General features: G+C 40.3%; 4 protein-coding genes across 4 annotated transcripts; 3 read left to right on the forward strand and 1 right to left on the reverse strand.

Moving 5' to 3' along the window:
• The first annotated feature begins 1350 nt into the window (after positions 1-1350).
• acta1a (actin alpha 1, skeletal muscle a) lies at positions 1351-6870 on the forward strand. The gene is made up of 7 exons (XM_041784746.1): positions 1351-1504; positions 3994-4135; positions 4300-4624; positions 4719-4880; positions 5725-5916; positions 6016-6197; positions 6496-6870. Exons 2-7 carry the CDS (start codon positions 4007-4009, stop codon positions 6637-6639), a joined length of 1134 nt encoding a protein of 377 aa, XP_041640680.1. The 5' UTR covers positions 1351-1504; positions 3994-4006; the 3' UTR covers positions 6640-6870.
• Positions 6871-11237: 4367 nt separating this feature from the next.
• ccsapa (centriole, cilia and spindle-associated protein a) lies at positions 11238-18942 on the forward strand. The gene is made up of 4 exons (XM_041786159.1): positions 11238-11361; positions 13813-14194; positions 14965-15299; positions 18444-18942. The coding sequence occupies exons 2-4, from the start codon at positions 13849-13851 to the stop codon at positions 18621-18623; spliced, it is 861 nt and encodes a 286-aa protein (XP_041642093.1). The 5' UTR covers positions 11238-11361; positions 13813-13848; the 3' UTR covers positions 18624-18942.
• A 6114-nt stretch (positions 18943-25056) lies between these two features.
• On the reverse strand, positions 25057-33757 carry cdc6 (cell division cycle 6 homolog (S. cerevisiae)). The gene is made up of 12 exons (XM_041784445.1): positions 33641-33757; positions 30907-31220; positions 30486-30752; positions 29963-30162; positions 29378-29526; positions 28154-28260; positions 27842-27981; positions 27659-27759; positions 27505-27572; positions 27235-27410; positions 26919-27059; positions 25057-25415 (listed from the first exon to the last, which is right to left on the reverse strand). Exons 2-12 carry the CDS (start codon positions 31211-31213, stop codon positions 25323-25325), a joined length of 1749 nt encoding a protein of 582 aa, XP_041640379.1. The 5' UTR covers positions 31214-31220; positions 33641-33757; the 3' UTR covers positions 25057-25322.
• Positions 33758-52490: 18733 nt separating this feature from the next.
• LOC121509071 lies at positions 52491-59326 on the forward strand. Its single transcript, XM_041786291.1, has 4 exons — positions 52491-52586; positions 57667-58005; positions 58106-58297; positions 58650-59326. The coding sequence occupies exons 2-4, from the start codon at positions 57699-57701 to the stop codon at positions 58784-58786; spliced, it is 636 nt and encodes a 211-aa protein (XP_041642225.1). The 5' UTR covers positions 52491-52586; positions 57667-57698; the 3' UTR covers positions 58787-59326.
• Positions 59327-71380: the final 12054 nt, after the last annotated feature.

The raw sequence follows: 71380 nt of genomic DNA on the forward strand, positions 1-71380 counted from the left end.
TCTCCAAAACTTTGAATAGAAACACGCCCATAAATGCTGCTGGGATTGAAGTTACTCATGTCCGCCATCTCCTGGTGTAAAGTAGTAACAACATTAGGCACCATATTTGCAGTTAGAGCCTGTTTAATTCAGCAATGTTGCTTGTCGCAATCTTGCGACTTTGGCACTTAAAGGGTTAAATGTTGTTAAAAGGTGGTAAAAATGGGTTTGAAGTAATTTTAAAAATGGGCCAAATTAGGCAAAAAAGTGTCCAAACAAAGGCAAAGTGAGCTAAAGTTGGCAAAAAGGTGGCAAAATAAGTTACAAGTGGCAGAAAAGTGGCAAAAGGGGTTAAAGTTGCTAAAAGGTGGTAAAAGGGTTAAAAGTGATGTAAAAATTGGCAAAAAAAATGTCCAAATAATAGCAAAAGTAGCAAAAAAGGGTAAATATGGCAAAAAGATGCAAAAATGGGTCAAAAGTATTAAAAAAAAGTTGTAAAATTGAAAAAAAGGCATCAAAAATGGTTTAAGTCATCAAATTAAGTGGCAATATGGGTAGAAAAATGGGTTAACTAATAATCACAACACCAATTTTAACTCAATAATAGCTTGACAAATGAGGTAACTGTTAGCCAGGATGCTAGCACCAATGCTACTGATCCAACACACACACACTGATCATCAATCCATCACAGCTGGGGAGGGAACATACTCTGGGGGTTTTCAGGGGCCCAGCCAGGCCCCCAGGGCACACCTTGACTTGCTAGTGCCTTGCCACACCATTTGAGAACCACGGAGCTAGATAATTATACCTGTGTTATGGTCTTTTAATCACATAAATGTTCGGTCTTAGCTGGGGTTTCTTGTACTTTGTTTGCAGCTGCCCCACCACAGCAGGGGCCCTTTAATCATTTTTGCCCCTGCCCCCCAAACTCCTTGGGTCCGCCACTGTCATAAATATTTAACTTTGGATTATTCCCCTGGGAATGTAAGATAATTGTAGATTTTTGGAAGAGGAGGATCCCAGCTAGAGGTTAATGCCTCACAGGGGTCCTCCTTGTTGTAAAAGTTTCGCCCTCCCCTGGATATAAACTATTAAAATTTCAAAATAAACGTCGGTGTGCTGAATGGGCGTGTGTGCTTCCTGTCAGATGAGTTGATGTGTGATTATAGTAGTAGTAGTAGCTCGGTCGGTACGGTCGGTGCCTCGCTCTGGTCTCGCTCCATACACGGGCTCGCGGGGGCTTCCTCTCCATATATGGGCCGCCCGGCGCGCGAGCTTCTGTTCGGATTCTTAACGGCCGCCCTCCCGCGCGACCATGTATGGACGAACAGCCCGCCGAATTCCTCCCGAATACTCCGACATTCCTAGCGGCTGTCTGCGGAGGAGAAAAAAACACCTCCCCGGGTGGTATGGAGGGGATAGACGGGTATATAAGGGGCCCGGTGGTCGCTGCCTGTCACCTCCTATCAGCTGGAACCCACAGCGGTCAAAGTTCCTCACTGACGGCCGGAGACGAGCAGAGGTAAGCGGCTTTGACTGGGGAGGGATGGGCTGGGTGGATGTGGAGAGCGGAGCTAGCTTTTTAAATTAACGACGTTAGCTGAGTTAAATAGATTGAGATTAATCCGGATTGACAGAATTGATGGAAGATAGCGGTGAACCATAGCCGGTTTCATCGGCTTTTATTTTGATAGGGAGTGGGAAACTTCCTATGAGGCAGATAGTGCTGCTGCATTCAGGCGCTGTGGAAAATTTTGGCTTTTTAGTAGAACGACAACAAAACCTGGACGAAATTCTGAAATACTGGAATGGAATGTTGCGATAATTCTTCATTACTCTACAGTTAATTATATTTCACCTACTTTTAAACATTATATCCCCTCTACAGCCTAGCTTGCTCCTTAACTTGCCTTTCACAACATTTTAAACACAGAGCGACACAATTCTGAATACAGGACCTGTCCTTTTATCAGTTTGTGCGTTTTTTCTTCCTCCACTTGTTATCAAAATGTTAAACAGTCAAATAATAGGGGAAAGAAAAAGAACAGTAAATGTAAAATACAAACAGAGGCTTTAAAGTTTAGATATAGGATTCTATGAGGAGATTGTGAAGGCATCATCATTGTGAATGGAGGTAAATGGGAATTCTGTTATATTTAACTGGTTAAACTTATTTAGTTGGTTTTATACATCATCCAAACATAGTTGTGGTCAGTGGGTAATTCATAAAGTTTAAATAATAAATGTAGGTGTAGATAAACCTTTGAATAACTACAGAATTAGAATAATACCATTATAGATACAACAGTAAATACTGTGGCTTTGACTGGGGCGATACATTACTATTATTTTTATGTTTAAACATCACATATCCATGAACTTTGCCTTGTTCATGGATCATTTGTGTGTAATTATGTTGTAATTTGAGGGTTTATGTGAGCATCTAACAAACCTAAGATGCAGTATTATTTATAGCTGTTTTATCATTAGGCAAGGGTGGGCATTTTCCAAGAGCCTCGAGCTCCAAGGGGCCCAAAGATACAGCCATTATAGGTGTTAATCAATACTAGGGCTATGTCTAAAATTATTTTAAATAATTAAGATGGTCATTTTAAATGTAGATAAGGCAAAGACATACTGAAACAGTGAATCAGTGGATTACTGTGCGGTAAAACTATATAAATAAATCAGAATCAATCATAATGAGTAGGTTTATAAACAACCCTATGTCACTGATCATCAACTGGCGGCCCGAGGGCCATATCAGGCCCCCCAAAGCTTCCAGTCCGGCCCCCAGAAGATCATTAAAGGAGGAAAAGAAGATGTTCTGGTCTTAAGGGTAATTTGTCTTTAAATGTCTGCAGCTGTTAAACCCACCACAAGATTAATATAATAACATTTAATATTGAAAATGTTTTAGAATGACTGAGCATTTGATCTGGTTTTACAGAAATTCACTTGTCAGCCATTATTAGTAATTCTTTCAAAAATATATTTCATGAAATAGGTTACGACTGGTGGAAATGCTGCAAAACTGGCCAGAAAAAGGGTTAGACAGCAGCAAAATGGGTTACAGGTGGCACAAAGGGACAAAACTTGGCTGGAAAAGTGGTGAAAAGAGGTTAAATGTGGCATAAATTGGTAAAGAGGAAAAAAGGGGCAAAAAGTATTTTAAAATAGGGTAAAATTGGCAAAAATAGTGCAAACACAATAATGAAAAGGGGTTAAAAATGTGGCAAATAGTTAAAAGTGGCACAAAGGGGATAAAAAATGAAGGAAAAGTAATACAAAGGGGTTTAATAATTGCAAAAATTGTGTCAGAGAGGCCTAAAGGGCCAACGAGTATCAAAAGTTAACTAAAATATAGCTAAAATAGCCTGGAAAAGTAGTAAAAAGGGGTTTAAAAGCAGCACACAGGGGCAATAATTGGCAGGCTAGTGACTGCAAGGGGCTAAAGAGAGGTAAAATGGGCAAAAAGTGGTAAAACTTGGTTTAAAAGTGGCAAAAAATGTTTCAGAAATGGTAGAATGATGTATTGAAAAGGGATTCAAAGGTGTCAAAATGGGTAAATATTGGTGCTAAATCACATTTGGGGAGGGCCCATTCCCTAGGATTTGAAAGAAAAAAACAATAATATGTTTATTAGCACAATATATTTATTTAGTTTTAGTTTGTTTGAAAGTCCGGCCCTGAGAGTCCTCGTCAAAACTAAATCTGGCCCTTGTGCACATTTGCTTGATGACCCCTGCCCTATGTGAGGCCAGTTGATTGCTAAGGCTATCATTCTGAACATCCATGTAGATGGTGAAGTCTCCTACAATAATGATAGAAAGGAATTCAGATAGAAACTCAGTGTAAGGGCCAGGAGGGTCAAAAAAGCTGACTTTGTGGGTTTTGAAACTGAATGAGAGCCTCTAAATTTCTCAGACCAGCCCTGTTTATGTTCTCTGTTGAAATGAATGAGCCACCAGTGACCCTCAGTAAACATTTCCCGCCTCTCTCCTCTTTCAGATAACCCGCAGACATGTGTGACGACGACGAGACCACCGCCCTTGTGTGCGACAATGGCTCCGGCCTGGTGAAGGCTGGCTTCGCTGGAGACGACGCTCCCAGGGCCGTGTTCCCCTCCATCGTCGGCCGTCCCCGTCACCAGGTACACCCGGGGATCTTGTACCCCTTTACTGATGTCTCTTTGGGAACAAACATTATATATGTCTTACTTAATGAGTTTAAAGCCACTCCTCTGTATTTTTTATTGTGGCTGAAGCTTACGAGAACTGCTCAAGAAATGTGTTTATTATTCTCCTCTCCCCTCAGGGTGTGATGGTCGGTATGGGTCAGAAGGACTCCTACGTGGGCGACGAGGCTCAGAGCAAGAGGGGCATCCTGACCCTGAAGTACCCCATCGAGCACGGCATCATCACCAACTGGGACGACATGGAGAAGATCTGGCACCACACCTTCTACAATGAGCTGCGTGTGGCCCCTGAGGAGCACCCCACCCTGCTGACAGAAGCCCCCCTCAACCCCAAAGCCAACAGAGAGAAGATGACTCAGATCATGTTTGAGACCTTCAACGTCCCCGCCATGTACGTGGCCATCCAGGCCGTGCTGTCCCTTTACGCCTCCGGACGTACCACCGGTGAGTCTGCTGTAAAGAACGGTCCAGGATCTGGATTTTAACTTCTCTGCTATGTAATCTGCATCATGAGCTGACCCTGCTGTGTCCGTCTCAGGTATCGTTCTGGACTCTGGCGATGGTGTGACCCACAACGTGCCCATCTATGAAGGCTATGCTCTGCCTCACGCCATCATGCGTCTGGACCTGGCTGGTCGTGATCTGACCGACTACCTCATGAAGATCCTGACTGAGCGCGGCTACTCCTTCGTCACAACAGGTAAAAAGAAAAACAGCCTTCTTTTGATGTGGCACCTGATTTGACGTTTCTTTCCCTCTCTTAAATCTGAGAAAAATATGAAGATGGGACGTCCCAGCTAAGGATTTACAGAGTCAAATCTGATTGGGCTGGTTTAGTCTGAAAGCGTACCTAAACCCTCAGAGACCTGTTACAGCAGGAAATATTTAAATTCTACATTTTGTGTTGAAAATATGCATAGTGACTGCCCTCTACAGGTTGAAACCATCTACTACAACAGAATTATTTACATACATTTCTATTGGCTGATTCGGTTCTCTGTGATGTTTTTGACGCAATAGAGCTCAGAAGTTACCACCCACTTTTTCACAACCACCAGTTTCACTAGTAGCAGCCCACGGCTGAAATTCACACTCCACCAATCAGAGACATTGCTGTGGAACACTAGAGGATTGTGGGTAATGTAGTGTAGTTTTCTGCAATTGTGAATAAACCATGTTTTTCTATGATTACCCAAGTTAAACCGTCTTATTTTAAAAAACAACAATTAGATTCACTTTGAGTGGCAGTGATTGTAGAAGTTTTACGTGTAAAGGTAGATTCAGCCAGTCAGAAGTGTTGCTGTGACATTATAAGGTTGTGGGTAATGTAGAACTGTTGACTGAGACAATGAATCAACCATGTTTTTCTTAAATGAGGTCAACTACATGAGAAATAGTGTCTCCTACATGCCCAATTATCATGGTTTCTAGTGGAAGGACAACCCTGAACGGTTCTGAGGCTCACAGTGTCTACGTAGACTTCAGTATCCCAGTGTTTCCTTCCCTCCTTTTTTAACGGTCTGATGTGTCCTCTCTGTTTCCAGCTGAGCGTGAGATCGTTCGTGACATCAAGGAGAAGCTCTGCTACGTGGCTCTGGACTTTGAGAACGAGATGGCCACCGCCGCCTCCTCCTCCTCTCTGGAGAAGAGCTATGAGCTGCCCGACGGTCAGGTCATCACCATCGGTAACGAGCGTTTCCGCTGCCCAGAGACCCTGTTCCAGCCCTCATTCATCGGTAGGTGTTACGAACAGATTTGTGTTCAGTTCAAGGTGGAATAACTAAAGGTTAAATCTCACTTTATACTCTAAATCTCTCTGCTGTGCATCTAATCAGGTATGGAGTCCGCTGGCATCCATGAAACCGCCTACAACAGCATCATGAAGTGCGACATTGACATCCGTAAGGACCTGTATGCCAACAATGTGCTCTCCGGCGGCACCACCATGTACCCGGGTATCGCTGACCGCATGCAGAAGGAGATCACCGCTCTGGCTCCCAGCACAATGAAGATCAAGGTCAGACTGGTTTCACATTAGGGACCTGGTCCAAGTACACTTGACCCCAGAGTCTGGTTTCTATCGTCAGCTTTCCCTGAGCTTTGAGCTTAACTGTGACTGTTTTATTAAGTATAAACATCCACATTAACTATATTGATTTAAAGGACATGTCTTACCCTAATATGCATCAATAAATCCATCTAAAAAAACTTGATAATTTGCCCAGCCCTAGGCAGCTGAATGGTCCTGATTTCTCCTACAGCAATATTACTCTGTGTGCTTTTAAATTTTAATCAGATTTCTTTCTCTTGTGCAGATCATCGCCCCTCCTGAGCGTAAATACTCGGTGTGGATCGGCGGCTCCATCCTGGCCTCCCTCTCCACCTTCCAGCAGATGTGGATCAGCAAACAGGAGTACGACGAGGCCGGCCCCAGCATCGTCCACCGCAAGTGCTTCTAAACACGCCGCCGCCGCCACACAGCCGTCCTACGACCACGACCACGACCACGGCCTGACCTGTACATATGTTATTTATTCCTCCTGTTTTTATTTTTGTGCTTGAATGTGAGTGATGCTGAGAGTGTGTGAGAGTGATACGCTTCAACTCAGACCAACTGTGACAGAGAATTTTAGAAGAAACTCAGAAAAGACCAAAAAGATTTAAGGAATAAAAGAATCCTGTCATTTTCACTGAAGACGTCTGTTTTTATTTCTAAATCTCCACACAGATTAACCCATTACAGCCTGAAAACACAAATTATAGCCAGAAAATTCTAATCTTTTTGAACTGAAATGTTTATTTCACTTTCTACTGAAATCCAAAAATATACAATACACATATACAATTTTTTTTATATCTTATTTGATACATTAGGTTTTTTGGTAACTGATAATCCACTTAAGGCATTTTTATCATTTATTAGATTGTATTCAGAATTGTTTTAGTAATTTATTGATCATATTGATTAGATAAAGGTATCTTTAAAGTATGTATCAAATATGATACAACAGGCTTTAAGGGGTTAAAATATATCATGTTACAGGTTTATTTACTGATTTAATGACTGTCAAGATAATAATAATTATCCAGATTCATTAAGATCCAAATTTTACCCCTTTTCATTACATTATTTCAACAATTTTTGCAACTTTAAAACCAATTTTTCCCACTTCAAACTCATTGTTAATACTTTTAGCCTCTTTAACCCAATTTTTTGAAAGATTTTAACCAATTTAAACCACTTTCTCTGCAGTTTTATACCCTGTGTGACACTCTTTAATCAGTTTCTGCCTTGTTACCAATTTTTGATACCTTCTGTGCCTTTTTTCCTCTTTTACCATATTTTTTTGCCACATTTTAACCTCTTTTCACCACTTTATCTGGTCATATTTGCAGCACTTCTGCCAACCTTTTTTTAAAGATCAACTAATTATGGCACTAAATCTCTGTAAAAACAGATCAAATGTTAAGTCATTCTAAAACTATTTCAATGTTAATTTTTTGTAGGATGGATTTAACAGTTGCAGACATTTAAAGCCAATAGAAACTCTTAAAAAATCTTCTTTTCCTCCTTTTCTGAATGTAATGATCCTTCAAAGGTCGGACAGAAGCTTTGGGGGGCCTGATGTGGCCCCCTGGCCACCAGTTGATGATCAGTGCCCAACATGGACAGATGAATAAACCAAACAAAGAAATATTCATAATAATGTAATTAATATTAATAGTAACAATGTGTTGTGTAATGTTTATGTAAGTGTGTACATGTGCATGTAAGTGTATGTGAAAGTGCCTTTTATTTTACAAATCAATCACGGTCAATATTATTTGGCTTTTTCAGACAAAAAATGAAATACAAAAAAACTCTTCAATGTCAAAATGAAAAATAAATATGCATAAATATTCACCCCCTTTAAAGTGACTGAGCTAATTCAACAGATTTCCAGACAGTTGGTGCTAGCAGTCTCACAGTGATTGTAGTATAAAGACATCTGAGTCTGGAAGGTCCAGTCACTGGTTCATCAGTATTCCTGGCTACCATTACACCATGAAGACAAAAGAACACTCAGAGAAAAGGTTATTAAAAAGTCTAAGTCAGGGGTCATCTCTCTGAACATCCCCCAGAGTTCAGTTAAATCCATCATGAAGACATGAAGGAATATGTCACACGTGTAAATCTGCCTAGATCAGACCGTCCTCACTAACTGAGTGGGCGTGCAAGAAGGAGACTAGTGAGAGAGGACACCAAGACACCTATGACTACTCTGAAGGAGCTCCAAGCTTCAGCAGCTGAGATGGAGAGACTCTGCAGACAACAACTGTTGGCCGGGTTCTTCACCAGTCAGAGCTTTATGGGAGAGTGGCAAAGAGAAAGACACTGTTGAAGAAAACTCAGATTCAATCTGGACTAGAGTTCACCAGAAGGACTGTGGGAGACTCCATCAGTTCTTAGACATGTTTAAATGTTTGGGTCCCCTCTCAGAGCTGATGGACTGTTTGGAGGTTTAGATTTAGGGTCTGTCCTGAAGGTCTTGGGCTTTGGTAACTGTGAAAAAATGCTCCTAAATCCTTTATTCACTATGATTGCTTTTAGCAAGCCACTCCTGGGTTTGAGAATAGTCATGAACTTTGTTTCCGACAGAGTTAAAAGTAAAAAATCATCCCACATGAGCTTTTCCAGACCATTAATAAAGAAACTCAGGACATTTATAAGCTGCTAAAAAGATCAAGATAATAAACAGCAACTCCAAACATCCTTTTAAAACGATCTGTAAGCTCTCACCCATTAAAACCCCACTTCACTGCTCCTAATCCAAACAGATGAGAGAAAGCAGATCCTTCATAACGTTTATAAAGCTCTTAAGCTCCAAAACAAACACATAGATCAGGTTTTAAGAGCTGAATTAAACCCAGCAGCGTGTGTGAGCCAAACTAAACAGTATCAGGGTTTAACCAGACATCTATCATCCTCTACCTGCCTCTCTTCAGCCAATCAGAAAGAGGAAATAACTTCTTACCACTCTGATCCTCCTGTTCTTCACCTGTTGTCATCACAGCACAGATGGAGGCAGAGCACGCATGCGCAGTTCATTCGCTGCATCTTCAAGGAAAAATCATATTTCTTTTTTTTATTACATTTTCTCTTTCGATCCGTCGAGTTAAACAAAGTTAACCAAGAGCTGACCGGAAGTGGGTAATGTTTTCTCTTTCAAAATAAAAGCGTGGGTGGAAAAGGCTTGTCAAAGGTGCCACCATAACAATCTCAGTTTCAGGGTTGCAAAGGCACATTTAAAGGATTATTTTCTCATTCGCTAAGCTTCCTAGTGTGGACACTGTCTTATTTTAACTGTATTATAATGGGACTTTTTACAAATGTGTTCATGATAAATTATAGAATTAGAGAAAATTGTACTTGGTTTTGCTTGTAAAGCAAAAACGTACACAAGTAAAATAGAAATGACTGATTTTAAAACCAATTTAAGAAGTGGGCACAAGTAAATTTTCCACCAAACCCTCAGTGATTTACATTTTGATCTCCATACTTTGTTCTACCCAGTGGTATAAATGGCTCTGGTCCTACCAGACCTTCTTACAGAATAGGCTGGGCCCCTGATAAACCCAGAAAATGGACCCTGATAAACCCAGAGAATGGACCCTGATAAACCCAGAGAATGGACCCTGATAAACCAGAGAATGGACCCTGATAAACCCAGAGAATGGACCCTGATAAACCCAGAAAATGGACCCTGATAAACCCAGAGAATGGACCCTGATAAACCCAGAGAATGGACCCTGATAAACCAGAGAATGGACCCTGATAAACCCAGAGAATGGACCCTGATAAACCCAGAGAATGGACCCTGATAAACCCAGAGAATGGACCCTGATAAACCCAGAGAATGGACCCTGATAAACCCAGAGAATGGACCCTGATAAACCCAGAATGGACCCTGATAAACCAGAGAATGGACCCTGATAAACCCAGAGAATGGCCCCTGATAAACCCAGAATGGCCCCTGATAAACCCAGAAAATGGACCCTGATAAACCCAGAGAATGGCCCCTGATAAACCCAGAAAATGGACCCTGATAAACCCAGAGAATGGCCCCTGATAAACCCAGAATGGCCCCTGATAAACCCAGAGAATGGCCCCTGATAAACCCAGAGAATGGCCCCTGATAAACCCAGAGAATGGACCCTGATAAACCCAGAATGGCCCCTGATAAACCCAGAGAATGGCCCCTGATAAACCCAGAGAATGGACCCTGATAAACCCAGAGAATGGACCCTGATAAACCCAGAATGGACCCTGATAAACCCAGAGAATGGCCCCTGATAAACCCAGAATGGACCCTGATAAACCCAGAATGGCCCCTGATAAACCCAGAGAATGGCCCCTGATAAACCCAGAATGGACCCTGATAAACCCAGAATGGACCCTCCCCAGGTCTGAAGTATGTTTATTGAATCAGTAGCATTGGTGCTAGCATCCTGGCTATCAGTTACTACATTTTGGAGCTATAAAGAGTCTAAAGCTATTATTAGGCTCTGATGTTGGAATCATTTATTTGTACTACTTTTGTAACTGTTTCACAACTTTTTCCATGCCCTTTTAAGCTGTTTGTGCCATTTTTTCCCCCACATTTTGTCCTTTTTGCCACAGCTTTTTTTCAACTAGCTAGCTAGCTATAAATTCTGACATTACTTTTCTTATCATGTAGTTGAATCTGTCCATCCACATTGTTAACATCACTTATAAAAAGAGTATTTCTTTTTTTTTTTTAATGAAAAGAGGTTTACTTTTTGAAAACGGCTATTTTTACTACAGCATAAATATATGAAATTAATTTTTGTTGCTTTAATAATAGTGGTTTTTATTCAGGTTAAAAGTTAAATGTAGTTATCACAGCTTAACTAGCTATCATGATTCTGCCGACCTAGAAAGATCTCCCGTTTATCCCACTTATGGTCCTGGCATGAAAAGTGTATTTCTCGACTCGCGATTTTATTTTGACGGTCTACGCCGGAAGTTGTTGCCGTACGTCAGTTAGCTTAGCTTGTGGCTCTCGGTGTTTGTTAGCTGTCAGTTAGAGGAGCGGAGCGATGCCTGCCGTCTGACCGCGGGGCTGAAACGACGGACTGGGATTTAAAATTTTCACCTTCTCGTGTGGAATGAAGTCTTCGTGAGTAAAACTAAAATTTTAATTTTAAAAATTAAACGTTCTGCTCCGTTTGAGTCGTTAGCATCAGGACTGAGGGCTCACCGTGTTTACAAACGGGGCTGAAGAAGCAGGTGAGGGGAACGGCTGTGGCTGTTTTCGTCGATAACCGTTATTGTAAAACTCAGAATAAACATTTGAATGGCGTTTTAAAACATTTCTGACATGCTAAAACGGATGGTCATTTGTCCATGGGGTATAAACGTAGGTTCAGATTATGAGAATATCATATCATGGGGTGTGACTGCTGAATTTAGAGCCATAAAATAGCACATTCACTTCCATTGTACAATACAGCAAGAATAATTAGCTGTTTGTCTGCAGACAAAGATAAATTCCGACCCATTTCCCTCTGGGATCAGATGTAGGTCAGCTCAGCCAGATAAATATTTAATTTGGTTTGTTTCCACTGGAGATAATAGGTTAAAAATATAAAGAATAAAGGGAAAAACAGCATGTGTAGGCGGGAAGACTCCGTGCAGAAATAGATGGATTGATATGCTGGTGTAGTATGAGGAATAGCAGCAGGTGTATGGCAGTCAGGAGTAAGTCTATAATAACCCCAATCCTCCTCTGCTCAGCCTGTAATCGGCTGTGGCGGGAGGTGGGCGGGGTTAACAGGTAAACCACACCTGGGAGAGTCACGTCACTACGCCCTGCAGGTAGAAAACGCTGTACTGTTTTGTGCAGGTGCATCTCTGTGGAAAAGGATTGAGGTCATTGAAACACATTTGAGATCCATTTTATTTATTAATTAACAAGATTAAAGTCAAAATTCTGGCTTTAGTCTTTTGATTTTCAAATCTGTATCTGATCCTTAAATTGTGACATAATCCCAGGATTCTGAGATCAAAGGGGAAATTCTGAGATTATAGTCCTAAATTAGAGATTAAAGTCGAAATGCTGAGATTAAATCAGAGATCTGAGATTAAAATCAGAATTCTGAGATCAAAGTCAAAATGCTGAGATTAAATCAGATATCTGAGATTAAAATCAGAGATCTGAGATTAAAGTCAGAATTCTTAGATTAAAGTCAGAGATATGAGATTAAAGTCAGAATTCTGAGATTAAAGTCAGAGATATGAGATTAAAGTCAGAATTCAGAGATTAAAATCAGAATTCTGAGATCAAAGTCAAAATGCTGAGATTAAATCAGATATCTGAGATTAAAATCAGAGATCTGAGATTAAAGTCAGAATTCTGAGATTAAAATCAGAGATCTGAGATTAAAGTCAGAATTCTGAGATTAAAGTCAGAGATATGAGATTAAAGTCAGAATTCTGAGATTAAAATCAGAGATCTGAGATTAAAGTCAGATATCTGAGATTAAAATCAGAATTCTGAGATTAAAGTCAGAGATATGAGATTAAAGTCAGAATTCTGAGATTAAAATCAGAGATCTGAGATTAAAGTCAGATATCTGAGATAAAAGTCAGAATTCTGAGATTAAAGTCAGAGATCTGAGATTAAAGTCAGATATCTGAGATTAAAATCAGAATTCTGAGATTAAAGTCAGAGATCTGAGATTAAAGTCAGAGATCTGAGATTAAAGTCAGAATTCAAGACCACAGTCAGAGATCTGAGATTAAAGTGAGAGTTATAAGATCAAAGGTAAAATTAAGAGATTAAGGTTGAGTGAGAGTTATAAGGTTAAAGTCGGAATTCTGAGATCAAAGTTAGAATTCTGAAATCAAAGTCAAAATTCTGAAATCAAAGTCAGAATTCTGAAATCAAAGTCAGAATTCTGAAATCAAAGTCAGAATTCTGAAATCAAAGTCTAAACTCTGAAATCAAAGTCAGAATTCTAAAATCAAAGTCAGAATTCTGAGATTAAAGTCTCATTTAGAGATTACAGTAAAAAATCAGATGTTTTTTTCTTAAAATTTCAATTAACTTTTGGATCTCTAAATTCTGTCAGAAATTTCAAGTTCTGAGATTAAAGTCAGATTCGGAGAATGAAGTCTGAATTCTAATATTTTATTTTAGAATCCAATTCAAGTTATGAATTTCTAATAATTCCAGAATTCTGAAATTAAAGTTGTTTTTCTTTTTTTCTCAGCTGTGTTTTTAAAAAATGACCCTTCCCCTGTTTTTCACGTCTGGAATTGAAAATGAAAATATTCCCAATAATGTTATTCTTAAAATAAAACTTATAAATATTCAAAAATCCAGTATCTGAAAGTATTAGAATATAATTAGTATAATCAGAAAAGGATACAAATTCTAATTTTGATCTGTAATAATCCTTTTTATTGATGACCACCTCTGTTTAGAGAGATTTGTATGAATATATTAGCTGATAGTACAGATCATTTATCCCTCTCTCATTAAACAAAATTAACCCATCATGTCTTAATGTGGCATCCTGAGTTTTTCACAGCTCTATTGTCTTTTTCTGGTTCTGCTCATCATCAGTGTTCACAGATCCAAACCCAAGCAATAACAGGAACAATGGTGACCAAAAAGATCCGGACAGAATATATGAAAAAGTTCAGAGATCCTCGATGGGAGACGTTCTCTAAATGCTATGAGGACTCTGTGAAGTACCGCCTGACCCGGCGGGTGATGGAGCACTCCCACAAGCCCTGGTTCTGGGAGGGCTGGGACAGCGGCTCCGACTCCAGTGGCTGGTCCACTCCCAGGCTGACCAGGAACAAAGTGGCCCCCCTGTCCCTGCCACCGCCAACATCTATGGAGGGGAGGCAAACCAGCCCCGCGCCAAAGCCGCCCTCTGAGAATGGAAAGGCTGAGGAGGGAGCTGCAGAAGAGGCTGTGGTAGACGCTGCGCCGCCTGCAGGTGAGGAAACTTTTAATCAGATTCCAGCAAATCTACTGTTGGATATGAGTCCGGTCTTTATTCCAGGAATATTTAATCTATCAGAGTGGAGTTTGTTTATGCTCCTGTGAGAACGTCTGTCCAACAGTGAGGCTGCTGTCTGCAGCTAAAAATATTTGTGGACTGGAGGTGAACAGACAGATCTGTTTCCTCCTGTTCAGAGCTCTGATAGAAAAATACTCTCTTTAATGTCATTTCCAGGGATTCATTTCACACAGGAGGGACTCAGAGGACCTTTTATCTCAGTTTTACATAACTAACCATATGGTGAGACACAATTTAGTTCTGAAAATGATCCTTTGATGATTTTATCTTTAGAAATTAATCCTTAAACCAATATATGCTTATTTTCCTTTTCAGACCCAGTGGTTTTTAAACTGTAGAGCATTCTAATTCAAATATTATGTTTTGTTTCTTTTTTTCACCAACAGGAAGTTCATTTTTTAAATTTTGTCTCATCTCTTATGAAAGTTTAAAATCCAGAATGGTGACAGCCCTAGTTGGAGTTCTGATAGAAACTTGAGTTATAATTCCATGTGGTTTCATTAGTGTTAAAAACCCTCACAGTAGTTTGAACCAATCAGAAGAAGGGTCAGATATGACACATCAGATAATTTCATGGCCGGTTAAAATCAAACCAACATCGATAGGAAGGTCTGAAAGACAGGAAATCATGGAGAAAATGCCTCTTTGATGAAATCTTCCTAACCTGCAGCGTGTTTTTGTCCCAGTGGTAGAAAACGGCGTGAACGAGGCCAGCGGGGATTCAGTGGAGGCGGCCCCTCCTACCAGCGGACCCTCAGACGACACCGATAACGGTCCTGCCGACACGCAGTCCTCTGACGGGGAGCCGGTAAACCCACCGCCGAGGAGGCGTCACCGGCGCCGCACACCTCGGTCTGAGCCCGAACACCGAGACGGTTCCCTGGATGACAAGCCAGCCGTCATCCGCAAACCGCCGAGAGCCAAGAGCCAACCAGCAATCAGCACCAAGGAGAACCAGAGGTCATCGAGCCGGATGGACTGGACCGAGAGGCAGACGGAGGTCAGGAGGACGCCGAACGATGTGAGTGAAAAATAAATACTATTATGACTATTATCTTAATTTAAAAAATTGCCTTTATTTCACTCGCTCGGTCACTGATACCTGATAGGAGTTTTGATATTTTTAAAATCTAAATAAATAATCTTATTGTTTTTGGTGGTGTTAAGTTGTAAGGAAACTTAAAACAGCATTTCATATCAATGACAAAAATATACCTTAAAATGCTTAAATCTTAATATTATTCCCTGTGAATTTATCTGAACTTTTTGCTGACTTCCCGTAGAAACAGGGAGCAACAACTGAAGACAACCAACACTTAAAAAAATAAAGCATTGGTTGAACTTAAAAGAAGTAATCAATCACGCGAAACATTTTGAATTGAATCAATAAAATCAATAAAAAAATTTAAATTAGGTAAATGTAATTTTTTAAGTTCATAGAAACTATGTTTAAACATTTAGCAAACCTACTTATTTTAGATTGTCCTAAACTAAAAATAAAAATTTCCCTTAATCAACCGATATAAATATTCCACTCATTTGAAGTTAAAATGTTTAAGTTCATACAACCATTTTATAAAGGTTGGAGCAATGATTTTTTTTTTAGGTTTTTCCAATTATAATAGTTGTTTTTATTTTTGGGGGTTGGAGCCTATCCCAGCCAATTTAGAGTCACCATTTAACCTAATGAGCATTTTTTTGGGGGTCGGGGGAGGCCGGGGTGCCCGGAGGGGGTGCGCACGTGCACGGTGGGGGGGCATGCAAGCTCTGCACAGAGAGGCCCTGACCGGGAAGCGAACCAGCAGCCTTCTTGCTGTGAAGCAACAGCGCTGACCTCTGCGCCACCATGCCCCCCACAAGTCTAGAAAGTCAACCCAACACAGTTTTTCTGAAACTCCTGCTACTTTGACCCGATGGGAGAGCAGAAATGTATTAAAGGGGACATATTTTGCCCTTTAAGACAAGTTTTTATTGGTCTCAGAGGTCCCAAAAACATGCCTGTGAAGTTTATTGTGGAAAGAACAGTAGTATAGGATTCTTGCAGGAAATGGATGTCGCTGTCCTGATGTTTCAGTTTATGTTTCTGCTATAAAATGAAAAATTACATCAATCCAACAACAGCATTGTTGTCCTTTTTTCAGTGAACATTAGCACAGGGCTACCGCAGCAAAGGGAGTATTTCAAATAACAATGAAACAATGAATAAAAAATAAATACATGGAAATAAACATCTGCAAAAGTAAAGAAAAAGCCCTTTTTAAATAAGTATAACAAAGATTGAACTAAACCGGATATATGTCTGGACTACTGCAGCATGAAGCACAAGTGTGAAGTTTTCATATTTAAAATGTAAGCTGCTTCTGAAAGCACTAGATTTCCTGACATGGATGTTCACAATAAAAGCTGCAGTAAGGCATAGATGTGGCAAGTAAGCCCATCTCAGGTCACCCTGGGGTGGGAAGGAGGATTGACACAACCCCGGTACTACTCTGGATGTCCTTGTATATTACCAGGGATATGGGAAAATAATATTTTGAAAAAAATTAAGTCTACACCTTAAGGGCAGAGTAAGGGATGGATGTGGCGAGTAAGCATGGCCTCGTATACCACCTGGGCAGGTAGCGGGGTCACAAGCCCCTGGTTGTGCTGTGGATGTCCCAAAAGCCCAAAAACTGCCAGCAGTCTCAGGGAGTATCAGCAGGGGTGAAAAGGCTGGGACATAAGAGATTCTCTTGAGATGGACGTATGACATTCCCTTCTCTGCCTTTGATTGGCTCACCCTTGTATCCGTCCCCAACAAAACAATGAATAACAAAGAGGAAAGCAGGCCAGACCTTTGCCATTTTTTTCGTTCTGGTGATATAATGAACGTCTCAGGGGACTGAAAAGTATGTATACCCTAGAGCAGTGGTTCTCAACCTTGGGGTTGGGATCGCTTTGGGGTCGTGAGACAATAAGAGGGGGTCCCCAGATTCCCTAAAAAACTACGAATATTTTTAGAATTCCCCTGTTGCCACTTTACACCAATTTTGCCGAATTTTAACCAGTTTTCACTTAGTTTTCCCACAAATTTTAGCACATTTTTATCATTTAACACCTATTTTTGTCAGTTTTAAACTTTTCCCACCATTTTTTTCTGCCTTTTTTGGCACTTCTAAACCAAATTATGCCACATAAACCAAATGTTGCCTCTGCTGACCCATTATTGCCACTATTAACCCCATTTTACTACTTTTTATGCCCAATTTTTTCCATTTTAACCACATTTCACTATCTGAAATGCCCATTTTTGCCAGTTTGATCAATTTCTGCCAATATCAGCCTATTTTTCTTTCTCAGTTAGCACTGTTTTGCCAGTTTATATGGATTTTTCTTTCCGTTTTAACCAGATGTCCACCCATTTTTGCCAATTTAAAGCCTTTTCAACCCCTTTTTATCTAAATCTTGCCTCTTCTAACCCATTTCTGCTACTTTTAAGATCCAACTTCACCACCTTTTCCACCATTTTTTTTGCTATTATTAACCCATTTTTCAATTTTTAACCCATTTTAATTTTTTTTTTTTTTTTAACAAAATAGACTTACATTTTTAAGAAGGCTATATACTACACAAATGATTTTAAAAAGATATTTGTTTCTTTGATAAGAGTGGTTATTTTTTCAGGCTGAATATAAAATATGGATATCACAGCTTAACTTTACAATAGACCATGATTTTGTTGACCTCCATGGGCCCTCAGTTTGGCTGGGCCCCAGAAAGCTCTCCCCTAATGGACAGCCTTGTCTCCACATGACTTTTCTTGAATGTTCATGGCTGTGTTAAAACACCTTCAGGTCCAGTGGGGGTCTCCGGTCTCTGGCACCTTTATTTTGGGGATCGCGGGCTGAAAAGGTTGAGAACCCCTGTCCTAGAGAGACTAAATACTAAGTGGCTATACTCCGTATACCTGCACTACACCACTGAAAGGGCACTCTTTACAAAGAAACAGAGATTGCAACGTAGAATATAGAATAATGAGAACATGTTCAGCGTCAGAGCCGCTCGTCCTGATCCCGGGACACTGGAGAAGTGAAGCCGTGTCACTGAACCCTCTGCACACATTAATAATACATCCCTGGTGTTGTTTTCGGAAATGAGCCCTCTCCTCTCTGGTTTCTCCTCTCAGAGCAACACGTCTGATGCCTGCGTCCAGACCCGCAGACAGTCCGAGAAACGCAGCTCAAACCTGGACCGTCGGCGGGCTCGCTCGGCCGACCTGGAGAAGTCGAGGCGGTCGCAGCTGACGGTGGTGGACGACCGCTGGATGACGGAGTACATGCGCTGCTTCTCGGCCCGGCTGAGGTAGAGACGGGACCTTCCACCCCAGAGCAACCTTTTTAAACATGTCTCCTTATCACAGCAGAAATACCAGACGGTGGGACACGGGTTTATTAGGATGTCAGGCTGAAACAACAAGAAAATCAAACCTCTTTACAAGTCTAGTTTTATTATGTGACGACAAAAGTGAGAGGGGGAACGGGGGAAAAATGACCCTAGTTTTACAACAGAAAATAAACCATGAAGGTCATCAAACATGTAAATAATTTCAGGACTGGCCTGGCCCACGGGCAGGAGGGTATTTGAAAAAATGTAAAGAGCACGACATGTCAACAGTAATCTGTGACTGCGCTCTGCTCACCCACAGACACCAACGATGTCCTATAAGAACGTTTTTCTCTGTTCCTCTGCACGACCACGTCAGTCTTAAACAGGCCCAAAAACCTGAACCAGGTCTGGCCCCTAACTGTCCACACTTGGGGTGGGTTTTATGTCTTAGGAGGGATGTATGGAACAGCAGAGACCTTAGACAGCATCTTTAAAGTCAAGGATGGAATGTTTTCTAAACTTTAGAGGATAACAGCTTCTTAAAAGGCAAGGATGGAATGTTTTATAAGCTTTACAGGATGACATCATCATTAAATGGAAAGGATGGAATGTTTTATAAGATCTAAAGGATGACATCATCTGTAAAGGCAAGGTGGAATGTTTTTTTAAGCTTCAAAGTATAACATCTCTCAATGGAAAGGTTGGAATGTTTTATAACCTGTTAATGATGGTGTCATCTTCAAAGGCAAGAATGGAATGTTTTATTACCTTTTAAGAATGATGTTATCTTTAAAGGCAAGTATGGAACGTTATGTAAACTTTAAAGGATGACGTAATCTTAAAAGGTAAGGATGGAATGTTATGTAAACTTTTAAGGATGACGTCATCTTTATAGGCAAGGATGGAATGATTCATTAGCATAAAAGGATGACTTCTTTAAAGGCAAGGGTGGAATGTTTTATACATTTAAAGGATGGTGTCATCTTAAAAGGCAAGGATGGAATGTTATATCACTTTTAAAGGATTGCATTGTCTTTCAATGAAAAGGTTGGAATTTTTTATTAACTTAAAAGGATGATGTCATCTTTAAAGGCAAGGATGGAATGTTTCATTAGCATTAAAGATGATGTCATCTTTCAGTGGAAAGGTTGGGATGTTTTATAATCTTTAAAGGAACAAATTATTTTTAAAGGCCAAGATAGCATGTTTTTTAAGCTTATAAGCATTAAAGGATGACATTATCTTTAAAGACAGAGGACAGATAGTTGGTGAAGCTGGGGATGTTGGGGCCCTTTTCACTCTATTTATGCCAGATTTAGGCCATAGAAGGAAAACCCTCACTGTAACCAGTTCCCCAAACTTTTCCAAAAGTTACCAAGAAAGGACAGTCAACAGAAGGATATGACTGTTGGTATATCTGTCTTCTAATACTGGAGATGGATTTTTTGTAGATTGAAATGAACATCGAACAAGAGAAACTGTCTCACAGTGCGAGGCAACAAGTCCAAAACACAACTTCCTCTCTGCCTCTGTGCTGTAAACAGAGTTTCTAAAAAACTGGAATGATGTTTCAGTGAGCTAAAATGCTGTTAGGTGTGTATGAAAGGTCAAATGCACCGAAAAACCTCAGTTTTCAAAAATACCCTCCTACCTGTTACCCAGGCTGCTGTTTTAGTAACCGGGTAGAAAATGTCTTGGATTTTTTCTCCATGAAGCTCTTCAGTGAGAGAACATTTAAATAAACCTGACTGTAAGGCACATCAACGTTAATTTCCTTCACCAAAGAGGGCGACTTTCTTATTGATTCAGCTTTTTGAGAACATCACTGCTGTCAGAAGAAAGGAACCACAATTTATCTGTGTTTATTTCTATACTGTGGTGCAGTTTTATGCCCTTCTTTAAATAATTTATGACAAATATCTTCCAAACGGCTGCAGCTGATTGGTTTAAACCACTGACTGTTGATTTCATGTGAGTCTGTCACCTTTAAAAGTGAGTACTCTCGTGCTGGACACTGGTGACGTACATCTCCATGTCATGGGATTTATTTCACATCCATCTGAGCAACACCCCATACATGGTGTTTGGGAGATGCAGAACCTTTCAAAATAAAACTCAAAGGGTGATTGGACAGATGCTCGGTCCATCACATTTGTTACAGACCAATCAGCTGATCCACATTAAATTCAGTTGTTAAATAAAAAACATCTAAATAAGAGCAACACACGGACATTAATCAGAGTAATACTGGCTTCACGTGATTCTGGGTTTGAGAACACTGATCTCTATTTAAATGTCATTTATTTAAAATATATTTAACCAGGAAAAACCACATTGAGATGAAGAATCTCATGTACAAGAGTGTCCTGGCCATAATGTTGCTCACGTCCCATCTGTTTACATGGAGGTCTTGCTCTGTGGCCAGCCAGCAGGGGGAGTATTTTGGCTTCCCTCCTGGACAGCTGATACTCCATCCATCTTAATATGCAGTCCTTGGGTGGCACGTTTACACCTGCTGAAAACGATAGAACTGAAAGCCTCCTTAAACACTCATTAGGGTTAAAATAGCACCATGTCTAATGTGCTGTACAGAATTATTTATATTTAATTTATTCTGTCTGGTGAAATCCTGAATCCCAGTAAGACTGTTACTGTAAACCTATGATTTATATTTCTAATTTGAAGGGATTTCCTCCATGTTTAATGTTTATTTTAATCTCTGACAGCAGTGATTTGCTCCATAAAAGATGAGACGAGCTAAAATGTCAGCGTGATAAAGACCAAACATCAGAGATTTATCTCTTTTTTAGCTTTTATAAAGAAGAACAACAACATCCATCTGAATATTTGAATGTATTTAGTGAGTGAGCATGAATCGTCTCCTGCTGGGCTTCATTTTTCTCTTCATTCTCTAAAAACATGACTTTATTTTCAAATAGGCAGCTGTGTGTTCCTGATTCTAAGGCAGCAGATCGGACCAAACCAGACTATTTTTGATATTTGTCTATTTTGGATGCAAAGATTTGATTCTAGATTAGAGAGATGACAAATATATCAGAGTTAAAGAGCTAGTGAGAGTATTTTCTGAGTAAAATGGTATTTTGATCCGTGTTTTATTGATAATAAGGACAGGATTTATGTTGTTTTTGCAGCTTTAAGATGCAGCTCCTTCAATAAGACGTCTTTAAATGCCAACGCGGTGCTTTTCCTTTAAAATGCTGTGCTAATGTATAAATGTTTAACCAGCGATGATCAGACCTGCTGAATGCTGCCTTCATACAGGACCCGTGAAGGAAAGGCTTCTTTATAACCTGGTTTTTGTTGCTAAAGGCAGCTGAAGAGGATTTTACTGTTAGAAATTCTGTTTAAATAATAAATCAGGAGAAAAACGCCTCCAGTTAAAAACAGAGAAAACTAAAAACACTCAGGAGATTAGAGCAGATAGATGTGTTTCATTTAGGAAGAATAAAACTGAGATGTATTTTTAATTTTGAGTTTCTATCCTGTGATTGGAGGAAAAAGAATCAGACTTTTTATGTTTCTAACATATTTTAGCGCCTTTTCTTGAATAAACGGCGGGGCTGTGGTGGAGTTTGGTGGATTTTCTGACTGTTTGCTGTTACTAGAGACTGTAAATACGTGTTGATGTCATTGTGGTGACACAGAGGGCTAATCTTTAGAATAATGTCGGTATAATGTACATTTGTGATTATATTTAAACTGTAAATTCACTGAGAATGTTCATGGATGTTCACACACCGGCTCAACCTCATCACTGAGAATGTTAAAACCTTTTATTTTTCACTCTTTTGTTCATCATTGAGCTTATTTTGAATGTTGGTAATGTTGGGACAATCAGAGGAGAAATATTAGAAGTCTCTTATTTAAGCTAAACCAGAACAGAAGCTATGGATGGACGTTTGGAGTTTCTTTCTGTTTTTGTGGTTTTACAGAAGAATGTGAAATAAAAAATGAATCACGTTTTAAATATTTCATCTGATTTGATATTTTAAACACTTGTTTACATTTTTCCAACCTGCACAGCAGCGTCTTTATTTCTTCCTCTTTGCTGTGAATCAACCATACTTGAATAAAAATGTGTTTCACCAGTTTACATTTGTCTCTTTTTGGCTGCTCTGACCAATAAAATGGGGGAAAAAAAACTGCCTATTGTCACTGTTTTACAATTCAAGAGCACGTTACCGGTAGCAAAAGCACTGCGGCCCTGAAATTTTACGTGCACTCGTTACGGTAAAGTGACAGAAACGACTCAGAGGGAGAAACGACAGTTTATCAGTTTCCATCTTTCAAAATAAAAGCTTCAACATTCAAATTCAATGGAAAGAGAAGGATCAGTATGATCCAGTCATGGTTTTGAGTCATCAGGTCACATGACCTAGGATACACTGAGTTAAATTGAGGTACAACTGTTAAAAATGGTCAAAAAGTGGCAAAAAACATGGCAAAAATAAGTGAAAAGTGTTTAAAATGGGCAAAAAGCAGCAAGTATAAGTAAAAAGTGACTAAAATGGACAGAAAATTGGCATAAATTAGTGATAAGTGACTAAAATGGGTGAAAAGCAAAAAAACATGGCAAAAACTATTTAAAAAGTGACTAAAATGGGCAAAAACAGGAAAAGGTTGCATTTAATGGCTAAACGCAGCTTAATTTGGGAAGAAACTGTAAAAAATGGGAAAAAGGAGGACAAACCTGGCACCTTTGCTGTGAATCAACCATACTTGAATAAAAATATGTTTCACCAATCTACATTTGTCTCTTTTTGGGCTCTGACTAATAAAATGGGGAAAATTACTATTTTACAAAGCTAGAGCACGTAACCAGTAGCCATAAACAGTGACAAAAACACAGAGGCCTTCTGGGTAAAAAATAAAAATGCTTTTTAGTAGTGCAGAGGTTTGAGCCAACATTTTTCTGTGGTACATATTTTTATTTAAAACTCACTAAATTCATCTTCCACATCTGTTCTGCTGTATAGCCTAGATCCTAGCCGGTAAAACAGAGTCCTTCTTAAAGGAGCAGTGCGTCCTCTTTTTGTCATTTTGTTTAAAACTGTAGAGCAGGGGTCATCAACTACATCTGCGCAAGGGCCAGATTTATTCTTCTGAGTTTTTGGGGGGCCAGACTTCCAAATAAAGAAAAATTAAATCTATAGTTTGTTCTGATTAACAAATTATTTTATTAGTATTTGTATTTTCTTTCAAAACGCAGGACATTTTTAGGCATTACCAATCAGGTCTATCCCAATATGTAATGCCACAAGGAGAAAGGCCTGCCCTCAGAATTGTCTGGGCTCCTGAAAATCCCAGAGAACTGGCCCTCAACAATTATGAATTAGCACCAATATGAACTCATGTTTAACACGTTTCACTACTTCACTGCTTCATTCTGCCATTTCTGCAACATTTTGTGCCATTTTTAACACATTTTTGCTATTTTCTCACTCTTTAACCAACTTTCCCGTGGTTTCATTACTTTGCCATTGGCTATTTTTGTACCATTTTGCCACTTTTAACCCATGTCTGATAATTTTTGACCATTTTTGACTCTTTAACCCAACTTTTTGCCATTCTTTAACTCCTTTAAACCACATTTCTTGCCCGTCTCATCCCTCCTTTTTCCACTTTTACCCCTTTTGGTCTATTTTTGCCACTTTTCATTACTTTTGTCACAATTTTTGCCACTTTTCACTCATTTTACTTACTTTTAGCCCCTTTTTCCTTTAATACTAATGGTTTGCCACATTTTAACCTCTTTTCACCTTTTTTCCTGCAAGTTTTTGTCCCTTTGTGCCACTCCACAACCCCTTTGGATCTTAGTGCCCATTTTTGCCACTCTCTTTTTCACCACTTTATCTGGCCATTTTTGCCAGTTTTAACACTTTTTTTTAAACATTTACTAAAAATAGCTGACAAGTGAATTTCTGCAACAACAGATCAAATGTGAAGTCATTTTAAAACTATTTGAATATCAATTCTTTTGGGGTGGATTTCACAGCTGCAGACATTTGAAGCCAAAGGATACTCTTAAAACCACAACATTTTCTTTTCCCGCTTTTCTGAATTTTATAATCTTCTGGGGGCCAGACAAGAGGCTTTGGGGGGCCTGATTTGGCCCCCGGACCACCAGTTGATGATCAATGCTGTAGAGTATTTATAACAGATCAGCAGAAACCTTTAAAAACTGATTATAAACGAGCAGCTAAACATCCCTGCTAGCCCAACAGTGTTTTAAATGAGTGTGTTCATGAGCAGCTGTGGAGGTTTCATACTCCAGGATAGAGAACATTATTATTGAGATGATAAAACAGAGGGAAAGGAGAGCAGGTGTGAGGATCAAAGCTGGAACTCTGAGCTGGTATTAGTTCCATTTTGGCTGAAATAAAACCAATAAATCCATTAAAAACCCATCCGTTTGTTTATTTACAGCATAAAACATTATAAAGGTTTCAAATGTGAACTGAAACATGCTGTAATCCATCAACGATGATTTAAACACTTCAGAAACGCAGCGTTAACATCATAGAGAGGAAAAAACTCATCTTAAAAATTCTGTACAGACTCTCAGCAAAAATGAGAAGAAAAAATAAAAACCATAACAAGCTTGGTTTCATGTTTTTAACTTAAAATTTGATTAAAAAAGAAAACAGGATCAGGAGGATCAGGAGGGGAGTCCTGCAGCCAGGATGCTGCCCAGCAGAGTCCGGTCCTTCAGAGCGTTCTCCACATCTTTCTCCTCGATCTTCAGAAACACCTGAAGAAGAAACCAGCGGTCATCAGTAATGCCGTTACAGCGGCAAACGCTTAGAACTCACAATGACCAAGACTGTAGGTTTAAACATCAGCTCTACTGACTAAACTAAAGATTTAGACTGGAATAACTGACAGAAACAGAACAGACAGAACTCACAATGACTGACACTGAGGGTTTAAACATCGGCTCTACTGACTAAAGCAGGGGTGTCAAACTCAATCACAGCAGGAGCCGGACTCTGAACTTGGGTCTAACCTGAGAGCCTACCAGGCTCCATATTTAACTATAAAATGTCAACCTTACTTTCACCAGAAATGAACTATGGGGGTAAAAACCTTGGCACTGATGATAAAGGATTATGTGTTTAAAAAGGTGAACATGATAAATTAAAAACTTAAAATCTGAGGTAAGTCTTATAAGTTTAAAGGGTAAAAACATGACATTTAAAGTCAAAATTGTGTTTTTAAAAGGCAAAATATGAGATAGAATATTGAAACCATGAATTTTAAGAGTCAAAAACTGAGATAAAATTCAGAATCATAATTTTTAACAGTCAAAATATGAGGTAAACATCCAACTCATGAGTTTCAAATGTCAAAATATGAAATAAAATTGTAAATCATGCATTTTTAAAGTAAAAAAAAAGAGAAAATTTGAAGTTACGAGTGGACAGAAGGTCAAAACGTGATATAAAAGTCAAAATCAATATTTCAAAAGGTCTAAATAGGATTTAAAATGTAAATTTATGAATCTCAAAGGTAAAAATATGAGATAAAAAGTCAAAGTTATGAGATGTAAAGGTTAAAATATGAAAAGAAGTCAAAACCATAACTTTCAGTCATAAATGTGAGATGCAAAAAATTTCTACGACTCAACAAGGATTTTATAAATCATCACAGTTATGTTTACATTTTTATACTGAAGGAAATCTGCAGACCTCAAACTGGTGGGCCAGTTAGAATAAAAACCTCATGATCTGGTGGGCCGGGTTTAACTGCACCACAGGCCGGATTGGGCCCCCAGGCCATGAGTTTGACACCTGTGGACTACACTGAAGATCTACACTGAGATAACTGACAAGAACAGGACTTCAATCATCTCAGACTGTGTGGATAAATAAAGACGTTCAGAATCCAGATGAACCTCCTCAGACCTTCAACAGTCAGTTTCTGCTCTCACAACTTCAGAGGGAATCTTCCAGAACGTCTGCAGAAGTTTACTTAACTTAACTTATCTTTAACTTAGCGGTTAAGTTTTCTGGAATCTTCATAGACATTTTAGGAAATTTGTTTGGATATTTAGTGGGAATTCTCTTTAATGTTTTGAGGAAATATACATTTTTAAAGAATTTCTTTGAAAGTCTTTGGGAAAATTTGCTTTCAGGAATCTTCATGGGAATTTGTAATTTTTTATGTTTGCTTTGTAATTTTCAAGAAACTAAAAATGTGTTCAGACTACAGCTGTTCTCTCAGGAGGTCAGTAATCATCCTCGTATCGGCGTACCTTGGTGAGTCGAGCCTCTTTGGCCTTCTTCAGGGCGAAGATCCCTCGACTCTCCAGCAGACTGCACAGAGACAGACACTCGCCCTGACCTGCCGCTGACACCTGCCGCTGAGCGCACAGACGGCTGTACACCTCATGGAGCTGAAACAGAGAAACATCGCTGTAAGAGCACGGTTTAAGACATGAGTGGTGCAGCACCGCCCCCTGCTGGACACTGAAAACAGCTGCAGAGCTGCAGCCTTTCCTGACATGATCAATGAAAACATCTGAGGTATTGATTCACAACGGTGAAACCTCGCCGTGGTCGCTCTCTCACCTTCCCGAGGACGACCTCTTTGCTCTTCCCGTTCTTTATGAGCAGCAGCAAACAGCACACCAGGAGCTTCTGCTGCAGGGGGAAACTCTCCTCTGACCCGCCGCTCTGAGACGCCATCCGGTCTCCATAGACCTCTGACAGAACCCGCGCCACCTGGGGGAGGCTGACACGAGACGCTGCATGCACAGGCAGAGAAAGGGGCGGAGTTAGACGTGTCTGTCAGAGAAACAAATCAGTCATGGTTAATTTGGAGCAGGTTTAAAGACTCACCTTTATTCTCAGAGTCCGGGTTTGATGCTTTCTTCCTCTCGTCTGACTCCACCACCTCCACGGCTCTCCTGAAACAGAAAACCCGTTTAATGATCCACAAGTTTACTGGCATTTTATTTAGTAAACATAGCAGATAACAGCCTCCATCTCTTACCTGCAGATGTCCAGAGCTTTCCTGGCGTCTCCGGACACCGCCGACACTTTCCGGGCACAGAACTGAACGGCAGAGGTGTCGAGGAGTCCTTCAGCCGACGCCTGAGAGACGAGATGAAGAATTTAAGAGAACGACCTCCAGACAGAGATCAGAGGTGAGAACAGTGAGGACTTCTGTGTTCACCTGAGAGAGGCGGTCCTGGACGATGGCTGCGAGCTCCTCCCGACTGTAGGGAGGGAAGTGTAACAGCAGGGGGCGACAGTGAGGGCGAGCCTGCAGCCTGGGCAGGATGCGGTCGGTCAGATCCAGGGCGTTGGCGATGCCTGCAGAAACCAACAGAAATATTAAAGATTTCTCTGCCGCCAAGACTGGATTAAAAAAAAAACATCTGACAGGAATAAAACTGTTTTTGGAAATAAAGAAAAACAGCACAGAGGCGCTCAGACGCTCAGGTTAAGTTCCCCACAGAGTCAAAGAGATGGAAGGATATCTCACCGATGAGGCAGAGGCGGGACTTGGGCAGGTACGGCCACTCAAAGATGGTGTAGAGGACGTCCTGAGCTTTACTGTCCAGCTGATCCATCTCATCCAGAACCAGCAGCCTGAGGACGGGGCAGAGAGAGAGTCGGTCTCTGGAGCAGATTCTCAACAGGGGGGCTCTTTAAGTCTGAATCTGAAATATTATTCCACCAGAAAGCCTGAAAAATTCAACTTTGACCTCAGAAATTATCCACTGCAAGTCACATTAATCAGGTTGTTTCCCACACTGATACAGTCGCTTTAACTGTCAAACTTTCGTCTGCATATTTCCATCGCTCTTATTTGGATTTTTTTGCCCCTTTTAATCAATTTTTGCCCCTTTTATCCAATTTTTGCCAGGTTGGTCCTACTTTTTCTCAGTTTTTTTTTACAGTTTCTCACCTAATTTCAGCTGCCTTCAGCCATTAAATGCAACTTTTTCCTGTTTTTGCACAAAATGTGCTTTTTGACTCATTTTTGCCATGCTTATACCGCTGCCCATTTTAGTCACTTTTTCAAACTAACTTCTGCCATTTTTTTGCCGCTTTTTGTCCGTTTCAGTCACTCATCACTTATTTTTGCCCTTTTTACCACTTTTTTATGCCAATATTTTACCATTTTAGACACTTTTACAAATTTTGACACTTTTTGTCCATTTTAATCACTTTTTACCAATTTTGTCCATTTTTTAAATCACTTTTTACTTATTTTTGCCATGTTTTTGTTTTTGCCATGAAACATGCTGACGACTGGACTCTGACTATTTGTGATCACTCACTCTGCAGTCCCAGCGATACCAGCAGTTTTACCTCCAACATACATGTATTCATATCAGCGATGGCGGTGTTCAATAATGTATTCTATACTGACTTGAGTTTTTAACAAAACCTATGATTAAGAGGTAAATTTAGGAGATTTCCTTCTTTATCAGACGCAAGAAAAGAAGAATCTGATTGGAGTCGACTGCAGAAATTATTCAGGGCAGACGGCGTCATCTGGTGGGATTTTCTTCCATGCAAACAGCCGTTTCTCTACCTCATATCAAAAATTCTGTTTTGTAAAGATGATACTTTAGAGGTCCTGTGTCATACACACAGTAATGTACAGGTATACTAAGATTAGAGTCCATCAATACCCACTAAAAGAGCCGACAATTTCCCCATCCAGCCCTCATGGTTCAGACTGATGTCAGTCACTTACACAGCGGGCCCCGGCGCCGTCAGGAACCTCTGCAGACCGTTCTGACCTCCTGGTGCTTTCAGTTTGTCGGCCAGCAGGGGGAAGATGGCGTGGGAGCTCCTCAGAGTCATACAGTTCACCACCACAGTCTGAATGGACGACAGCTCCGCCTGAGGGGTCAGAAACGCTCACGTTAACAGGAGAACATCGAGCACAGATAGCCGTTTACTCCCCTTTAACCTTGCTGCTTCCCTTACTTTAAGTTTGACCTTTTTTCCCTTACTTTTTTGTTAATTTTGGAGGTTTTTATACCAGATTTTCCTCCAACATTAGGATGCTTTAGAAGTAAGAAGCTTGTTCATTTTCAGTCCATATAAAAACTACAAAATCATCCTAATCTTTATTGAAGTCCTTCTAAAGCAAAGCCTACACGCTGATTTAACTGATATAAAACCTGGATCTTTGACATAAATGTAGAGGAGATAAATCCTAAACTATCATTGACCTGAAATGTAGATCATCTCCTGTAGTGACAGACAGAAACCACTAGCTAGCAGTAAAGCTCCTTCCATCTCTCTCTAAAGTCCTCTGTAGCTCTTTAAATACCTTCATCTCCTGCAGGACGCAGTTCAAGCACGCCGTCTTTCCCGTGCCTGGCGCTCCAGAGATGTAGATGCTGCCGGGGACACGCTGCAGGACTTTCTCTTCCAGGAAGGATTTAATGGACGCTCGCTCCGCCTCCCTGGACAGGAGGCGCTCTGGGACGGCGGTGTGGAGCGCCTGCTTCACGCTCAGAAACCTCGACTCTGAAAAAGATACAAAAGGGTCGTACTCAGCCTGGAATAACAGCATTTATTACTTTATTTTCACTCAATTTTAGCTCATTTTGGATGCTCAGAAAAAGTTTCTGCAGATCCTAGAAAAAGTCCCAAATAGTCTTACATGCACACTTGAATTTTAAGGCCCCAGAAGGTCAGAATAGAAGCATTATTCTGCTTTTAAATAGTTATTATTCTGATAGTTTAATAGGTAGTAGCAGATCAAATCCTACTGTCTGCAGAGTTTTGGACTCCTAAAGCTTCTTTAGAAACACTAAAGGAGGTCTTGGCTGACAGATTCAAACACTCACTTTCTGCAAACAGCCGAGCGACTGGCGGCCTCTTCTCAGAGCCGTGGCGTGCCGGGCTTCCAACCGGCGTTTCCTGTCGCCTCGGTGACGCCCTGGCGGCGGGTGAGAGCGGCTGCCTCGGCGAGGAGGGGACCAGCTGTCGGCGAGCGGAGACCGGAGAGTTCTCGTCGAGTCCCAGCTTCCTTCTGGGAGACGGCAGAGACGGTTTGCTCTGCTTCGGGGGAGAACCGAGCAGAGCGGGGCCGAGGTTACAGCTGTTATCGTCACCTGGAGACAGGAAGTACAGGATTTAGAAGCCCTCAGGTTTAATTTAGACTGATTTAGATTGTGAAATGAAGTGTTGTTGCCATGAAAAACACAAATCAACTGCAGTCTCACTGTCAGCAGTAAGACGGTGAGTAGAGCCACCGTGGCGTCTCACCTGTGCGTTTCCTCGGGCTGAGAGGAAGTCGTGTCTGGAGGCTGGGAGACGAGGGGGGTCCTGATGGCGGCTGCGCTGACACACGTCTAGGTGACAGCAGCGTGGGTAGGTCAGCGGGTTTCCTCGGGGAGAGCGGTCCGATCCGGGTCAGGGTCGGAGAGAGGACTTGGGGTTTGGGCTTAGACGGCGATGGGGTGGGAGATTTGTCCAGCTGTTGCGTTTTGGAGCGGGAGGAGGCTCTGCAGGACTTACGGCGGGGGAAGGAGAGCTGGGGCTGAGACCGGCCCTGAGAGCGAGTGCTCGGCATCTTTGATCTGAAAGGAGCGAGACGAAGTTAAAACGAGCTGAGAGATTTGGAAACAAGATGTAACTGTGATCAAACTAAAGCTTAACGCAACAGAGACGCAATCTATAACTGGTACCATCAGTCTATGATCGGTTATCAGGATAAATACAGAGAATAATGATGTCTTTAAAGTTTTAAGTGTTTAGCTTTATGATAAGAAAATGTAACTTCTAAAAATGTCATCAGTGGCGCTCTGTAATAGAAAGGCCTTTCTGAGGGTATTTTTGTAAACTTTAACACTGAATACTAAAATAACTGCAGCCTTGAATGGGATTATGAAATTGCACAGCCTGACACTCGAAATGCAACTGATCTCAATAGCAGACCCTTCAAATTAATGTCTGCTGATAAAGGTACCAGGGGGATTTAGCATGCTTAACCCTTTAATAGTTAACACCACATATCTGCTAGGAACACAGCTGTCATCCACAGAATAGAGGAACTGGCAGATATGATCATTATAGTTTATATTTACAGCTGATGGATCAGTCATGTGTACTGGCAGCAAAAACCATACAGCTAATGGTCCAAATATTACCAGACTAACAGCTGAGTTCAGAAACAATGGCACAACATCAGGAAAGGCTGGTTTAATTTTAAATTACAACCATAACATTTACTGATTGGCTTTTAAAGCAATTTGTCTGGTTTAGAAATTATGCACATTTGTTATGTTTTCTTGATTTATACGGGTACGCTAAACCAACAAATCCAAAAATCTTACTAAACAGATCCCAAACAAAGCAGTGGTAAAGAACAAGATATTTTCATATTACTTTAATAAAATCAGCATTAAATGAATTAATGGTCTAATGTTGGTACATATTTAAGAGCACGCTACTACACAGTAGACTAAATTTTATTATAGCAGGCCAATATACTTTATCACCAAAAAAACAACTTATAAATAGGGATGCATGACATTATTGGCCAGATATCGGTATCGGCAGATATTAGCAGAGAAAAGCCAAGTATCGCAACGGCAGATTGTAGATTTTGGCCTTATATACTAATAAATCAGTGGAGTTGTAGGCTGAACCAACAGACCTATGTAAGCTGAGTTCTTTCTCTGTATTCATTCTCTTTCTTTAAACTTTAAAGTGTGTTTTAAGAAAAAAAAGCTTGTCTCTTTGTTCATCCTCGAATCTAAAATCGTGTGTAAAACATATTTAAATATCTTATCAGCTAAAATAGGTTAAATCTGTAAATATCAGCATATTGGATATCTGCATCCCTGCTTACAAAAGGTCAGTATCAATATATCAATAGAGATCAATACTGAGGATAGATGTCGCTGAATAAAACCAGCTCCATGAAAGCAGAATAAAATAGAGATAAGTGTTTTTATAGTGACAATATGGGGAGCGCGTATGAGCAGGAGTATTTGTCACTGCATAAAAAATAATAATACATGGAAATAAATGCTGCTGCTAATCATTGACATATCCCAGGCTGTAATAATCCAAAACAAAAAAATCTACCTTGCATTAGGTATATTGAAAATACTTCCTGTTTCCCCTTTTTACATGTGAAAACTTGGTGCCATCATGACAAATGTCTGGCATTTAAAGGGTCAAATCTTTTAAAGATAAAGAATATTTTATATCAATATTGATGTAGCTGAATGAACTGAGCTTTATGAAAGCTGAATAAAATATGAATGAATGTTTTTAACAGCGACTATATGAGGAGCGCATTTAATGTGCTACAAATGTGTGTTACAAATATTTGAACGGCCCCAGAGAATAAATGATTATTTCTTTGAATCTTTTCAGCTATATTAGAGGAAATGCCACAGCAGTAAAGAGAAATACATCACTTTTAGTGCAACTTCACTCTTCTTTTGTTCTTATTGTTTACATGGTGAAAAGAAGAAAAGGCTGCTGTAGACAGTAGGGCTGTCTTTGTATAAAATGTCTACTTTAGAGGGAAACTGTCTTTTACTGAACTGACGATCACGTTTAAAGCTTTAGTGTCAGGAATTTAAAACTCAATGTTAAATCAGATTAGTAGAACTGAAACTAGTAAACTTCGTAAATAAATGTAAATGAAACTTTGAATGAGCAGAAACCTTCAGATATCTCAGAGCAGACAATACCGCGGTTATCTAATGGCGCCAAGACAGCAGAGCTGAACATGGAGGCCAATAAAGTACAAAATACTCTGATTTTAACTTCACTGTGGATTTATTTAAACCTGGAAAGAACAGATAAACACGACTAAAGCAAAGATTTAAAAAACTTAGAGGAAAAATGGCGGTAATCTTCGTGTACATGAAGACAAACTAGTGAAACAAACACCGCTTCTTTTATGAAGTGTGAATAAAATCACTTCCTCGCGTTTGTATCATCGATTATTTAACTTTCCTGCGACTTTCGGAGGATTTACCTTCTTAAAAGGATGAAAAACGTCTTCTAGTTTGTCGTGGAGTGTTTCCTCTTCTCTTGCAGCCCTCTGCTCGTCCTCTTCTTCCTCTTTCTGCCGCAGACTGAGCTCAGACTTGCGCCAAATGTTCCTGAACCTCCTCCTCGGTCAGCTGTGTTTCCCGCCGCTGCTCGCTGATTGGTCCGTTAGGGATTCTAGCAACAGTTTCCTAAAAGCTCATTGGCTCGCGTTCTTAGCGGATGTTGCGTCACTGTTTAAGATGCCGGCAGCAGGCTGGTGGCGGGAGTTTGAATACATTACTGTTTGGCGGAATTTTTTTTCCCGGGAAACTCTTTGTTTACGCAGCACAGTATTTACGAAATAAGTTATTATTTTATAACATGGAAGAAAAACGAAGAATAGAAGCAGAACAGGTTAGTTTACACGTTTTTTTGAGTAGAATTAAAACCAGACAACGTTTAATAAAGGCCTAAAATAATAAAGATGAATAAAACAAAGAGAAAGCAAGATAAAAAATTAACAAGAGCTACACGGCACAAAAGCAGACGTGTAATTTAAAGCAATACATTTAGACACAAGGGTAAAAAGACATATAAATAAAAACACTAATAAAAATACAGTCATTAAAAAAGTGTTTACTTTGAGTCTTCAGAAAATAATGGTTGAAAATATAGGAATTTGGATCAAAATCCATCGCATATTTGTACTGGATTCAAAGATAGTAAGTAGTACAAAATAAAAAGTAAAATAAAAAGTTTGGCAAGAGTATGTAATAATGCAAACATCTGAACAACCAAATATATAATAATAAGAGAATAAAAACTCCAAACCCACACTAAAAACAAACACATGTCTAACAGACCTTCATCAGAGGGTGATGATGGGGGGTTAGACCGACACGTTGTGTATTTTACTTAATATAAGCCAGTGTGCCTAAACTTTCTGTAAATTTTGTTGATTTACCTAAAACTATAGATTGTTATGGGACAGCTGTTCCTGGAACACTGCAAAAAAATAAAAATAAAATACTAAAAAGCAGCCCAACTTAGAGCCCCGGTCCCAGTCCCACTCTGTGGTGAAAACTCACAGCTGGACCAGCAGAATTTTCTAGTAGGTTTGAACCTTCAGTCTGAGCAGGGCCCTCGCTCTGAGGTCAGTGCAGGGCCCTAAAAATGAAAATGAATGATCTGAAGGAGGATGAGGAGATGAACTTCAACACTACACTGATATTATTTACTACAGACCAAGACAAGAGCAGAAAATCATCCTTTTATTTCATTGATTATTGATCAGAATAACAAAGACTTCTCAAACTACACAGACACTTTCATACAGGAGCTTTCAGGATGAAGATGTAAAAATAGAAACATAGAAATAGAAACACACAAGATTCCCTGGAATAAAACAGAAAAATGGATTAATGAAACCGAGGGAAGTTTCTGTGCATTCTGACAAGAAAGAAGGAAGACAGGATATCAATATTGATCACTTAATGATCAATTCTTGAATGTGTTTAATTCATGAAAACTGGGTCACACCCAGAGAATGGACCCTGGTAAACCCAGAGATAATGGACCCTGATAAACCCAGAGAATGGACCCTGATAAACCCAGAGATAATGGACCCTGATAAACCCAGAGAATGGACCCTGGTAAACCCAGAGATAATGGACCCTGATAAACCCAGAGAATGGACCCTGATAAACCCAGAGAATGGACCCTGATAAACCCAGAAAATGGACCCTGATAAACCCAGAGAATGGACCCTGATAAACCCAGAGAATGGACCCTGATAAACCCAGAGAATGGACCCTGATAAACCCAGAGAATGGACCCTGATAAACCTAGAGAATGGACCCTGATAAACCCAGAGATAATGGACCCTGATAAACCCAGAGAATGGACCCTGATAAACCTAGAGAATGGACCCTGATAAACCCAGAGATAATGGACCCTGATAAACCTAGAGAATGGACCCTGATAAACCCAGAGATAATGGACCCTGATAAACCCAGAGATAATGGACCCTGATAAACCCAGATAATGGACCCTGGTAAACCCAGAGATAATGGACCCTGATAAACCCAGAGAATGGACCTGGATAAACCCAGATAATGGACCCTGATAAACCCAGAGATAATGGACCCTGATAAACCCAGATAATGGACCCTGATAAACCCAGAGATAATGGACCCTGAAAAACCCAGAGAATGGACCTGGATAAACCCAGAGATAATGGACCCTGATAAACCCAGAAAATGGACCCTGATAAACCCAGAGAATGGACCCTGATAAACCCAGAGAATGGACCTGGATAAACCCAGATAATGGACCCTGATAAACCCAGAGAATGGACCTGGATAAACCCAGATAATGGACCCTGGTAAACCCAGAGATAATGGACCCTGATAAACCCAGAGAATGGACCTGGATAAACCCAGATAATGGACCCTGATAAACCCAGAGAATGGACCTGGATAAACCCAGATAATGGACCCTGGTAAACCCAGAGATAATGGACCCTGATAAACCCAGAGAATGGACCTGGATAAACCCAGATAATGGACCCTGATAAACCCAGAGAATGGACCCTGATAAACCCAGAAAATGGACCCTGATAAACCCAGAGATAATGGACCCTGATAAACCCAGAGATAATGGACCCTGATAAACCCAGAGAATGGACCTGGATAAACCCAGATAATGGACCCTGATAAACCCAGAAAATGGACCCTGATAAACCCAGAGAATGGACCCTGATAAACCCAGAGATAATGGACCCTGATAAACCCAGAGAATGGACCTGGATAAACCCAGATAATGGACCCTGATAAACCCAGAAAATGGACCCTGATAAACCCAGAGAATGGACCCTGATAAACCCAGAGATAATGGACCCTGATAAACCCAGAGAATGGACCTGGATAAACCCAGATAATGGACCCTGATAAACCCAGAAAATGGACCCTGATAAACCCAGATAATGGACCCTGATAAACCCAGAGATAATGGACCCTGATAAACCCAGAGAATGGACCTGGATAAACCCAGATAATGGACCCTGATAAACCCAGAAAATGGACCCTGATAAACCCAGAGAATGGACCCTGATAAACCCAGAGATAATGGACCCTGATAAACCCAGAGAATGGACCTGGATAAACCCAGATAATGGACCCTGATAAACCCAGAAAATGGACCCTGATAAACCCAGAGACTGGACCCTGATAAACCCAGATAATGGACCTGGATAAACCCAGATAATGGACCTGGATAAACCCAGATAATGGACCCGGATAAACCCAGAGACTGGACCCTGATAAACCCAGAGACTGGACCCTGATAAACCCAGATAATGGACCTGGATAAACCCAGATAATGGCCCCTGATAAACCCAGAGAATGGACCTGGATAAACCCAGATAATGGACCCTGATAACCCAGAGAATGGACTCTGATAAACCCAGATAATGGACCCGGATAAACCCAGATAATGGACCCTGATAAACCCAGAGACTGGACCCTGATAAACCCAGAGAATGGACCTGGATAAACCCAGAGAATGGACCCTGATAAACCCAGAAAATGGACCCTGATAAAACCAGTCCTGTTGTTGATGGCTCATAGTCTAGGTTCAATCAGGTCAAAGTGGTTTTGATGATCGTGGAGATGCTGGAAATGTTGGACTGTCCCACTGCCCCCCAGCTCTGAATCTGCTTTAGTTTTTAAAATCAGCAGAAAACAGCTGCTGATGGACACAGACCTCATGAACCCTCCTCCATCTATGTAGAATCATTTCTATTTTAATGTTAGATTTAATCCAAGGGTTTGGGACTCACTGATCTGTCCTGACTTCCACAGGTAAATCACAGCACTGATGAGAACCAGGACAAAGACAGCAACAGAGCCAGGGCAGCACCTGAAAGAGAAATCAGAGCATTGTGGACACAGGACCTGAACCTGGTCTAGACCCCACTCACAACTAGAGGAGTCTTCACCTGAGGATTTACAGACTTCAATCTGATTGGTCCATACCACAACCATGGACAGCATTAAAGTAGAATGTTCCACCCTGATGATGGCCGTTATTTATTCTGATCACAACCAACAATAAAGGAAGAGGAAGTCAACCAAATCAGTGGTTACCGTGGTGATTTGTCCCAGCTGAGCTGGTCTCTGGAGGCTCAGTGGTTCTGGAATCATTGACTGTTTCAAATGAGAAATGAAGTGTTCAGATATTCTTCAAATGATGAAAACAGACAGAGACAATCAAATAATCTGCAGTATGAACATTAACCATGCTTACCCACGCTGACTCTGACGGTACAGACCCCTAGTGGTGGGACCACAAATCTGTACAGTCCACTATCAGCCCAGGTTACATTAGAGATCATCAGAACCATGGCTCCTTTGTCCAGGTGTTCATCATTGAAGGTGGTCCTGCCTCTATACTGAGGACTCTGAGCTGGGAGATAGCTCCGCCTGTTACGGTATTCATGGACGCACGCGCGCTTGAGGTCAGGTCTCGTCACCTCCACTGAATTCTCGGTCAAGTCCCTCTGAGGATCCATGTGGACTGGGATTGTGATGTTCCCTCCTTCTGGTGCAGACATGGTCTCATTGGGACAGACCAGCAGAGATGCTCCTAAACAGAAAAGCAAACACAGAAGTTGTCAGACATCATGAAAGCTGGATCTGAACTCCTGGTGTGTTTCCTCCTAGATCACTGACAAGTGCAGAACGCACCCATGCACAGATCAACCCAGAGTGAGTATCAGGGAGTTTCATCTCTATGGACACAAATTCACTCTGACAGACCGACAAATGTGGCGGTCGAGGTTATGGAGGGAAACCGTGACGTTCTAACAAGGAACATCTTTAGATTTTTGGAAATATGAACACTACTGAACACCTGCAAAGTCAGCAACACAAAGCTAGAAGCTAGAGAGCCCCAGAGGCTCATGATGACTGCATGAGGCTGACAGCTAGCGAGCTGCCAAGGCTCCATGTTCAACAGCAGCTATCAAATCAGGATATAGACTACACACAAAAAATCCCATTTTCTTACAAAAAAAAAAAATCTCCATCCATATGTGAGAATAATGTGATAATTGTCTCTGAGGTGATGATAAAATGCTGGAAAGTGTGTGAATGAGATTCTGTTAACCACTTTTGAACTGCATTTATAAAGTTGTTATCAGGAAACAGCAGAAACTCAAGCAGACAGGAGCATCAGTGTCACAGCTTCATTTACAATAATCCTGTACAGTCAGAAACCAGACTGGGGCTCATTTAAGACTGGTTTTAGAAAGTCAACTCCAGTTTGAGATGGAAAAAAAGTTCAGAAAAGTCTCTGCAGCCGTTGTGTCCCACCAACATCATAATCAAACCTACACACATACAGCTGTTCAGATTGAATGTGTTCATATTTTTAAATGATTGTGTAACAATCATCAAAAATGAAAGTTGTGATCTGAGGATCACTAATATTAAAGGGATCATGTGTAGAATTTGGCATTTTAGTGACATCTAGCGTTCAGATTTTAGTATGAGCCGATCTGTTACCAAAACGTCACATCACTAAGTGAAGAGAGCCTGTGAAGACCAAAAAGGATTGTGAGCCGGACATCATTTAGAGCAGTGACAAGGTGAGGGTTTATTCATTCATTTTTGTAACCATTATTTTTATAGATTATAGGTCAGTCTTCTTCTCCACCTGGCTTCCAGGTAGATTTCAGGACAGGTGGGCAGGTTCGTATTTAAAAATCACGTTTAGTTCTTTCTGTCACCAAAACGTTGCTGTAGACAACATGGCGGTTCGTTATGTCAGCATCCGTGAGGGTGACCCATGGTAATGTAAATTTCAAAAGCTTTTTTCTAATTTTGTAAAAAAAAAAACAGAAGTTTAAAGGGGATGACTGTGCACTTATTTTAACATACTTCATATAGATATATAAAAATTATATCCCATGTACACCATTTCTGTTCGGCGAAATGCAGCCAAATTCTACACATTGTACCTTTAACACTTACCAACAGGAGGAAACATCCAGAAGATTATCACTGCTAATATCACTTCAGAATCCATTCGAATGGAGATCAACTCTGCAGCTTCAGTCTAAAGTCGTCTCTGTAGCTGGTTTCAGTCACAACCTCCCAGAGTCTGAAGGGGGACAGGATGCTGATGCTGCAGGTTTGCAGGGCTGAACTGAACTCTTAGGACAGCTTCACTTATAAACCCAGCCCACGGCGTGTGGGACTCGATGTAAACCCAGCCCACAGCCCGTGGGACTCGATGTTAACCCAGCCCACGGCGCGTGGGACTCGATGTTAACCCAGCCCACGGCGCGTGGGACTCGATGTTAACCCAGCCCCTGGCGGATGGGACTTGATGTAAACCCAGCCCACGGCACATGGGACTCGATGTTAACCCAGCCCACGGCGCGTGGGACTCGATGTTAACCCAGCCCACAGCCCGTGGGACTCGATGTTAACCCAGCCCACGGCGCGTGGGACTCGATGTTAACCCAGCCCACGGCGTATGGGACTTGATGTAAACCCAGCCCACGGCACATGGGACTCGATGTTAACCCAGCCCACGGGGTATGGGACTCAATGTTAACCCAGCCCACGGCACATGGGACTCAATGTTAACCCAGCCCACGGCGCGTGGGACTCGATGTTAACCCAGCCCACAGCCCGTGGGACTCGATGTTAACCCAGCCCACGGCGCGTGGGACTCGATGTTAACCCAGCCCCTGGCGGATGGGACTTGATGTAAACCCAGCCCACGGCACATGGGACTCGATGTTAACCCAGCCCACGGCGCGTGGGACTCGATGTTAACCCAGCCCACGGCGCGTGGGACTCGATGTTAACCCAGCCCACGGGGTATGGGACTCAATGTTAACCCAGCCCACGGCACATGGGACTCAATGTTAACCCAGCCCACGGCACATGGGACTCAATGTTAACCCAGCCCCTGGCGGATGGGACTCGATGTAAACCAAGCTGGGGGCGTATGGGAAAGGATGTAAACCCAGCCTGGGGAGTATGGCATGGCGTGCTTACCCCAAATGGGGTGTACGCTTCGGGTGCTTACTCCGCCCGGGGCGTTCGGCATGGGGCGCTAACCCCCCTTGGGGCGTACGACAGGGGGTGCTTAACCGTCCTGGGGCGTACAGCATGGGGTGGTAACCCCGCCAGGGGTGTACGACATGGGGTGCTAACCCCCTTTGGGATGTACGACATGGGGTGCTAACCCCGCCCTGGGCATACGACATGGGGTGCTAAATCCCCCCAGAGCATCTGACATGGGGTGCAAACCCAAACAGGGTCGTATGACATGGAATGCTAACCCCGCCTGGAGTGTACGACACGGGGTGCTAACTCTCTCTGGGGTGTACGACATGGGATGCTAACCCCACCCAGGGCATACGACATGGGTTGCTACACCTGTCTGGGGCGTCCAGAATGGGGTGCTAACCCCCCTTGGGGTGTATGACATGGGGTGCTAACTCAGCCTGGGGCGTACGGCAAGGGATCTAACCCCACCTGGGGCGTACAGCATGGGATGCTAACCCCATCCGTGGTGTACAACATGGTGTGCTAAATCCCCCCGGAGCGTCCGACATGGGGTGCTAACCCCCCCAGAGGCAGACGGCATGGGATGTTAGCCCAGCCTGGGGTGTACGGCATGGAGTGAATATGAAGCCTTAGAACAGCTGATTCTCTGTACTGGAACTAGTTCTTCATCTACTTCTTACTTTAGCTAACCTGTGGAAACATCGCTCTGTGCTTGTTGGACGTGTTTGTTAAACTTCAGACTATTAAAACCAGATCAACAAACCCAGGATTTCTGACTTCATCTAGTTTGATTTAAACACCAGCTGAACTTTGACTTTATTTTAATGTGGTGAATTCTCCCAGTTCAGCTGTAAACTTTCATATTTTGTGGTATAAACTGTTGTAGACCAGATATATTCATATATTAACGTACAGTTACGACTCTAAACGTCTCTGTATTCTATCAGCTGAGGATCTGTATTCACAGCTGTTAATATTCATATGTTTAAAAAAATCATTTTCAGGTGAAATAAAGCTGTTTAATGCTGACTCTACATAAAAAGTAAAAAGGCTCTTTAATGAAACAGAGATACCAAATGTAGTGAACTTAAAAGTTGTTCTTTGTCTCCAAATGTAGAGATAAATCAGTCCATCCTCTAGGAAACAGTCTGGATCTCTATGGAGTCCAAATATCCCAGATTTAAGCAGATATTGGTCTGTTTTTCTTCCGTTTTCGCTGGTCCTCACAGAGCAGACTTCCGTGTTTTTCAGCCCGGAGCAGAGCAGCTGAGTCGCCCTGAGGGGAGACCAGCTTGATCCTTCATTTACATACAGCCTACGGCGGCAGGAACCACCACTCCCTCGTCTCCCATGACAGAAGGGTGGTTCTTACCTCCGTGAGATCAGAGAGGGGTGGGTTTGGCCTCAGTAGGGAAATAAAGATATCAGGACTCCTCATTACTTTTAACAAATTCAATTACTGGCGTTTATTCAACAGAATACTTGAAGAACCTGGAGCACTTCGGTCCTCTGACTGGTAACTGCCTCTCTGCAAACCCGCCTGCGTCCTCCTCAGCTCTGGCATGTCCTCAGCTACTCAGTGGCTCCACCACGTGGTCACACACAGTCTCTTTCTGAAATCAATGGCTATCAAAAAAACAACCTGCATAAGCAGAACAGTGTGTCATTCATCTATTCTTTTTTCTTTAAACCAGATCTGGATCTTTAAACATCTCAAATACACAGAAATGAACTTCCAGCAATAAAGAAAATGACTGAACATCAAATATTCTGAACAGCTTGACATGGAGAACTCTGGCATCTTCACACCAAAACAGGAACATGAGTTGATCTTATCTTAACTGTCTCTTGCTGTGGTTTAACTTGTAAACAGAAGTTTTGCTCCCATTGTTTTTTGTTAACTTTCATTTCTGGAAGCTATCACGTTTTAAAAAACACACAAGAAACAACAAGCTAGCTTCCATGAGTTATTGACTGAGCTATCTTAGCTAGCTGACATGGCAGAAGTGTAGCAAACAATCAAATACACGCTCAGAGGATCCTCTCCATTGTTCTTTTAAACTCTGAAGACAAGTTCCACTTAGAAAAACTTTTAAATAGCTTAACATCAGTTGTTGGTAATATTTAACTGTAGTTCCTGCTCTAAAGTCTGCCTCGCTTCCAGGCACGCTGCTGGAATCTCATCTGCTCTGCAGCGCCACTATCGCCCTCTGCTGGACAAAGATAGGTACTGCAGAAAAAGAAACTTCAGATGAATTTCAGCCTCTAAAGATGACATTCTGAGTGGGTTACATATAAATAAATAAAGGATCAAGCTGTGCTGAGAGTTCAGTCCAGTCCTGCAGACCTGGATCATCAGGATCCTGTCCCCCTGCTTTGAAAGGTCAGAATATGAGATCAAATTTGAAATCCTGACTTTAAAAGTCAAAATATGACTCAATATTTTAGATTGTGAGTCTGATACTCAAAATATGGAATTAAAAAGCCAAATTATTAGTAGTTGAAAATGTCAAAATATGAGCTAGAATTCAAAATAATGACTTAAAAAGTTAAAAATATGACTTAAATTTCAAATTGGATGTCTAAAAGGTCAAAATATGATATAAAAAGTAAAAGTTTTAACTTAAATTTAAAAATATGAGGGGAAAAAATGAGACCATGAGTTTAAAAGTCAAAATATGGGATTAAATAGCCAAAGTAAGGAGTTGAAAAGGTCAAAATATGACTTCAAATGTAAAATTGTGAATCTTAAAGATAAAAATGTGACATATTAAGACCAAATTATGAGTTAAAAAGGTCAAAGTTTGAAATGAAAAGTCAAAATCAAAAGTTTGAGTCGTAATCTTGAGAAACGAAATTGAAAATCTGAAAAAAAAAACCCAGATTAATTTCTTTCCCCACATTCTTGACTTTTTATGAAATCTTTCTTACTCTTGTCTGTTTCAGATTTTTATGACTAAACAAGGAAATTTGAAATAATCGAGTTGAAGTTTACATTTTTATACTGGAGGAAATCTGCAGACCTCAGACTGGTGGGACAGTTAGAATACTAATATGATATGATCTTGTGGGCTGGATATAATCGCTCCATGGGCCAGCTTTGGCCCCCGGGCCTTGAGTTTGACACCCCTGATGTAAGGTATGGGTAGATGAGGCTCTAATATAGTGTTAACAGGGATGATCTGTTAATAAACGGCTGATTTTTCTGACAATTCCAACTGATTTTGACTCCTTTTTAGTTACAGAGTCAATATGATCTTTCCAACATCTCTCATCCACTATTATGCCAAGAAAAAGCTGAAGATTCTCTATTTATTTGATTTAGAATAATAATCTTTATTTACAGAGCACTTTTCAAAACACAGTTACAAAAAACTTCACGAGAAAAAGATAAACAACGAAAATAAAACAGCAGTAATCAGGCAACAAAGTGGCTACAGGTAAGAAGATCAAGACATGTCAAAGTGAAATAAAATCAGCTAAATAAGAGGAGTTAACATTCATGAAGAATCCAGAAAGGCTCTTTGATAAAAGTATGTCTGAAGAAGAGATTTCAAAGAAGTCCCTGACCCAGCCAGTCTGATTTCCTCAGGCAGGGAGTCCCAGAACCTCAGGGTCCTGACTGAAAAAGCCCTGTCCCCTTAAGATTTCAGCCGGGCCCCTGGGACCACTAGAAGACCCCTGCCCGAGGATCTCAGGGTACGTGCTGGCTCATAAGGGGTTAAAAGATCTCAAATGTAGGTAGGAGCCAGGCCGTTAAGCGCTTTAAAAGTTCTCAGTAAAATCTTAAACCAGTTCTTAAACATACTGGGAGCCATAGAGAAGATCAAACTGGAGAGATGTGCTCAGATCTTCTAGTTTTAGTTCAAAGTCTGGCCGCTGAGTTCTGAACCAACTGCAGACGCTGAATATCTTTATGGCTCAGTCCAGTAAAAAGGCTGTTACAGTAATCTAGGCGTGAGGATATAAAAGCATGGAAAAGAGTTTCGGTGTCTTTAAAATTTAAAAATGATCTTATTTCTGAGATTTTTCTCTAATGATAAAAACAGGATTGCACCAGTTTTGTAACCAGTTTTTCAAATGTTAAATTCCTACCAAAGCACACAGCTAGATTCTCTGCAACAGCCTGTATGTTATTAAAAAAGGAGCCAGCAGATGGCAGCACTTCCTCTACAATGAGCTGGGACACAATGACAAGAATGTCAGTTTAGTCTTCATTCAGTTGTCAAAAGTTCAAAGACATCCAGCTCTTCATCCTCCAAACAGTTTTTACTGCTGACCCAGGTCTAAAGGATTTACTGGCATGTAGAACTGAGTGTCATCTGCAGAGAAATGAAATGTTTTTCAATAATGTGACCCAGGGGCAGCATGGCCAAAGAAAAGAAAATGGCTCCAACACTGAGCCCTGGGGCACACCGTACTTCATTGTAGAGAATGATGAGGTCTGGTTGTTCACAGAGACACAGAAGCTCCTGTTTGATAAAGAAGAATAAAAACACTTTAAACCCAGCCACACAGCCCCACCCAGTGCCTTATTACTGACATCAATATAAACCAGTGGTTCTCTAATGGTGTGGGAGGTACACTGGTATGTCTGGAGGAAAGTCTAGGTGTGCCCTGGGGATCTGGCTGGACCCCTGAAAACCCCCAGAGACCAGGACCTCCCCAGCTGTGATTTATTGATGATATCAGTGTGTTGGATCAGTAGCATTGGTGCTAGCATCCTGGCTAACAGTTAGCTCATTTAGCAAGCTACTATTACATTGAAATTATTCATTCATGCTACTTATAACTAATTTAACCAGTTTTCTACCACTTATTTTGACAACTTAAACTATTTTTGCTGCTTTTTGCAGTTTTGAAACTTAAAAAAATACTTTTGATCCATTTTGTGCAACATTTTTGGAACTTTTTGCCAAATTGAACCCATTTTTTGCTACCTTTTTGCCAGTTTTTGCCTACTTTTGCTATTATTTGGACATTTTTTGCCAATTTTTTCATTTTTTTTTAACCACATTTTAGCAACTTTAACCCTTTTTGCCACTTGTTTGACACTTTCAACCCATTTTTGTCATCTTCTCTCCAATTTTCACTAATTTTGCCCATTTTTAATCACTTTTAGCACAATTTAGCTAGCTATTACATTGAAATTGGTGTTCAATTATTAATTCATGCTACTTTTAACCAGTTTAACCAATTTTCTACCTGTTTTGCCACTTTTTTGACAACTTAAACCATTTCTGCTGCTTTTTTGCAGTTTCTAACTTTTTTAAAAAATACTTTTTTCCCATTTTTGCAACTTTTATGGAACTTTTAACATTTTTTCCTCACAATTTTTACTTCCTTTTTACTGGTTTTACCTACTTTAGCTATTATTAGTACATTTCTTGCTTATTTTTTCCATCACTTTTAACCTCTTTCTACCACTTTATAGCATTTTCAACCCTTTTTGCCACTTGTTACCTATTTTGCCACCTTGTTGTCAATTTTCACTCACTTGCCTTTGTTTGGCCACTTTTTTTTTTTTTTTTTTGCCAGTTTTGCCCATTTTTTTTAACCACTTTTAACCCATGTTACCACCTTTTTACAACATTCAACCCAATTTGGCCACTTTTAACCCATATTTTGCTCCTTGTGCCAATTCTTACCCATTTTTGACTTTGTCTTGCTACTTTTGCCCAATTTTGCCGTGTTTTTTTCATCACATTTCACCATTTTTTGCCACTTTTGCCACCCCCAGTTGTCTGGGCCCCAGAAAGCTCTCCCCTTTATCCCCTCTTATGGGCCGCCCTGACTGTTATGTTACTTAAAAAGTCTATTTTGTATTGATGTGAATGTGGTGTGCCTTGGGTGAAAAAAGTTTGAAAACCACTGATAAAAGCATTACATTTGTCAGTGTTGTATTTTTTCTTTCCCAGAAACAAAACAGAATTAGTTGTTAATTTTTGATTTATTGATAATTTGTTTGGATGAAACCGTGTACTGAGAGCATAAGTTCAGTTTCCTGTCCTGAAAACAGTAGGATGGGGAAATGATCTGAGAGGTCTGTATATAGTTGACCTGATTGGAGGACTTGATTGATTGAATTAGTGACAATATTATCTATTAGTGTAGCTGATTTGTCGTCACTCTGCTGGGTTTATGAATAATAGGGTAGAAAGAGTTAGAATCTAGAAAGTTCTGTGTTGGAAGATTTGTTTCTCTGTTAAAAGATTGATGTTAAAGTCACCAAGGATGTCACATTTTTACCTTCTGTTGTTATTTGATCTAATGTAGTTGCCATGCAGTCATTAAAATGTTCAGTGTCAGTATCTGGTGGTCCATAGACACAGCTGATTATAGGTTTGTTTGTTTTTTTTTCATTTTTGAGTGAGGATATTTCAAGGAAGATGGAGTCAATAGTTAGTCCTGTTACGGCCTCTTAAAAATTATCAATTTAAACCAGGAAAAATAAGGCTTGTATCAAAAGAGACCATAACATATTAAAGGACACAGACAAAAAAGTATGAGTTTCAACAAATCATCCAAGCTTTATTTTTAAATCAGCAATAGTCAATTTATTAATCAAACAATAAACAAACCAATGAAATCAAAAGGGCTACAGCCGCCGGCCAAAAAAGAACAAAAGAGGGGTGGTGGACTGGCTAACCATGCAATGGGCCATTGGACCAGCCACCACCCCTAACTAAAACTACCTAACCAAAAAGAAACTACATATTTAATCAAGAAAAGAAAAACAACGAGAAAATAGGACTACCGACGACTACAGCCAAACTAAAACAACAAAACCCAGCAATCTAAACATGCCTGTGGGAGAAAAAGAAAGAAAAGGAAACCGAAACGCTTGGATAAACCGAATTGATTATGAATCAACTAAAAAGAGAAGGTTAACGAAATCAACAAACCTCATCACGCGCTCGCCCCTAAGTGTGACACAGTGTCTGGCTCAGCTCTGCTCTACCATGCTCCTCTCCCCTGCCACTCTAATACACTGTTTGTGGATTCTTCTACTGTGGAAATTCATCAAGGACGCTTCATCAGCAGCGTGGTTTGCATCATGTTCTGAGTCCGTTCAGCTTCACGTCTTCTCCACTGTCTGAGCTGGCACTTCAGATTCTCTGGAGGAGAACAGACACCAGAACATCAGAGTCTACTCCACTGACAAAGCTGATATTCTAAGCCCCGCCCCTCTTGATCTGATTCCTTGGTGAGGTAAAGGGACATTGATGACAGTAGAGATTAAAAAAACACCAAGACCAGATAGTTTTAGCTCTGAGGGAGTAAAATTCAGTGTAAAAATCAAACAGCTGCTTGTGGACACAGAGCTGAATGTGTTTATCAGACATTTAAGAACTTCTCTAGATCTTCATACACAGGGTTGGGCATCGAGTCTCGAACATCGATCGGAACTGGGACTAACAGTCTGATTCTCCCGGAACTGTTCAAATTTTAAAATTTCGATTCCTGGTTTCGATGCTCAGTCCGCCGAACGGAAAAAATAGCCACCAAACACCAATGAAGAAGAAGCCGTCGAACACCAACGAAGAAGAAGCCGTCGAACACCAACGAAGAAGAAGCCGTCGAACACCAACGTAGAAGAAGCCGCAGAAAGTGTGTGTGTTTGCATTGCGACAATGGACAGTGTGCGGCGGCGCTCGAAAGTTTGGCTAAACTTCAGTAAAAAGAATGACCGGTCGGCACAGTGCAACACAGTTATATCGTGCAAAGGAGAGTGCACGACCAACATGATTAAAAACCTCCGGATTCATGGTGTAGAAATAACAGAGTGCCCCGCCTTTGATGCGCTGCACCGGCCTTCCTCTACCCAGTCAGAAGATTCGGGTAAATAAAACAATAAATTACGTCTGTCTTATGCCAACATTGAGACAGCAAACAAATTATACTGCTAATATGATGGGTTAAATATCCAGCTAATGTTAGCCCGTGTACTTTTTCAGAGACAAACGACCTGACACTAACGCTAACGTTAGCCAGGCAGTTGACCAGACACCGCGATGTGCTACTCCGTTCACCGTAGCGTCCAAAGGAAAGATGTAGGTGCTACAAATTGAAGAGTGCCAAAGACAGGCTGCAGCATATATTGTTAAGAGGCAACATCCCTTTTCAGATGTAGAATCACCAACATTTAGGTTAGTTAAGCAATAATGATAGATTGCTAATCAATAGTCCACCATGAGCTAACGTTACAGTAACAGTGACATTATATGTTTGTTACTATGTTGCAGGGACATGGTGAAAACCATCAACCCCACGCTCAGTCATCCACGCTTTAAACGGAAGATGGATGACTGTGTCTGGGAGAAGATCCAGAGAAAGCTGATTGAGCAGGTGAAATGTTATTCATGCACAACTGCCCTTTTCAGCGATTAAAATGTGAGATCTAAATGGTAGTTATGTTCTTTGTAGTCAACAGAGGAAGACTGTGGAGATGATGGGGTCACCATGGAGGAAAGGCCTGAGAATGAGGGAGTGGAAAATGAGGATGAGGAGGAAAGTGTAAGTGTATGATAGCTGAAAGTATATAGGTTCTCAATCTTAGTAATGATCCTGCCTTTGGATGTTTTCCCTTTTTAGTGATTATACTGATGAATGTGTTTTTTGTTTAGCAACCGCCTCCCTGCAAACTGTCCAGAAAGACTCCACTGGAGGAGCTTTTCGCTGAGGAAGAGGCACAGAACAGAGTATCACAGAAGAGCTCCATGTCCATCAAGAAACGGGTGGACACTGAGCTGCAGATGTACCAGGAAATGCCACCAGCCGTTATGTCTGAGGACCCTGCTGCATGGTGGTGAAACCAAAGAAAGACTTATCCTTTGCTGTCAGATCTCGCTTTCTCATATTTATGCGTTCAAGCTTCATCTACACCCAGCGAACATGTATTCTCCACTGCAGGAGACACTAGCTGTCCAGAACGCTCACACATACTGCCTGAGAAGGCAGATATGATCATTTTCCTCAACAAAAACTGTTTCTGATTTTATACTGTACCTGCTGCTAATCTGGACTGGGTTTTACAAGTTGTTCTTTTTTGTTTGATATTCTGCACCAGTTAGCCCATCAGTGGGAGCTCAGTACCATGTTTAAGTGCCTGCAGCATCAGACACTCTCTAACACATAACAGGATATGTGTAAAGGTTTATTCATGAGGTTTTCAAAAATAAAAATCTGAAAGTGTACTCCTGTGGAAAGAAACTTCATAACATTTATATTCAAGTTCAAAGGTTTGATATTTATATACTGGTTGAAAATAGCCCTGAGAAATTCATAGTGAAATTCATATAAAGTCAATATAATTAAAAATTCATGGAGAAGTTCAGACATTTAATCCAAAAAGAACTCTGGTTAGCGCTCTCATATAAACCATGCAAACCTTTTTGACCCTGCCTCTTAAAAGAACTGGAATCGAGAATCGTTAGGAACCGGAATCGAAGCGAGGAATCGGAATTGGAACCGGAATCGTTCAAATTCAAACGATGCCCAACCCTATTCATACATTCACTTGTTCTTGGTTTTGTTGAGCAGAAATGTCAAGTTTAGTCAGATAAAGTTATTCAGTGATAAAATGCTGTAGAGCCAAGGATTTCTGACTTACTGAGCTTTCCAGACTTCCACAGGAAAAACACAGCAGCAGCAGCAGAAACCAAGACAATGGAGGCAACAACTCCAGACCAAATCAGGAGTGGATCCTCCTTCAGAGCATCTGAGTGGTTACCGTGGTGATTTGTCCCAGCTGAGCTGGTCTCTGGAGGCTCAGTGGTTCTGGAATCATTGACTGTTTCAAATGAGAAATGAAATGTTCAGATATTCTTCAAATGATGAAAACAGACAGAGACAATCAAATAATCTGCAGTATGAACATTAACCATGCTTACCCACGCTGACTCTGACGGTACAGACCCCTAGAGTTGGGACCAAGAATCTGTACAGTGCACTTTCAGCTCAGGTTACATTAGAGATCATCAGAACCATGGCTCCTTTGTCCAGGTGTTCATCATTGAAGGTGGTCCTGCCTCTATACTGAGGACTCTGAGCTGGGAGATAGCTCCGCCTGTTACGGCATTCATGTACTAACGTGCCCTCGAGGTCAAGTCTCGTCACCTCCATTGAATTCTTGGTCAAGTCCCTCTGAGGATCCATGTGGATGGGGATTGTGACGTCCCCTCCTTCTGGTGCAGACATGGTCTCATTGGGACAGACCAGCAGAGACTCTCCTGAAGGAACAGAAAAACAAACTCAGAACCTCAGAGTTTCTGAAGGACAGACATCTTCTCTGATAAGAACACAGCAGGTGTTGGTGTGTTTCTAACTTCTTTGAAACAAACAGGAAGTAACATTTTCTCTCTATAGATCACTGTTGTGTTTCAGCATCAGGACACTTGCTCTCATTTGATCCCTGCATGCTGCCTCTCTCTCTCTTTCTGCTCACGGCATCTTTAAGAAGAAATGCAAAACTGAGCCTTTTCTTCAAAACTTTAGTACCATTGAATACTAAACAATGGATATAGTATGTTTAAAGCAGAGGTTTTCAAACTGGTGGTCCTGTTATCTTGCATGGAAATGTCGTCAGGAAAGTTGGTTTTGCTCTGAAATATCTAAAATTATTGGGATCTTCAGAAAACAACAAAATTTTATGTTATAACGATAGAGAAGGGTATCATTTGGCTTTCTTCTCATACTGGTGCTAAAACGGTACTTTTCCTTTCAGTTTAAAAAAAAAAAATCTGAAATTTGGGTCGCTGTTTCACATTACAGAGGCTGTAGTGGGTCCTATGCAGTGTTCATTTAATCCACTAAAACTGTTCAAACTGTCCATGAGACTCCACTAAAACTAACAAAAATAATTCTTTGAGGACTAGAACTGACCAAAAATTAGTTTAGTTTTCACTTAGATGACTACAACTGAACTATAATGTAATTTAATTTCAGTGGACATTCAAAATCCATCAAATCTGCCAAAACTCAGCACATCTGTATCTATTCTACCTCTCAGCTGTAGAAAGCAGGGACCCCAGGTTAGACAGAGAACACACTACCATGATTTGGTACCAGATTCAGGCAAGAGAATAAATACTTGGACTAAAGTAAAGACTAAAACAAGACAAGAATGAAAACTCATCATCCTTTCATCATTTTAAACTATTCTAAACTATTTTTGATGACTCTATTTTCTAAACAGTTTGTTTAAATTATCAGCTGTTTTTACCAAATATCAGGATGTTTTCATTACAATATGGTTTTCTTGTTTTATTATAAATTTTGGTATTTTCTGTAATCGTAACTCCTTAGTTTGTGCTGTTTTAGGTTGACTTTGACTTCCTGTTCTTTTATTTGCATCTTGTGCTCCTTGCAGAAAAACCGTCATTTCAATGTTAAATCTGCATTTTTATACAATCAATTATCCTTGTTCGATAAATACATATCTGAAGTTTGTGACGAAACAAACGACTCCAAAATCCATTCTCATTTCAGTTATTTATAAAAGATTTAATCGCGGATGCACCTCCCACTGTCATTGACTCCCATTCATTCTAAGCCGCGGTCAACCCCCTTCAATATGGCGCTCGAGGAGACGTATTCAGAAGCGGGAACTACAGCCAATGAGATCCTCGAAGTAGGTGGGCCATGATAGCATCAGCCAATAAGATCCTTGCAGTAGGCGGACCATGATAGTATCAGCCAATGAGATCTCGCAGTAGGCGGGTCTCTTAAAAGCGAGGGAAAATTACTATTACGTCATGGTATGTTCGGGTGTTGTACTCCCAGACTGGGACGTTGGAACACATTACAGTTTTAAAGAAAACGGACTATTTCAACATGTGGACCGACTTAACAGCCTCAGACCAGGTAAAACCCAACATGTCTATATTTTTATGCCTAATAACTGAAGTTTTGTGGTAAGGGGTCAAAGCGGTACTTATTTTAGGTTAAAATAGTTTTAAAAACACCTCATTGGCCAAATCAGGAAATATCAATTAAGTTGTAGTCGATGCATTACTCTGAAGCTTCTTATTTTACAATACAGGAGCAGAACTCTTGATTCAATGGTTTCAATCGTAATTTAATAATCATCCAGGTCTGCATTTAAAACTGGGTTTATAAATGCAGCAGACATTTTTCTTATGCAGAACATTAAAAGTATTTTGAGTTAAACTGCACGTTTTGTGTGATGGCGTGGTGCGTTCAAGTGTCGTCAGTTAGAGCGGGACAGTATCTGACACGTTGAGGAAATGCATTAAAATGACAGTTTGTGTCATTTGTCTTTTTGTTCTGTTGTAGGTGTAAGGAAACACTCTCTTTCTAGCATCGATGTCAGTCTAGAACAACCCCCAAACTAGAGAACTAACTAACTGTACCCTTTAGTGTAGTTTCAGGGGAAGATGAATCTCTGTAACGTTAATAATTAGTTTCCCTCATTAAACTGGACAAAGAAGCATGAAAAGATCTTCCGTAGACAGAAAATCAAGGAGAATAACAGAGGGTACAATTACATGCGTATTGTATTTTCCCATTGCATCAGTTTACGGTTATATTACAGAGTAAAGCGGGGCTTAAAATCGCGTATAATGTGTCCGTGAACAGTGAAAACCAGGCTATACAGCTGTCATTGTTTTAAACCTGAGAACCAGATGTGACGTTTGAATGCCGCCCAGTCTGGGAGTCTCCTGTTAGAACACGGCTTCCGGTTACACTGCTTCAAATATTAACTAATATCCGCTTCAAATATTTGACACACTCATCTCCTACTCCGTCTTCTTGGAGCTGCAGAGCTCTTCATTAGTCTGCCCTGTAGTCTTCACTTCAGAAAACAGTCTCATTATGGTTTATTTTTATTTATTGAGTATAAAAGCATCAAAACTTTTAGAACAGCTCAGCTTTTTTTTAAACCAGCGCGGGGAATTTCACAGCTGTGATCCTGACAACAAGTGACGTAATTTTACATGTTCCTGTAAATGTTCTGATTGGCCATCTTCGAGTCATATGCTTTGTGTGCTCAAAAATTTTCCCGGGAGGGAGACTGAAGGATTGTCTTGCTGCCGCTTCAACGTCAAACTCGTGTCTGCTGCTTTTTAACGGACTTTAACCAAACAAGCGAACAAAATTCGACGAAAACATGGTGGATCTTTCTCTTCTAACACTGCCTGGTCCCAGAATGTTCGTCGCTCTCGTCTTACTGAGTTTTTATTCAGCTGTAACCTGTACCGGTAAGGTCTCTCCTCTACGTTAGCTGTCCTCTGCTTCAAACATTAAGCTTTAGCTTGGTTGACTCCATGTGAGCCTAAAAGTTCTTGGATAACCTGTAATTTAGTTTAAACTTACTAAAAATGTCTACATTTCTACTAGTGTGTATAAATTAGCCATGTATTGTTGATATGTATTGTTTTAAGGAGGCCCAGAGGCACCAGATCACTAAAAAAGTTTATGAACATGGGCATAAATATAGACACTAGAACAGTAGACAGTTTATAAAACATTCTAATGCTGATATTTTTAGATATTAGTTTATTAATATATAAATAAATTATTTTTTCCTTAGTACTTTTTTTGTGCCACATGCTAGGCCTGGGCGATCTGGCCTACAAATCATGTAACCATATTTTTCTTACCTTTGACGGTAATGGTATTATACCACGGCATTACAAAATTAATACGATATGTTTTTCAATCCAAATTCCAGTGTAATTAACCCCCCTTCTCCCCTTAAAACAAACCTTTGATAGCATACCCAATTTATGTCTAAGCATAGAACACACAAATAAAATGTTTTTTTTTTTAAAGTCTCTCTAGGTTTACTTCCGTCTAACTGCACCCCAAGTTTCACATTTCTTCTCATTTCACTTCATCTCTAACCTGATGAGGTGTGTTAAGCTGCTAATGATTCATACATGTTTGCTGGTGAAGGCGTTCACAGTAAAAGCGTTTCAGAAAAATAACAGCCGCAGACTTTTATTGCGAAGAGCTTGATGGAAGTACTGCGTTTAGCATTGAGTTAGCTTAGCTGGCTGCCGTAAACGAGAGAAAAGCTAGTTTACAGCAGCTAACATCGCAGTCTGGATCTTTGACTGACTGTGGACTTAGGAAAGAAAGTCAAAAGTTAAAATAGACCTTTAAACCGTTGTTTAAGCCATTGTAAGATGAAGAGCTTTGGCGCCAGACTCTAAGACCAGCCAAAGCGTTAAAGACCCAGGCAGGCTGACAGAGAGGGTACACTAACTTTGCTGCGGCACAGCTGTCAAACTTTGACAGGAAAAAACACGCGTTTGACTGCTAAACATGCTTAGTTTCAACAGCAAGAGCGGGTGACATTCGGTCAGTAACATGGCTACACATAATACTAGCTAAACGTGCTCAACCTGAGCTGTCCATCACTAATCAATTGATCTATGGCTAAGCCACGCCCCCTCCTCTCAGTCGGACAAACAATGAACATTTAGTGACAGACGCTATGGAGAAGTGCAGTCGTGGCGCAATTTTGTAGGCAAACCTGGAGGTCTGCGCAGCATGGGTTCCCTCGTCTTCGAGCCTATGGGATTTTTCAATGGGTTTTTGGATTATTGCTGAATATAAGGTCTGTGTTCAATAAAAGTTAGTGAAACTTACATGTTTTGTTCATAAAGATAATCTTCATAAACTGATAATATAAGAATCATATCTTCATTAATCTAACTGTCGAAAGTAAAAAGCTAACGTCATGCTGTATAGAACTACAACACGCTCAACTGAATTTTACGTCATCACACCCATCTACAACTGAACGGCCCAGTTGCCGCACTTCTGATGACGAGTGTGCGTCATCCTTGTTGGTCCTTGTCGGCTATCTTTTAGCAACCGTCTTTATTAAGACGTGAAAAGATACACAATTCAAAGGTGGGGCACGTTTCAGATGTATTTTATGTCGTAGGATAAAATGTTAAACTCTCCTGAACTTGTGTTCACCACAGACCTTATTTCAGGTATTTAACCCATTCAAAATTCCCGTAGCCTTTCAGACAAGGGAACTGGAAGTGCTAAAATGCTAACTTACTTGCGCATTTTAGGACTCATTCCTGCACCACTCTATTGCAGTTGTCACAGTAGGAGACATTTCACTGGAGGCCATTGATGGTTTTTGGAGACAGAAAGATCACATATCATCTAGAAGTCACCAAAAGGGTCTAAACTACGCACTGGAGGGATATATTAATCATGTTATTGTCGAGAAGGTCAATAAAAAGAGTCGGTTACAAGCCAAAATTCACAGGTCCCAGTGCAAACGTGATAAACCGCATCTCGTTGCCATCGCAATCTCAGACCACAAGATAGAGGATCAGAATCAAAGTGCCACTGAAGTTCAGGTTTTTGGCTCAGAATATGAGAAAAATGTAACGGCCTTTTCACCATATTTACCAAGAGTGTCTCTCCATTAGTTTGGTGCTACAGTATTTACACTGAATCATTCAGCATAACGTTTGCCAACCTTTGTTATCTCGGCTATTACAGATAAGTTAATGAAGCTAAGCTCCAGAAGTTAACGTTAGTTTAACTAGAGCCCTTTGGACAACAGCCAACAATGATGTACGATCACCAAAGAATAAAAACTAGAACAAAAAATGCCAGTGAACTCCCAACAAACAACGTAACACAATGAACAACGCAGCTAGGAGCTAACGTTAGGCTAACTTTAGCTAACGTCAGAGAGGTTAAAGATAACTTTATATTTCTTTCCAGCAAAGGGACAATATGCTGACTCAAATACGACATTGGTTTACCTTAGAACAGATGTTGTTAATTTTATCCATGTTGAGTTGATGTTGTGATCTACCGCAAAACTTTCATCCAAAAAAGACACTTTTCTCGGTTTAGATGTGGCTTAGGAAAGGGTAAAAAATACACTCTGTCGCCCAGACTCTCGGGATACCTTGTGTTGGAGTCACATGTACCCCATGAACACCGTTTGACCATTTTTAAACTTAAAATTTAAAAAAACTCATAAAACCGAATGAAAACTGACTTTCTCCTATTCATTTCAATGGACGTCCAGGCAGCAGTTGTCTGAGTGTATTGGTGTGGCTATACACACTGTGATTGGCTCATTGCGTTTGAGGGCGGGACTTAGCTATAGGTCAATTGCTCTGCCAGCTGTGGGAGCGCATATGCCTCGCGCATGCATCACAGCACAACGTAGGCATTTAGACCGGTGATGACGGTGTTGGAGAAATCCATTTCATGGCAAAATTTTTATCTGTGACAGTATTAATACCGGTTTATCGCCCACCCTTTACCACAAGCTTTAAAACAGTGGTTCATGTGATCCAGCCCAGGGACAAGTGTTAATTTTGACAGCTATTTTTAATGTCTCAGTCTTAGTTTTAAGGTTGTAGTTTTAATGCATAGGACCCACTACAGCCTCTGTAATGTGAAACAGCGACCCAAAATTAAGAATTATTTTAACTGAAAGGAAAAGTACCGTTTTAGCACCAGTATGAGAAAAAACCCAAATAGTACCCTTCCCTATCCTTACAACATAAAATTTTGGTTGTTTTCTGAAGATCGCAATAATTTTAGATATTTCAGAGCAAAACCAACTTTCCTGAAAACATTTCCATGCAAGATAACAGGACCACCAGTTTGAAAACCTCTGCTTTAAACAATACTATATCCATTGTTTAGTATTCAATGGTACTAAAGTTTTGAAGAAAAGGCTCACGTTTGCATTTCTTCTTAAAGATGCCATGAGCAGAAAGAGAGAGAGAGGCAGCATGCAGGGATCAAATGAGAGCAAGTGTCCTGATGCTGAAACACAACAGTGATCTATAGAGAGAAAATGTTACTTCCTGTTTGTTTCAAAAAAGTTAGAAATACACCAACACCTGCTGTGTTCTTATCAGAGAAGATGTCTGTCCTTCAGAAACTCTGAGGTTCTGAGTTTGTTTTTCTGTTCCTTCAGGAGCGTCTCTGCTGGTCTGTCCCAATGAGACCATGTCTGCACCAGAAGGAGGGAACATCACAATCAAAGTCCACATGGTTCTTCAGAGGGACTTGACCGAGAATTCAGTGGACGTGACGAGACCTGACCTCAAGCGCGCGTGCGTCCATGAATACCGTAACAGGCGGAGCTATCTCTCAAGTCAGAGTCCTCAGTATAGAGGCAGGACCACCTTCGATGATGAACACCTGCACAATGGAACCATGGTTCTGATAATCTCTAATGTAACCTGGGCTGATAGTGGACTGTACAGATTCGTGGTCCCACCACTAGGGGTCTGTACCGTCAGAGTCAGCGTGGGTAAGCATGGTTAATGTTCATACTGCAGATTATTTGATTGTCTCTGTCTGTTTTCATCATTTGAAGAATATCTGAACATTTCATTTCTCATTTGAAACAGTCAATGATTCCAGAACCACTGAGCCTCCAGAGACCAGCTCAGCTGGGACAAATCACCACGGTAACCACTCAGATGCTCTGAAGGAGGATCCGCTCTGGAAAACTGTCCTGATTTGGTCTGGAGTTGTTGCCTCCATTGTCTTGGTTTCTGCTGCTGCTGCTGTGTTTTTCCTGTGGAAGTCTGGAAAGTTCAGTAAGTCAAAAATCCTCGGCTCTGCAGCATTTTATCACTGAATAACTTTATCTGACTAAACTTGGCATTTCTGCTCAACAAAACCAAGAACAAGTAAATGTATGAAGATCTAGAGAAGTTCTTAAATGTCTGATAAACACATTCAGCTCTGTGTCCACAAGCAGCTGTTTGATTTTTACACTGAATTTTACTCCCTCAGAGCTAAAACTATCTGGTCTTGGTGGTTTTTAATCTCTACTGTCATCAGTGTCCCTTTACCTCACCAAGGAATCAGATCAAGAGGGGCGGGGCTTAGAATATCAGCTTTGTCAGTGGAGTAGACTCTGATGTTCTGGTGTCTGTTCTCCTCCAGAGAATCTGAAGTGCCAGCTCAGACAGTGGAGAAGACGTGAAGCTGAACGGACTCAGAACAGCCATGAAATGAAGAGTTTGAGGGATGAAGATGCAAACCACGCTGCTGATGAAGCGTCCTGTGAGAGAGATGTTTAACAACCATCCATGACAGCAGACACTGACCAAAAATCATTGCATTAATAGAAACATGGCTCTCAGAAGACACAAAAGCTCTTGATGAATTTCCACAGTAGAAGAATCCACAAACAGGTGTAGGGGTGGTCATTTATATCTGACTACTACAGACTACGACTTTATACATAGAAATGGTGACTTTAACATCAATCTTTTAACAGAGAAACAAATCTTCCAACACAGAACTTTCTAGATTCTAACTCTTTCTACCCTATTATTCATAAACCCAGCAGAGTGATGACAAATCAGCTACACTAATAGATAATATTGTCACTAATTCAATCAATCAAGTCCTCCAATCAGGTCAACTATATACAGACCTCTCAGATCATTTCCCCATCCTACTGTTTTCAGGACAGGAAACTGAACTTATGCTCTCAGTACACGGTTTCATCCAAACAAATTATCAATCAATTTAAAAAAAATGTAATTCAGTTTTATTTCTGGGAAAGAAAAAAATACAACACTGACAAATGTAACGCTTTTATCAGTGGTTTTCAAACTTTTTTCACCCAAGGCACACCACATTCACATCAATACAAAATAGACTTTTTAATTAACATAACAGGATGGCCCATAAGAGGGGATAAAGGGGAGAGCTTTCTAGGGCCCAGACAACTGGGGGTGGCAAAAGTGGCAAAAAATGGTGAAATGTGATGAAAAGAACATGGCAAAATTGGGCAAAAGTAGCAAGACAAAGTCAAAAATGGGTAAGAATTGGCACAAGGAGCAAAATATGGGTTAAAAGTGGCCAAATTGGGTTGAATGTTGTAAAAAGGTGGTAACATGGGTTAAAAGTGGTTAAAAAATGGGCAAAATTGACTATAAAAGTGGCCAAACAAAAGCAAAGTGAGTGAAAATTGACAACAAGATGGCAAAATAGGTTTCGAGTGGCAGAAAGGGTTAAAGTTGCTAAAAAGTGGTAGAAAGAGGTTAAAAGTGATGGAAAAAACTAGCAAGAAATGTACTAATAATAGCTAAAGAAGGTAAAACCAGTAAAAAGGAAGCAAAAATTGTGAGCAAAGATGTTGCTTAAAGTTCCATAAAAGTTGCAAAAATGGGTAAAAAGCATTTTTTTAAAAGTCGCAAACTTGCAAAAATGATTTGAGTTGTCAAAATAAGTGGCAAAACGGGTAGAAATTGGTTAAATTGGTTAAAAGTAGCATGAATTAATCATTTTAGCACCAATTTCAATGTAATAGTAGCTTGCTAAATGAGCTAACTGTTAGCCAGGATGCTAGCACCAATGCTACTGATCCAACACACTGATATCATCAATAAATCACAGCTGGGGAGGTCCTGGTCTCTGGGGGTTTTCAGGGGTCCAGCCAGATCCCCAGGGCACACCTAGACTTTCCTCCAGACATACCAGTGTACCTCCCACACCATTAGAGAACCACTGGTTTATATTGATGTCAGTAATAAGGCACTGGGTGGGGCTGTGTGGCTGGGTTTAAAGTGTTTTTATTCTTCTTTATCAAACAGGAGCTTCTGTGTCTCTGTGAACAACCAGACCTCATCATTCTCTACAATGAAGTACGGTGTGCCCCAGGGCTCAGTGTTGGAGCCATTTTCTTTTCTTTGGCCATGCTGCCCCTGGGTCACATTATTGAAAAACATTTCATTTCTCTGCAGATGACACTCAGTTCTACATGCCAGTAAATCCTTTAGACCTGGGTCAGCAGTAAAAACTGTTTGGAGGATGAAGAGCTGGATGTCTTTGAACTTTTGACAACTGAATGAAGACTAAACTGACATTCTTGTCATTGTGTCCCAGCTCATTGTAGAGGAAGTGCTGCCATCTGCTGGCTCTTTTTTTAATAACATACAGGCTGTTGCAGAGAATCTAGCTGTGTGCTTTGGTAGGAATTTAACATTTGAAAAACTGGTTACAAAACTTGTGCAATCCTGTTTTTATCATTAGAGAAAAATCTCAGAAATAAGATCATTTTTAAATTTTAAAGACACCGAAACTCTTTGACATGCTTTTACCTGTAGCCACTTTGCTGCCTGATTACTGCTGTTTTATTTGCGTTTTTCTTTTGAATCTTTTTGTAACTGTGTTTTTAAAAGTGCTCTATAAATAAAGAATATTATTTCAAATCAAATAAACAGAGAATCTTCAGCACTTTCTTGGCATAATAGTGGATGAGAGATGTTGGAAAGATCATATTGACTATGAAACTAAAAAGGAGTCAAAATCAGTTGGAATTGTCAGAAAAATCAGCCGTTTATTAACAGATCATCCCTGTTAACACTATATTAGAGCCTCATCTACCCATACCTTACATCAGGGGTGTCAAACTCAAGGCCCGGGGGCCAAAGCCGGCCCATGGAGCGATTATATCCGGCCTACAAGATCATATCATATTAGTATTCTAACTGTCCCACCAGTCTGAGGTCTGCAGATTTCCTCCAGTATAAAAATGTAAACTTCAACTCGATTATTTCAGATTTCCTTGTTTAGCCATAAAAATCTGAAAGAGACAAGAGTTAGAAAGATTTCATAAAAAGTCAACAATGTGGGGAAAGAAATTAATCTGTTTTTATTTCAGATTTTCAATTTTGTTTCTCAAGATTACGCCTCAAACTTTTGATTTTGACTTTTCGTTTCATATTTTGACATTTTCAACTCCTTAATTTGGCTTTTTAATCCCATATTTGGACTTTTAAACTCATTGTTTCTTTTTTTTTCTCATATTTTTACATTTTAATTAATAATTTTTATTTTCTATATCATATTTTGACCTTTTACACTCAATTTTAAATTCACGTCATATTTTTACTCAAATTTTTAAATTTAAATTAATATTTTTTACTTTTTATAACATATTTTCACCTTTTACACTCCCAATTTTAAACGTCATATTTTTTTTTAAATTTTTAAGTCATTATTTTGAATTCTAGCACAATTTTGAGATTTTCGACTCCTAATTTTTGTTTTTTAATCGTGTATTTTGACCTATCGACTGACAATTTAAAATTTTAAGTAATATTCTGACCATTAAACTCATGATTTCAAATTTGAGCCCATATTTTGACCTTTCAAACTGATGATTTTAACTTTCTCCTCATACATTTGCTCTTGAAAACTATTATTTTTTTAAATATTGTGTTCTGATCTTTTGTTCTAATAAGTTGGAATTTTTATCTCAGATTTGAGCCTTTAAACTGGTCATTTTTACTCTTTTAAATTTCCAAATAATAATCATCAGTGCTGTTTTCTTTTTCATATTTGATCACTGGTGAAAATGAGGTTGACAGTTTATGGTTTAATGTTGACCCTGTTAGGCCCTCAGGTCAGACCTGAGTCTGACTCCCCTGTCTTACATGTTGCAGTATTGTGAGGGCCACAGGTTTGATTCAAGGATGACTGCAGCTGTGAAACTATAAATTATGATAAGTAGGCTGCTGACAGCATCACTGACAGGGATACTGGGAGAAATAATGTTAACTTATAAATATTCAGCTCATGAAAATAAGGATAAAAATGATTAAAATGGTCACAATAAAACAGAAATTAAATGGCTTTTTGATAACAATCATAAATAGGTCAGTAATAATAAATAAAACTATAATACTACAACTAATAGAATATTAAATAAAAATATTTCAAATACCAAAGTTAATGTCACCTAAAATTAATTGGAGCACCTAAACCACAGATATATAAAATACTGTTTTGTTCTTTACTTTGCTGTTTTTTATTCTTTGGTTTCTTTTTCAACACTTTGTCATTTTGATTAAACTCTTTTCTAGAAAGTCTAGTTGTAACTCGGGGAGCTTTAATTATAAGACTCTCAGGTTTCCTGACTCACCAGCACATTTTTTTACTTTGCTCTTTCTCTGTGAAAGATGCATCAGAGTCACAAAAACTGTATATATCATGTGTGCAAATAAATATTAAAGACTATACTATCCTGGAGCTCTGAGGTTTATCACTGACTGGACTTTTTACTCATCACTGGATTTGATATTCTAGAGCAGGGGTGTCCAAACTATGGCCCGGGGTCTGTTTTGAATCTGATGTTAACACTAGAATGAAATCCTGCCATTCTACCATAATGCTCTACATCTTAAGTTCAAAGAAGACAGAATCTTTTCCCTGCTTTTCCTGTTTATTCACCGAATGAATATCTACAAACATAGTAAAATGCATTAACCCCGCCCCCAGCTAATCAGTTCATTCATGACTGCCGTGGGAAAAACGGCGTCACTGGAGAGGTGCGCTTGTTTTGTCCACCTTGGTAGCTGCAACAGACTCCCGGCCGATGAGGCTGACTCCAGTCAACTCATCACATCTTCAGCTCAAGAGGATACAGTAGTTGTAGGTCTTTGTATAGTAATCTTGGAAGGAAGCAGCACAAGACATGAACGTACCTTTCCATCTCTGCCCGCGTAAACTTCTTTAATTCTTCCCATTTTCCACAGATGTTTGGATAGTTGATCCTCACTGACCAAAACTACATCTCCAGCTTTGAGCTGAGGAGATGTAGTAGTGTGCAGAACCCTTTTTTCTCCATTTAGCCTAAAATGTGTTCATCAAACGCTCTCTGCATTTCCATCTTTAGTTAACAGGCCTTGGGTTGCGTTTGGGAGCGTTGGTGTGACGTTGCCAGCAGAGGGAAGCGCAGTAAAACGTTGACCAATCAGGAAGTGCGCTGGAGTGAGTGCTACAGGCTCTTCACTGCTGGAATGAGTGAAAGTGATGGGACGAGAATCAGGCCCCGAATTCAGGTGCATGCGCAAAAGTCTTTGTCGGATCGGCGTTTCGGGTGACTGTAAACGATACTTTTTGAAACCAGAGTGCATAAATCCGTAAACGAACACCGTTTCGTCTCCGTGGGGACGGCTTTCCGCATCTTTCTTGAAACGTTTACTTCACACACGGCGTAGCGCCCGTAAGGCGCCTGCGCGGGTTAGGCCAAAACAATAATAGCGGACTACACGGTTGTGTTCGTGCTGCAGAAGCTAGAAAAAACCTGATGCTCCTTTACCAGCACCGCGAAACGCAAACAACACGTGTTCTTAAATCCAAGGCCGTGGCAGCGTTACAGCGCCACACATAGGCTTGGCATATGTGTTACAGCGTTTTCAGTCGTTCAGTGGTTCCGTGTTTACGCGGATATTTCCTGAAACGATCCCGTCTTTACTGAAAACTTTTCCAACGCCAAACGGCAGTATAGTGTTTTCGTTTCCGTGTGAACGGGGCCTCAATAACAGCTTCCACTTCTGTCAATACTGTTTCCGTTTCCTCATACCGTAGAGATGCCTCCCCACCAGGCGGCTTCCTCTGCAATGAATTTCCAGGTGATTCGTTTTTCGGCAAAGAATTCCTGTAACTCTTTTGATGACAGGGAATTCCTCAGGACCTTCAACTCCTCGAGCTCTTTTAAAGGTTTTTGCATTGTCTGAATATGTGGTTTTACAGAGTCCTCTGCGCGCCACGAAACGTCTAAAAGCCAACAAAAACTTTTCAGTAGTCAAACCTGTCACTAACTGAAGAGGAATAGCTCTGGTGACTGCGCAGGTAAACAGGGCTACATAGATCTTTTCTTGAGATTTGGTGGCCAGAGGGCCAGCAAAATCTACTCCGGTGATTTCAAAGGGAGGCGCTTCCTGGATGCGCTGCTCAGGTAAAGGAGCGGAAATGTGCTGAGCTGCTCTAGCCTGAGATTTACGGTAAATCAGACACGCATGAACACTTCTTCTTGTCAGTTGTCGTCCTTTTATAATCCAGAATTTTCCTCTCACTTGATTAAGAGTGTCTTGTAAACCAGAATGTAGCATTTGTTGGTGACATTTTTTCACTAATGTTGCGTTTGCCGGAAGGATGCAGGGATGCTTTTGCTCAAACTTTAAGTCGCTCATTTGTAGCCTGCCTCCTACTCTTAAAGTTCCTTTATCATCCAAAAAGGGGCCTAAAGGCTTGATTTTTGACTGGATGTTTATTTCTTGACCTCTTTTTAACTGATCAGTTTCATGAGGGAAACTCTGGATCTGAGTTCCGTATCCGGTAAAGCTCTGCATCGTCGGTCTCCTCAGCTGTCAAAGCTCCGCTTAGTTTTAGTTCTGCTCTGGCATTGTCAATGAATCTTCCTATCCAGGCAGTTACGCGTCACATTCTGTTGAGGTCACTGTGATTTTTCATTTCCAGAATTTCTCTTTTCTTTGAGCTTTCAACTCTGGTTAAACGTGTCGTTTCACCAGCAGCCAGGTTTTCTTTAACAATGTCATCATCTTTGATTTAACATCATTTGGACAGTAATTGACAGTCTTTCTTTGAGCCAACCAGGTCCTGTCCACCACAGAGAACGGTCCTCATCAATCACTGCTCTGTGAGGGAGACAGTGGGTAGGATTGTCTATGACAAGATTTTTCCCCTGCTCCACTATGCCCTGACTGACGTACTCCTGGATGACGTCACGGTACTGTTCATAGAGTGGCACATTAGTTTGAAACTTCTTCACGAGCTGATCAAAACGTCATTTTGCAACATCATAGTTAGTGGCCAGATCATGGTTTTCATTTTTCCAAGGTAGACTCACCTCATATCTTGAATCTGTAAACTGGACTGACGTTTCAGACAACTGCAGCGTCTCCTCGTCACTTTTCTTTGACTCTTTTTCTGTCAGAATGCCGATTGATTCAGTTTCCCAAACACACACCAACACTCAGGTGGAGAGTTCCGACATCTGTCGGAGCAGCAGCTGTAGCTACATTGAGCATGGATGCGGTGCCTTGGATGAGCCATCCAAACTTCCTGTCCAGTGCAACCAGAGATTCTGAAATCCGCTCCACTTTTCCGGACACAACTTCCCGGTAATGATCTCCTCCTATTAGAATTCCCAGCTCCTGCATTTCCATTCCGCTTACAGCAGGGTCAGCAAGGTGCACGCCTCTGCGCTCCAGTTCTCTGCGTAATTCTTCTCCAGCCACTCTCATGATGGGAGAGCGCACACGGGGGGTTTCTAAAACTACCAAATCTACACTTTGGCCATTTCTAATGTTGCTTAATCTTAATTTGACTTGATTACAGGTGATGGTTTGAGGGACACTGGAGCCAAAGGTGTGTAGTTTTAAAGTGTCTTCACCTACTTTGGGGAGCTTTGACGCACGGGAGCTATCTTGGCGCACAAAGCTGCGCTGACTCCCTCCGTCTAACAGACTGTGGGTCAGCTGTCGTTTCACTGGGGTCTCCATCCAAACGGTGGCAGTCAGCAGAACTGTTCCTCGCTTTGATTCACTGGGAGGAACTGAGACCACTGTACCTGCTGGCTCTTTTTCTTTTTTACATTCATTTTCATCATGAGTGCACAGGGCTTTGTGGTGACGTCGGTTACATTTTTCACATGAAATTCCTCTGTACCGCAGTCTTTAGCGACATGTCTTGTTCCAAAACACACAAAGCATCTTCTTTGTTTTCTTAACTTTTCACGTTTTTCAGGAACAGACATTTCATTACTGTTCAGACAGGTGATCATGTTTCTCACAGAAGAGGCACGTTTGACTGGAAGAATAAAGAGCAGACGTTGTCATCATATTCTGTCGTTTTGTGCGCATTTCCCACGCTCTTACCTGTGTTTTCCTTTGCGCTTTTTGTCGTGTTTGCAGCGCGCTCTCGGCTGTCCTCTTCCTCCTGAATGAAGTTCATCATCCTCCTCTACCTGTCTGCTAAACTCTAAAGTCAGCTCTTCTGGAATAAGTCTCATTAGAATGGGGCCCAGTAAACTACCATAGGTGTCAGAGACCACTGCCGCTGAAGCAGACTACGGATCTGAGTTTCAGTTATCATCCAAATATCAGTGCTCTCATGTCTCTGGCATTAACAGGATTAAGATTTTAAAGTTTGGTCATATGTGCATTAATCACCAAATCTCTCCTGCAGAATCTATTCTGTAGCATCTGAATGGCATTGTCATAACTGGCGTCAGTTAACGGCAATCCTGCAACAACATCAGCGAGATTACTGAATTAGTCCTTTTTGGTCAGGTTGGGATTATTTACAGCTGTCTCAAACTGTCCCCTAAAATACTGCCACTGACTGACACCTGCATATTTTTCGATTACGGGTTTTGGTAGTTTCACATTATTACGCATGGGATCTGATTCAAAGGACATCACAGACACCGCATCTCCATGCGCTCTCCTGAATTTGGTCTCTCAGTGTGATATGTTCTGAATGTGGCAAAGTTGGATTAAGGGCTGTGATAAATTTGTACCAATACAAGCCAGACACCTAGATAGAGGCAAACACAGGTTCACTCTACAAGACAGACAGAGACGTGGTTCAAAAAGCAACTCAAACATTTATTTATAAGTTTAAATGCAAAAATATATTAATGTGACTGGAAGCGTCTGTGGAAAGAAGAGGAGTTAGTAATTGGCAATGAATTTCAAGTCAAATTTATGGAAAGGATGTCTCAAAATTTTATTACAATTTATTCTTTTTAACAATTAGTCTTTAATTAATGAAACACTTCCAGGTGAAGTGGCTAAAACCAACAAAAAGGGAAGGGGGAGTGAGTGGGAGGCAGTCTACCAAAGGAAGTGTCCCAGGAGTGCACTCACCCCCCACACGTGAACTCACTGCAAACACGACAAACAGGTGCAGACTACTGTGTCCCAGTGCGCCTATCACTGCAACAAAAAGGTGCAGGGAACCACCCAGAGTGCCTAGCCTCCACCGCTAGCCAGCAACCACTGCACTGTAAGGGACAAGAAAGAAAAAGTTACACAAAAGAAATAGTTAAAGCCCATATAAAACCAGTTGGTCCAGCTAAAAAGGCCTATTTTAATTACAACTCGATAAAATGCTGCCAAACAGAACAAGCAAACCACAGCAAAACTAAGGCAAAACAAGACAAAACTAAGGACAAAACAAGACAAAACTAAGGACAAAACACAGGACAAAACAAGACAAAACAAAAGGACAAAACAAGACAAAACACAGGACAAAACAAGACAAAACACGACAAAACAAGACAAAACTAAGGACAAAACACAGGACAAAACAAGACAAAACACAGGACAAAACAAGACAAAACACAGGACAAAACAAGACAAAACAAAGGACAAAACAAGACAAAACACAGGACAAAACAAGACAAAACACGACAAAACAAGACAAAACTAAGGCAAAACAAAGGACAAAACAAAGGACAAAACAAGACAAAACAAGACAAAACTAAGGACAAAACACAGGACAAAACAAGACAAAACAAAGGACAAAACAAGACAAAACACAGGACAAAACAAGACAAAACACAGGACAAAACAAAGGAAAAAACTAAGGACAAAACACAGGACAAAACAAGACAAAACAAAGGACAAAACAAAGGAAAAAACTAAGGACAAAACACAGGACAAAACAAGACAAAACAAAGGACAAAACAAGACAAAACACAGGACAAAACAAGACAAAACTAAGGACAAAACAAGACAAAACAAAGGACAAAACACAGGACAAAACAAGACAAAACAAAGGACAAAACAAGACAAAACACAGGACAAAACAAGACAAAACACGACAAAACAAGACAAAACTAAGGACAAAACACAGGACAAAACAAGACAAAACAAAGGACAAAACAAGACAAAACACAGGACAAAACAAGACAAAACTAAGGACAAAACACAGGACAAAACAAGACAAAACAAAGGACAAAACACAGGACAAAACAAGACAAAACAAAGGACAAAACAAGACAAAACACAGGACAAAACAAGACAAAACACGACAAAACAAGACAAAACTAAGGACAAAACACAGGACAAAACAAGACAAAACAAAGGACAAAACAAGACAAAACACAGGACAAAACAAGACAAAACACGACAAAACAAGACAAAACTAAGGCAAAACAAAGGACAAAACAAAGGACAAAACAAGACAAAACAAGACAAAACTAAGGACAAAACACAGGACAAAACAAGACAAAACACAGGACAAAACAAGACAAAACAAAGGACAAAACAAAGGAAAAAACTAAGGACAAAACACAGGACAAAACAAGACAAAACAAAGGACAAAACAAGACAAAACTAAGGACAAAACAAGACAAAACTAAGGACAAAACAAGACAAAACTAAGGACAAAACAAGACAAAACTAAGGACAAAACAAGACAAAACACAGGACAAAACAAGACAAAACACAGGACAAAACAAAGGAAAAAACTAAGGACAAAACACAGGACAAAACAAGACAAAACAAAGGACAAAACAAAGGAAAAAACTAAGGACAAAACACAGGACAAAACAAGACAAAACAAAGGACAAAACAAGACAAAACACAGGACAAAACAAGACAAAACTAAGGACAAAACAAGACAAAACAAAGGACAAAACACAGGACAAAACAAGACAAAACAAAGGACAAAACAAGACAAAACACAGGACAAAACAAGACAAAACACAGGACAAAACAAGACAAAACTAAGGACAAAACACAGGACAAAACAAGACAAAACAAAGGACAAAACAAGACAAAACACAGGACAAAACAAGACAAAACTAAGGACAAAACACAGGACAAAACAAGACAAAACAAAGGACAAAACAAGACAAAACAAAGGACAAAACAAGACAAAACACAGGACAAAACAAGACAAAACACGACAAAACAAGACAAAACTAAGGACAAAACACAGGACAAAACAAGACAAAACAAAGGACAAAACAAGACAAAACACAGGACAAAACAAGACAAAACACGACAAAACAAGACAAAACTAAGGCAAAACAAAGGACAAAACAAAGGACAAAACAAGACAAAACAAGACAAAACTAAGGACAAAACACAGGACAAAACAAGACAAAACACAGGACAAAACAAGACAAAACAAAGGACAAAACAAAGGAAAAAACTAAGGACAAAACACAGGACAAAACAAGACAAAACAAAGGACAAAACAAGACAAAACTAAGGACAAAACAAGACAAAACTAAGGACAAAACAAGACAAAACTAAGGACAAAACAAGACAAAACTAAGGACAAAACACAGGACAAAACAAGACAAAACAAAGGACAAAACAAGACAAAACACAGGACAAAACAAGACAAAACACAGGACAAAACAAAGGAAAAAACTAAGGACAAAACACAGGACAAAACAAGACAAAACAAAGGACAAAACAAAGGAAAAAACTAAGGACAAAACACAGGACAAAACAAGACAAAACAAAGGACAAAACAAGACAAAACACAGGACAAAACAAGACAAAACAAGACAAAACACAGGACAAAACAAGACAAAACAAAGGACAAAACAAGACAAAACAAAGGACAAAACAAGACAAAACACAGGACAAAACAAGACAAAACACAGGACAAAACACAGGACAAAACAAGACAAAACAAGACAAAACACAGGACAAAACAAGACAAAACACGACAAAACAAGACAAAACTAAGGCAAAACAAAGGACAAAACAAAGGACAAAACAAGACAAAACAAGACAAAACTAAGGACAAAACACAGGACAAAACAAGACAAAACAAAGGACAAAACAAGACAAAACACGACAAAACAAGACAAAACTAAGGCAAAACAAAGGACAAAACAAAGGACAAAACAAGACAAAACTAAGGACAAAACTAAGGACAAAACACAGGACAAAACAAGACAAAACAAAGGACAAAACAAGACAAAACACAGGACAAAACAAGACAAAACACAGGACAAAACAAAGGAAAAAACTAAGGACAAAACAAGACAAAACAAAGGACAAAACAAGACAAAACACAGGACAAAACAAGACAAAACACAGGACAAAACAAAGAAAAAAAACTAAGGACAAAACACAGGACAAAACAAGACAAAACAAAGGACAAAACAAGACAAAACACAGGACAAAACAAGACAAAACTAAGGACAAAACAAGACAAAACTAAGGACAAAACACAGGACAAAACAAGACAAAACAAAGGACAAAACAAGACAAAACACAGGACAAAACACAGGACAAAACAAGACAAAACACGACAAAACAAGACAAAACAAAGGACAAAACAAAGGACAAAACAAGACAAAACAAGACAAAACTAAGGACAAAACACAGGACAAAACAAGACAAAACAAAGGACAAAACAAGACAAAACAAGACAAAACTCAGGACAAAACAAGACAAAACACAGGACAAAACAAGACAAAACAAAACAAAGGACAAAACAAGACAAAACAAAGGACAAAACAAAGGACAAAACAAGACAAAACACAGGACAAAACAAGACAAAACACAGGACACAACAAGACAAAACAAAGGACAAAACAAGACAAAACACAGGACAAAACAAGACAAAACACAGGACAAAACAAGACAAAACAAAGGACAAAACAAGACAAAACAAAGGACAAAACAAGACAAAACACAGGACACAACAAGACAAAACAAAGGACAAAACAAAGGACAAAACTAAGGACAAAACAAGACACAAAACAAGACAAAACACAGGACAAAACAAGACAAAACACAGGACACAACAAGACAAAACAAAGGACAAAACAAGACACAAAACAAGACAAAACACAGGACACAACAAGACAAAACTAA

This window comes from Cheilinus undulatus, linkage group 4 (assembly GCF_018320785.1).
Source record: "Cheilinus undulatus linkage group 4, ASM1832078v1, whole genome shotgun sequence".
Lineage (NCBI taxonomy): Eukaryota > Metazoa > Chordata > Actinopteri > Labriformes > Labridae > Cheilinus > Cheilinus undulatus.

What these genes read in the sequence shown, in the direction of transcription:
- cdc6 (XM_041784445.1), bottom strand. Translation starts at nt 31,213, where the DNA reads ATGCCGAGCACTCGCTCTCAGGGCCGGTCTCAGCCCCAGCTCTCCTTC. An exon ending in CGCTCGGCTGTTTGCAGAAA is followed by an intron (nt 30,163 to 30,485) that starts GTGAGTGTTTGA and finishes TATCTTTTTCAG; the next exon opens with AGTCGAGGTTTCTGAGCGTG. An exon ending in ACGGCGCCGGGGCCCGCTGT is followed by an intron (nt 28,261 to 29,377) that starts GTAAGTGACTGA and finishes CCCCGTCCTCAG; the next exon opens with GCTGCTGGTTCTGGATGAGA.
- acta1a (XM_041784746.1), top strand. Translation starts at nt 4,007, where the DNA reads ATGTGTGACGACGACGAGACCACCGCCCTTGTGTGCGACAATGGCTCC. An exon ending in TCGGCCGTCCCCGTCACCAG is followed by an intron (nt 4,136 to 4,299) that starts GTACACCCGGGG and finishes CTCTCCCCTCAG; the next exon opens with GGTGTGATGGTCGGTATGGG. An exon ending in GTTCCAGCCCTCATTCATCG is followed by an intron (nt 5,917 to 6,015) that starts GTAGGTGTTACG and finishes GCATCTAATCAG; the next exon opens with GTATGGAGTCCGCTGGCATC.
- LOC121509071 (XM_041786291.1), top strand. Translation starts at nt 57,699, where the DNA reads ATGTCTGCACCAGAAGGAGGGAACATCACAATCAAAGTCCACATGGTT. An exon ending in TACCGTCAGAGTCAGCGTGG is followed by an intron (nt 58,006 to 58,105) that starts GTAAGCATGGTT and finishes CATTTGAAACAG; the next exon opens with TCAATGATTCCAGAACCACT. An exon ending in GTGGAAGTCTGGAAAGTTCA is followed by an intron (nt 58,298 to 58,649) that starts GTAAGTCAAAAA and finishes GTTCTCCTCCAG; the next exon opens with AGAATCTGAAGTGCCAGCTC.
- ccsapa (XM_041786159.1), top strand. Translation starts at nt 13,849, where the DNA reads ATGGTGACCAAAAAGATCCGGACAGAATATATGAAAAAGTTCAGAGAT. An exon ending in AGACGCTGCGCCGCCTGCAG is followed by an intron (nt 14,195 to 14,964) that starts GTGAGGAAACTT and finishes TTTTTGTCCCAG; the next exon opens with TGGTAGAAAACGGCGTGAAC. An exon ending in TCAGGAGGACGCCGAACGAT is followed by an intron (nt 15,300 to 18,443) that starts GTGAGTGAAAAA and finishes TTCTCCTCTCAG; the next exon opens with AGCAACACGTCTGATGCCTG.